Below are 67714 nucleotides of genomic sequence, written 5' to 3'. Positions count from 1 at the left end.
GTATCCATCATTTAGAGAAGTGTCATGATGCTCACTGTCTTGCCTGGGGCAGACTCGCCCAGAGCCTCATACTTTGTTCTGGCTCTTCAGGTCCCAGGCGAGGCCACAGCGGCGGTTCTCCCCATCGATGGCCCCAACTCCCTGCCCCATCTAGGAGGTGGCCACAGGGCAGCCCCAGCAGCCGGCCTCGAGAGTTCACCTGCAGGTGCGTTACCACCTCTGGCCAGAAGGTGGGGCCAAGGGGCCCTGAAGCTTAAGCATTGGTGTCCGCATCTTCTGAACAGATCCTTGGAATCAGGTGCCTGACCATTCATTCATTCATTCATTCATTCATTCATTCGAAACACAGAGAGAGGCAGAGACACAGGCAAGAGGGAGAAGCAGGCTGCCTGTGGGGAGTCTGATGCAGGACTTGATCCAAGACCCCAGGATCATGCTCTGAGCCAAAGACAGACGCTCAACCACTGAGCCACCCAGGTGCCCCAAGGGACTATTCTTTCCAAGCAGTTCACCTCTTGCTACTGTCAGTGGAGGATACTACTTAATCATAATTATCGGTATTGCCATATTAGCATTGGCAAATAGGAGAATGGAAGACTGTACCTGCTGTTGCTAATGTTGGTTACATCTCAGTAATGGGATTATGGGAGGTTATTTTTACAAGTCTTTGATTAGACTCATTTTTACTTTTGCTCCTAAACAAATGTATATAATTTTATAATGGACAATGGCTCTTAAGAGTGTTTTGGATGTGGGGGCACCTAGGTGGCTCAGTCGGTTGAGCCTCTGACTCTTGATTTCCAAGGAGTCATAGTCTCAGGGTTGTGAGGTTGAGCCCGGGGTTGGGCTCCACACTCACTGAGGAGTCTGCTCGAGGTTCTCTGTCTCCTCTCCTCTTCCTCTTCCCCCTTTTCTCAAAACCCCCCCACAAAACACCCCACACCTTTAAGAGTGCTTGGAATGTCAAGGTCAGAAAGGAGTGGTTTAATGGCAGTTACATGAATCATATCTTATCTGTCCAGGTATTTAAAGCACTTTCACAGATATAATTAATCTAGGCCTGTTCATATATCAACATGTTGTGATGAAACCAAGACAGAAAAAATGTCTGCTTTTTACAGATAGGAAGACAGAGGTCTAGAAAGTGGGCCTAAGGTCACAAGGTGACAGATTCAGCCCCCCTCCCTTCCCTGACCCTGGCTGGCTCTGCTGGGTCTGGGGCACATCTTTTTGGAATCCATTTCTTCCTTTTCATGACCCTATACTGCCCCTTCTCAGGGTCTCGTCCTCTGGACCTGGGCTGACAGCAGCCATCCTGAGCTCCCTGTTGCCATCTCCCATCTGGATCATCCCTCTACCACTGCCCGTATGTAGCCCAAGTAAATCATGAGACTCCTGCACATGCAATCCTTCAATGGCCTCTAGGACAATCTCCTGCCTGTTCTTTTAGGCCTGCCTTGCACATTGGGCCACTGCCTTCATTTTCGGGCTCACCCCCAGCCACTCCTTCCTTTGCAGTTTCTGCTCAGGCCAAGGCTAAGCAAGAGTGCCAGGTTCTCGTGCCCCACAGGGTGTTAGCAAACAGTACTCCCTCTCCCTAGAATGTCATTTCTATGTTCTTCAAATACAAATATGCACAGTGGGGTCACCTGTGTGACTCAGTGGGTGAAGTGTCTGCCTTTGGCTCAGGTCATGGTCCTGAGATCCTGGGATCGAGCCCTGAGTTGGGCTTCCTGCTCAGCAGGAAGTCCGCTTCTCCCTCTTCCTCTGCTTGTGCTCTCTTTGTCGCTCACTCTCTCATTCAAATAAATAAAATCTTTAAAAATATTTTAAAGGGCAGCCACAGTGGCTTAGTGGTTTGGTGCCGCCTTTGGCCCAGGGCGTGATCCTGGAGACCGCGGATCGAGTACCATGTCGGGCTCCCTGCAAGGAGCCTGCTTCTCCCTCTGCCAGTGTCTCTGCCTCTGTGTGTGTGTCTAATGAATAAATAAATAAGATCTTTAAAAAAATAAATTAAAAAAAAAACATGCATGGTGATCAGTAGAATGATCTCCTCCAGCCCTCCAGGCAGGATACTTTTTTCTCCTATATTAGGGAGTTACAAACACAAATGCCTACAGTGAAAAAAAAAAAAATGCCTACAGTGGCCAGGCAGGTATCACTATAAATAGATGGAGTTAGTGTAAAATGATCCTTAGCACCATGTGCCGGCCCACAATAAATAGCAAGGACAGTGTCCAGCACAATGGGCTGGGAGCATTGTTGCAAACTTGAGACCACACCTCCCTCCTCAAGGACGAAGCCTCTAGTTCATCGTCTGGCACCAATGCCAGGCCCAGATCTTGAAATGCTAACAACCAATTCAAATGTAAAGCACTGTAGGTGCCCACTCTCTTTCTTTTTTTTTTTTTAAGATTTTTAAAATTAATTAATTAGTTTTTAAAGATTTTATTTATCTATTCATGAGAAACACACACAGAGAGGTAGAGACACAGGCAGAGGAAGGAGTAGGCTCCTTGAGGGGAGCCCAATGTGGGACTTGATCTCAGGACCCAGGATCACGACCTGAGCCAAAGGACGCTGAACCACTGAGCCACCCAGGTGCCCCAAGGGTTTATTTATTTATTAGAGAGAGAGAGAGAGAGAGAGAGAGAGAGCACGTGCACTCACAAGTAGGGGGAGCAGCAGAGGAAGAGGGAGAAGCAGACTCCCTGCTGAGCCACCCAGGCGCCCCTGTAGCTGCCCCCTCTTGCAAGCCAAGGAAAAGACATTAAGTTGACAGGTTTTCTCCTGCAAGCCTCCCGCGTGCCACTGTCCTCTACGTTTTAATGGAATACTGTAGACAGCAGCGGCCCACATTTATTAAAAAGCTTACTGCATGCCAGACAGGTCCTTCTCTTAGTGCTTTACATATATTCCTACATCCAGTCTTCTCAGCAGCCTAGGAGGTAGGTGCCATGATTATCCCCAATTTACAGGGGAGGCAACAGAAGTGAAGTCACGTGCCCGAGGTCACCAATTTGGATCCCATGCCCGGCAGCCCAGCAGCCCGGCCCTAACAGAGTGCTCCTCCTTGATCCTGCCAATTGGACCACAACTCCTTGGGTTTATACACCACAGCCTCTCACCCTTTATTTTTCTCCCAGCTTGTGGTGTAGGAGTCACTCCCTAAAGGTACATTGAGCTGAATTGGTATTGTATGTAACAGATGTAATTAGACCTTAATTCATTCACTCAGTAAAACATTCTAAGTGCCTACCCCTCTTCCCATACTGTTTTAGGGGCTGAAGGAGTTCAGAGGCGTAGCCTTGACTTCCAGATGCTTGGAGTCAAGGAGCACAAAATAATCATCACCACTCTAAAGCGTTCTGCATTACTAAGGCTAACACAACATTTCTTGAGTATTGTTTATCGCCAGAGAAAGCAGGAAATTGAACTCAGTCTTTGTCTGGAGATCTAACAATACTTTACAGAGCCTATGAACACAATGTGGAGGGAACAGAGGGAAGTAGTCATCTTAGGGAAGAAATCAGAAATTCCTTTTCAGAAATGGTAATACTTACCTGGCAAGTGTTTGAATGAATGGAGCTGAAATGAAATTCACACAGCAAAGTTGGTTGGTTTGAAAGGTGCCCTCAGGATACTGGGCGGGCTCAGTGGGCAGAGCTTGTGGCTCTGGATCTTGGGGTTGGGGGTTCAAGCCCCACGATGGGTGTAGAGATTGCTTAAAAATAAAATGTTTTGGGCAGCCCGGGTGGCTCAGTGGTTTAGCGTCGCCTTCAGCCCAGGGCGTGATCCTGGAGACCCAGGATCGAGTCCCACGTCGGGCTCCCGGCATGGAGCCTGCTTCTCCCTCTGCCTGTGTCTCTGTCTCTCATGAATAAATAAAATCTTTAAAAAACTAAAATCTTTTTTTTAATCATTTAAAAAAGGAGAAAAGTACCCTCGTTTGTATAGGAACAGACTTGGGGAAGATATTTCAAAGGTTTTGGAAGATATAAACTTTGCTAACTCTGTGTGCCTCCACATGTAAAAGAAATATGGAAGTACAGGTGGTTTCTCTGAACTGTTTTATGGAAGTCAGATTCTATTGTGACAAGGATATTAGAACAAATGTCTATTGAAAAGTCTAGAAAGAGTAACAGATATGCTATCTTGATCATGATTAATGGTTTTACAGGTAGATGTGTATGTTGAAACTCATCACACTGTAAGCTTTGAGTATTTGCAGTTTATCGCACATCAATTATATTGTAATAAGACTGTGCAGGGCAGCCTGGGTGGCTCAATGGTTTAGCGCTGCCTTCAGCCCCGGGCCTGATCCTGGAGACCCAGGATCGAGTCACATGTCGGGTTCCCTGCATGGAGCCTGCTTCTCCCTCTGCCTGTGTCTCTGCCTCTCTCTCTGTGTGTCTCTCATGAATAAATAAAAAAAATCTTAAAAAAAAAAAAAGACTGTGCGAAAAATGTCCTAGACTCTGGGTATGCCAAAATGTCAACAGATAGCAGCAGCCCAGGAGGCTTATTAAAAATACCTCCCTTCTGACTCCTGAGTCCGAATCTGAAGTTTATTTTTTTTTCAAAGATTTTATTTACTTGGGAGGGAGAGCACACAAGTGGGGGGAGCAGCAGACAGAGGCAGAGGGAGAAGCAGGCTCCCTGCTGACCAGACAGCCTGATGTGGGGCTTAATCCCAGAACCTCGGATCATGACCCAAACCAAAGGCAGATGCTCAACCAACTGAACAACCAGGCACCCCCCGAATCTTCAGTTTAATAAGCCACTTGGGTGATTTGCATGCACAGTAAAGTTTGACCTTTTGTCATAGTGAGTATCTGGAATTCACTTCCATACTGAGTAGTTAAAGGGAAGTTATATTTTCTAATCTTTTTTAGCCCACTAAAAGCAACTACCCACAAGAAATTCTTGATAGCTCTCATAGGAAGAGGTTTAAATGTTTGATTTAAAGAATGTGCCTATTTTCCAAGAATACCCAATATGTTAAATACCAAAACAGTGAAAAAAGTCAATGACTAATTTATTAGATTTTACCTGCCCATCTTCCTAGGTATATTCTATAGGTATAATATTTATACTGTTTTTCAAAAATATATGTTTTCAGATTACAAAAGAAATGCTTATTGTAGAAAACTTAGAATCTATAATTCCATGAAGGAGAGTTATATTTGCTAATCACATTATTGCCCTCAAAACTTATCAAATTCTAAGGTGGAATGCGGGGGTAAACATATCAAGGAAATAACGTTATAACTTCTTGGAGGTTAAGCCATGTAATATGCATATTTTTTTTTTTAAGATTTATTTATTCTTTACTCATGAGAGAGAGAGAGAGGCAGAGACACAGGCAGAGGGAGAAGCAGGCTCCATGCAGGGAGCCAGATGTGGGACTCGATGCTGTGTCTCCAGGATCACGCCCCCGGGCTGAAGGCAGCGCTAAACCGCTGCGGGCCCATCACCCCCCCCCCCCCCCCCGCCTCCAGCTGCCCAATATGCATATTTTTATTTATTTTTTTTTTAAAGATATTTTCTTTTTTTTTTCTTTTTTTTAAAATATTTTATTTATTTATGACAGATACAGAGAGAGAGAGAGGCAGAGACACAGGCAGAGGGAGAAGCAGGCTCCATGCACCGGGAGCCCGATGTGGGATTCGATCCCGGGTCTCCAGGATCACGCCCTGGGGCAAAAGCAGGCGCCAAACCGCTGCGCCACCCAGGGATCCCACCAATATGCATATTTTTAAAGCAATTAAAACTAAGTCTAAAGACCCAGGCTAAGCGAAACAAATCAGTGGGCATAGCATAGCAGAATTACAGTCTCCTACAACTAATAGTGGGCTTAAGAAAGTTTGTGGGGTTTTTTAAAAGATTTATTTTTTATTCACGAGAGACACAGAGACACAGGCTGAGGGAGAAGCAGGCTCCATGCGGGGAGCCCGATGTGGGACTTGATCCAGGATCCTGCGATCACACCCTGGGCCAAAGGCAGACACTCAACTGCTGAGCCACCCAGGCGTCCCTGTTTTAGAGCTCTTACATGCACGCCCTTCTAAGGCCTTTGGAGGATCTCCAACAGTATATTCACTTGGTCCAGTTTCTTTTTTTTTTTTTTTTTAAATATTTTTTCTTTATTTATTTATGATAGTCACACAGGGAGAGAGAGAGAGAGAGGCAGAGACATAGGCAGAGGGAGAAGCAGGCTCCATGCACCGGGAGCCCGACGTGGGATTCGATCCCGGGTCTCCAGGATCGCGCCCTGGGCCAAAGGCAGGCGCCAAACCGCTGCGCCACCCAGGGATCCCTAAATTTTTTTATTTATTCATGATAGGCACACAGTGAGAGAGAGAGAGGCAGAGACACAGGCAGAGGGAGAAGCAGGCTCCATGCACCGGGAGCCCGACGTGGGACTCGATCCCGGATCTCCAGGATCGCGCCCTGGGCCAAAGGCAGGCGCCAAACCGCTGCGGCACCCAGGGATCCCTTGCTTTCTGACTTCCTTCTGTCACTCCTTTGTGTTTGATGCTTCGGGAATGGCCAGGGGCTTTATTTTTTTTTTTTAGGGTTTCTTTTTTTTTTAATTTTTAAAAATAATTTATTCATTTATTCATAGAGACACAGGCAGAGGGAGAAGCAGGCTCCATGCAGGGAGCCCGTTGTGGGACTCGATTGGTCTCCAGGATCACGCCCTGGGCTGCAGGCGGCGCTAAACCGCTGCACCACCGGGGATGCCCTCAGTTTTTTTTTTTTTTTTTAAAGATTTTATTTATTTATTCATAGAGACACACACAGAGAGAGGGAGACAGAGGCAGAGACACAGGCAGAGGGAGAAGCGGGCTCCATGCAGGGAGCCGGATGATTGGTCTCCAGGATCACGCCCCGGGCTGCAGGCGGCGCTAAACCGCTGTGCCACTGGGGCTGCCCATGGCCAGGGGCTTTTTTGGGATCTGGGACAATGATACAATGATGGAGTAAAAGATACCTTTTTTTTTTTTTTTTTTTTTAAGATTTTTAAATTTATTTTGGAGAGAAAGAGAAGGAAAGAGCACAGAGTGGGGAAGGAGCAGAGGGAGAGAGAGAGAGAAAAAGAGTCTTAAGCAGACTTTTTACTGAGTGCAGAGCCTGACACAGGCATCCCACAACTCTGAGATCATGATCTAAGCCCAAACCAATAATGGGATGCTTAACCAACTATGATACCCAGGTATCCCGAGTAAGGGATACATTTAATTGGGGTTTAGTGGTGTGTATTTATGTGACTTGCGGTCATTTCCGAGTATTGTTAAATCATTGCTCTCTGTGGGGGTAGGAATGGCTTTCTGAAATACACCTACTGCCCATTATACCAGCCCAGCCAGCACTATATCACAAAGGTACAGGGCCAGAGGGCAAAGCAGCTCTGTGATGCCCAGCAGAGCAAACATGGGGGTAATGGAGGGGAAACAAGATGTGAAAGAAGATAAACTAGTCCATAGAAAATCCTTCCGAGATTAAATCGGCTCCAGAGTAAAAACTTTTAAGTGGAAGAATCAAGTCTCTCAATGACTACTCTAAAATGCTTAACCTAAAATGGAGGTTCTCATTCATCAGGAATCCACTAAGTAATGTTATATATGCAATTGTAAATGCACTATGCTTATGACTGTATGCAAATCACGCAAAATGGAACACATTAGAATTCTTGCGTTTATGGGACACAAACTTGTACTTCAGTGAGTCGGTCTGTAGGTGAAGTCACATATTTTATTATTGATCTTAATGGATCAGAACCTGTCTTACCGGAGCAAATTGTTCTGAAAACCCCTGGGATCCACTAAAAACTACATGAAATTGCCACTGAAGCAGCAAAGCAGCCCTAAAATACTATAGCTCAGATGTGAAAGCAACCTGATAAAGATTTTCCCAAATTTGACAATAATCTTTAAAAGATATACACTAAGAACATTCAAGAGTTATGAAGCTGAAGCATAAACAATAAAAAATCTTTGAGCACCATGCCGAAAAGATTGACCTATTTTCTTTATAGTAAATATTACAAAATGTCGTAGGCAAAGGTGGTTAGAAGTATGCAACCAGGGGCAGCCCCCTGGTAGCTCAGGGGTTTAGCGCCGCCTTCAGCCCAGGGTGTGATCCTGGAGACCTGGGATCGAGTCCCACGTCGGGCTCCGTGCATGGAGCCTGCTTCTCCCTCTGCCTGTCTCTCTGCCTCTCTCTCTGTGTCTATGAATAAATAAATAAAATCTTTAAAAAAATAAAGTATGCAGCCAGAACGCCTGGGTGGCTCAGAGGTTGGTCTGCCTTTGGCTCAGGAGTCAAGTCTAAGCCACTCAGGTGCCCTTGGGGGGGTTTATCTTAATGGGGGTCCCACAAATTGTATGGTTCCCCCAAACCAGGGTCTGCCGATTTAAAACAGCCTCAGCTTCCTCTTGAAAAAAGTCATTGGCCCAGCACTTCCTCAGCCTTGCAGCGAAGACCAAGGCAAGTCCGCGACCCCACGCACGGGAAGAGTCTCGGCCTGCAGCGTCACCTCGGCCGCCCCTCGCGACCCTACCCCAGCCCCGCGGGCCCCGCCCTCCGAGACCCTCCCCCCGCCCCGCGCGCCCCGCCCCTCCCCGAGCCCCGCGCGCCCGCACCCCCGCGACCCTCCCCCGAGCCCCGCGCGCCCCGCCCTCCGCGACCCTCCCCCAGCCCCGCGCGCCCCGCCCCTCCGCGACCCTACCCAGCCCGGCGGGCCCCGCGCTCCGCGACCCTCCCCGAGCCCCGCGCGCCCCGCCCTCCGCGACCCTCCCCCAGTCCCGCGGATCCCGCCCTCCGCGACCCTCCCCGAGCCCCGCGCGCCCCGCCCCTCCGCGACCCTCCCAACGCCCCACGGGCCCCGCCCTCCGCGACCCTCCCCAGCCCCGCGCGCCCCTCCCCTCCGCGCCCCTCCTCGAGCCCCGCCCCTCTGCGCCCCTCCCCCCCGCCCCGCGGGCCCCGCCCTCCGCGACCCTCCCCGAGCCCCGCGGGCTCCGCCCTCCGCGACTCTCCCCCCGCCCCGCGCGCCCCACCCCTCCGCGACGCAACCCCCGCCCCACGGGTCCCGCCCTCCGCGACCCTCCCCCAGCCCCGCGAGCTCCGCGCGCCCCACCCCTCCGCGACCCTACCCCGCCCCGTGGGTCCCGCCCTCCGCGACCCTCCCCGAGCCACGCGCGCCCCACCCCTCCGCGACCCTACCCCGCCCCGCGGGTCCCGCCCTCCGCGACCCTCCCCAGCCCCGCGCGCCCCGCTCCTCCGCGACCCTCCCCGAGCCCGGCGCGGCCCACCCCTCCGCGACCCTCCCCCCGCTCCGCGGGTCCCGCCCTCCGCGACCCTCCCCCAGTCCTGCGGGCCACGCCCTCCGCCACCCTCCCCGAGCCCCGCGCGCCCCGCCCCTCCGCGACCCTCTCCTAGTCCCGTGGGCCCCGCCCTCCGCGACCCTACCCCCCGCCCCGCGGGCCCCGCCCCCCGCGACCCTCCCCGAGCCCCGCGCGCCCCACCCCTCCGCGACCCTCCCCCCCGCTCTGCTCGCCCCACCCCTCCGCGACCCTCCCCCAGTCCCGCGGGCCACGCCCTCCGCGACCCTCCCCGAGCCCCGCGCGCCCCGCCCCTCCGCGCCCCTCCCCCCGCCCCCCGCGCCCCTCCCCGAGCCCCGCGCGCCCCACCCCTCCGCGCCCCTCCCCCGCAGCCCCGCGGGTCCCGCCCTCCGCGACCCTCCCCCAGTTCCGCGGGCCCCGCCCTCCGCGCCCGTCTCCTGGAGCCCCGCGGGCTCCGCCCCTCCTCGACCCTCCTCCAGCCCCGCGGGCCACGCCCTCCGCGACCCACCCACCCCCCCCCCCCGCGGGCCCCGCCCCTCCACGACCCCAGCCCCGCGCGCCCCGCCCCGACCGCCGCTGGCGGGTCACGGGGGAAGGGTAGAGAGGGGGACGACGCTCGCGGGCGGACGCGGGCCGGGGGGGCGGGGCCAGGGCCGGGCGGGGCGGGGCCCGCGGGGCTAGGGGTCGCGGAGGGGCGGGGCGCGGGCCTCAGCCCCTCTCTCGAAGCCGGAGATCCTCTTCAGCGGCGGAAGTTCCGGCGTCGGTAAGTGGGGGTCAGAGGTCAGCAGGAAGTCGATACGTGGCCGCCGCCTGTCCCCGCCGAGGAGGCGCAGAAGCCGGAGATGGCGGCGGTGCTGAACGCCGAGCGACTTGAGGTCTCCGTCGACGGCCTCACGCTGAGCCCCGACCCAGAGGAGCGGCCCGGCGCGGAGGGCGCCCCGCTGCTGCCGCCGCCGCTGCCGCCGCCCTCGCCGCCCGGGGCGGGCCGGGGGCCAGGCGCCGCGGGGGAGCAGCCGGCGCCCGGGGAGGCGGCGGCCGGGGGCGCGGCGGAGGAGGCGCGGCGGCTGGAGCAGCGCTGGGGCTTCGGCCTGGAGGAGCTGTACGGCCTGGCGCTGCGCTTCTTCAAAGGTGAGCCGGCCCGGCCCCGCCCCCGCCGTAGCCGCCTGGGCGAGTCCGCCCGGGCCGTGGCCGGAGCGTGAGCGGCCCGCGCTGCCTCGCCCGTCCGGGCCGCGGTCACCGGAGCAGGCTCCGTCCTTGGAGCGGGGGAGGCGGGTGTCCCCGAAGTTTGTCAGCACCCGCTGGGCCGCTGGGTCACACCCCTGCAGGGCCGGGAACCTCCGCGTAGCAGTCCGAGTCTTGCCTCCCCGAGGTTACCGGGGACGTTTTCCCCAAATTCGCTTCTCGGGTTTCCGGCGCCGGGGAGGAAGAATGAGCCCTTTCTCTCCCAGAGGATCCCGTTCTGGGATGGCTTTTTGTATGGGGTTGCTTTTTTTTTTCCCCCCCCTTTCTGTTCTAAACTGTCGCATTCCTTATCTTGTTTCCTTGGTACAGCCGACTCTTCCGGGCAGGAGGAAATCTTTCCATAGGTTCCGTACGCTTCCTTTGCAGTCGTTCTGGGGGGCCGTCACCTGGCAGTTTTGATGTGGCAGAGGTCCCCTCTAGCTAGTCAGCCTCTAAAGGGAAGGGATGCCCGCGATGTTCTAGTAACTTCTCGATGGTTAAAATTGTACCTTGGAAACAACGTGCAAGAGTAAATTCTCAGTTAAGGCCTAAAAGTACCCTGTTTCTTACAGCATTAATTGTAAGATGTCTCTTCGAGCACGATTGTGATGTGTGGGCTTTTTTTTTTTTTAATTGGGTGATTCACTGGTGGTGATACTAGTCACATGATCTTTAAGTGGTAAAGACTGATGGAGAAGAAGCCCGTTAGTTTGATTCTTAGAGATATTTAGATCTTGTAGGGCGGATCTTTGGCGGAATGAAACTTTAAAAGTGGTTGCTAGGTTTCGTATACATTCCAGAACAGCATATTTATGACACTTTTCCCAGAGGGAGTTCCTTTTGGAATACAGTACATACTTGGGTAACTGAAGTTGTGTGGTTCATGGTAGTGATACGTGCAAGAGTTATTTGTTGTTTCCCCAAAATAACTGTGCAAACTAATGAAAATCTCTTACAAATTTTCCAAACATTTGGTTATTCCACATTCATTGCATTTTTTAATTAAAAAGTTTACCCTTGGGCAGCCTGGGTGGCTCAGCGGTTTAGCGCCGCCTTCAGCCCAGGGCGTGATCCTGGAGACCCGGGATCATGTCGCACATCGGGCTCCCTGCATGGAGCCTGCTTCTCCTTCTGCCTGTGTCTCTGCCTCTCTCTCTCTCTCTCTCTCTCTCACTGTGTGCCTATCATAAAAAAAAATAAAAAAAAAATAAAAAAAAAGTTTACTTACCCTTGAAATATCGTCATTGGACAGGGAATTCAACTCTCTGTGCACTGGCCAGCTTGGGGAATTGGTAATGGCTAATGGGTTTTGGATCACTTGACCCTTAGGTCACTGACTTCAATTTAGTGTTTCCTGTGGTGGTGATACATTACCACTTACTTAAAAAAATGATGTTTTCTATATAATTTGTGTGACTATATTTTATTTCAAACTTTTATTTTTGGAACTTTTCCACTGTTCAGTAAGATTATATAGAAGGAAAAAGGTCTCTAAGAATAAAAAAGGACCAACTTTTAATCCTAGCTTTTGCCACATGACTGACAAAAATATAAAGGTCATTATATCTTCTGATGTTGTCTATTTGAAAATGGTAATATTTTCTTTGAAAGATTAAAAACACTGTATAATGTGTGGTAAATTTAGCACTGCTTTGGGAGTCGGGAAGCCCTGGATTTTCTATACTGTGTAAACTCCTAGACAGTTAACTTTTCTCTTCCAAACTTCATTTCCAGGGGTGTGTGTGTGTGTGTAGCAGCTGGATTAGATGAAATTTGGTGCCTCAGATTTAAGATTTTTTAAAAGATTTTATTTATTCATGAGAGAGACAGAGAGGGAGGCAGAGACACAGGCAGAGGGAGAAGCAGGCTCCATGTAGGAAGCTCAATGTGGGACTCGATCCTGGGAACCCGGGATCACACCCCCAGCCAAAGACATATGCTCAACCTCAACCGCTGAGCCACTCAGGCATCCCTCAGTTTTAAGATTTGATCTAAAGCCAACATTTTAACATGTTTGCTGAGTAGTAAGAGTCCTTGGAGAACCAATATAGTTTGGGGGGAGGGGGTGCTAGTTAATCAGTTACTTTAGAGAAAAAAAGCTGCATTGATAGGTATGGTTCATTCACTTTCTAAGCTTTCAGAGCCATATTCAAATACTTAAAAGGACAAATAGTGTAACAATTAAAGCTATATTTCTGCATGGATCATTACATAGTTGGCAATGATTAGGCAGGCTATTAGGGTAAGAGACGCCTAAGGGAGGGGGAGAGGAATCTAAAAGCAGTCGGAAGAGTAATTATGGAAAGTGGGGTGAGTCAAGTGTTGCTGCCTTTGTTTTAATGTGTAAGTTTTCCCAGTTCAGTAGTTGGTATTTTTAGTAGTTTTGTAAGGATTTCTAATAGGTCACTATCTTGTGGTATTTGTACCAGAATTTCAGCAAGAACCAAAATTGACATTACATTTTATCTTCCAGTGTGGAATAAATATGAATCTTGAAAGCATGGCTATCCATTGAAAAGAACTTGGATAGGGAATCACGAAGCCTGTTTCTCATTCCATCCCTGTCACAGTGGTCACAGGCCAGTGACCGAATCCATTATGTCAACTATCTATTCTTAACTTTATGCCAGTAAAAATAAAGATAAGATGGAAGTATGAGTAAATGTAAGTTAGGATCTTACCATCCAAACTTCAGACATTGTTGGGGCGCTTGGTTGACTCAGTTGGTAGAGCATGTGGCTGTTGATCTCAGGGTTGTGAGTGGAGCCCCACATTGGGTGTAAAAATTACTTAAATGAGCTATAAATAAGTAAACTTCAGACTTTGTTGAATCCTTACTATGGATAAAGTTTTCTGTTAGATTACTGCTGTAAGTGAATAGTATGTTCCTTTTTGGTGGTAAGGAAAGGTCCAAAGAGTTAAAGACCCAAAGATACTGTGTGAAGGATGGAAGGAGCAGATATCATTCCAGGGTTGGGGAGGAGAGGCCAAGAGCCATGAAAGGACAAGGTGGGTGTCAGGAAGTGGCTTAAAGGAGGCCATGTGGAGGGAGGGCTGGAGAGGTGCGTTGGTGTCAGATCTGAGGAAGGACTTGAATGTCATTGTAAATAGCCTTTTTGTTAGTAGACAGTGAAGAACCATTCAACGTTTTTTACAGGGCAGAGCCAAGTTGCCCGATTCTAGCTCAGCAAGATTCAGCTGGTATTTTCAGCTCTTTGGGTAAGGACTGCGTTGGTTGACTTTATTGTACCCTTTATACTTCTTGGAGGGAGCTAACCTGAGGAGTTGTATTTTGGTTTTTAGAGTTTTGGGGGGTGAGTGTTTCCTTCTCTAACACTTTATTGCCTCTTTACATGAAGCTGTTAGATGGTTGCATTAATTTAAAATTCCAAAGTAATAATTACCCCCGCTTTGGCTGTTTAGCTGATGTTCACTATATGTCAGGTACTGCTTTGAGAGCTGTATATACACATAATTTTGTGTAATCCCCCACAGACCTTCCAGTGGGGGTGTTCTGGTTTCTTAGTCAAAGAACTTGATCTGGGTCTCTCAGTTACTTGTAAGAGGCAGGGTTGGATCTCACTCTGATTCCAAAGAGGTCTTCCCAGTATAGGAGAGGCAAAGTGAATGGAAACCCTGCTTTTTCTGATGGCATTTGAGGGAAATACTTAGAATTACCTACCCTGTTGCCTTATCACATTTTGGAACTTTTTGAGTATATGTGTTTGGAAATATTAAGAGCTATATTAAGAGCTAATAGAAGGCAGCTCCGGTGGCCTAGTGGTTTAGCGCCGCCCTCAGCCCGGGGCCTGATCCTGAAGACGTGAAGTCCCACGTCCGGCTCTCTGCATGGAGCCTGCTTCTCCCTCTGCCTGTGTCTCTGCCTCTCTCTCCTTCTGGGTCTCTCATGAATAAATAAATAAATAAATAAAATATTTTAAAGAAAGAAAAGAGCTAATAGATTCATACTGTTTTTCTACACATGATCACTTTATTGAATCTCTTTAGATATCTGGAGGAGTGAAGTGTGAGAAAACCATCTACTCTGAATTCCAAAATAATATTGCTATCAGGTTTGAAATTTTAAACATAATGGGGCAGAAATTGCCTCCAAAGGACTGAAATAAATGTGTTCATCAAAATATTGACATGCAAAATCCCACTGCTGCTAATACAGTACTAGATCTTTTGGGAAGCCTGAATTTAGCTAGTGTAATGATTTTTTTTTAACTCTTATAAATTGAAAATGGATGTGTTAATTCATTAGGGACTGAAAAATGGTGGTACTCTAGTTTTTTTTCTTTTATTGGAATACTTCATATACTATTTGGTGTGGAGTATAAATTAAAATAGGAAAGGAAAAATGTATCTTACCCTTTATTAGTTTTCAAAATAATGAGTTGTTTCTTTAGCAACCTTAACAGGTGACAGGTTTTTTTTTTATCATCATTATGTACTCATGCTTTTAAAAGTATCTGATTTTTTTAAGCTCTTAGCAATACTCAGTACTGTCTTTAGTAAGTCAAATTGGCTCTTCAGTTCCTTTCTTTGACATGACTAGTAATTTTTCGTAGCTTCCTTAGTATCTGGTATGATGAGATATTCCAGGTTATTCTTATACATTTCCTGCTTCAGCAGGAATCATTAGCCGTTTGTCCAAGGGAACATGGTTCCTGTTAGTGGGAAACAACATTTGAAGAGACATAATCTGGGTGATAAGAGGGGGTGCTCATTGCTACTGGATTGGTCATTATTCCTAGGCCTTTTCAGCAGACAATTGGAGGGAGTGGGGTGTGTGTGTAGTATTTTTGAGTGTGGTATGTAAAAGCTGTAGTTGAATTTGGAGGAACTTAAGTAATGAACTCAGAATCTTTCTAGTCTTTCTTTCTTTTTTTTTTATTGATTAGAAAGAGAGAGAGAGAACGAGCAAGAGGGAGAGAAAAACACAGACTCCTTGTTGAGCAGGGAGCCTGACATGGGGCTCAATCCCAGGACCCCGGGATTACGACCTGAGCCAAAGGCAGACACTTAACTGATTGAGCCACTCAGGTGCCCCAGAATCTTTCTAGTCTTGTTAATGTGTTTACATTAGCAGTCCTGGTACCTAGTCAAGTAGTACACTCAGCTGTGTTACTGATTGCAGAGAGGCCATCATGTGGATGGGCTGAAATGGTTCCGTTTCCTTTTGTCACCTTTAGACATATCCATTTACAGCAACATGTATGAATGGTCCCATTAATGTTTAAAAACATGTACAGGGCAGCCTGGGTGGCTCAGCAGTTTAGCCCCGCCTTCAGCCCAGGGTGTGATCCTGGGCTCCCTGCATGGAGCCTGCTTCTCCCTCTGCCTGTGTCTCTGCCTCTCTCTCTCTCTCTCTCTGTGTGTATTCTCATGAGTAAATAAATAAAATCTTAAAAAAAAAATAAAAACATGTACAGCTGTAATTTATTCTTTGGTAACTTAAGTATAATTAGTGTGTGCCTCCTGAACTTCAGGGGTCTAGCTTCAGATAATTTCGTGATTAAAATTATTACTATTGAACATCTTTTAAATTTTGAGCTTATTTTTCCTTTTAATTGTCTGTACTGGGGGATCCCTGGGTGGCGCAGCGGTTTAGCGCCTGCCTTTGGCCCGGGGCGCGATCCTGGAGACCCGGGATCGAGTCCCACGTCGGGCTCCCGGTGCATGGAGCCTGCTTCTCCCTCTGCCTGTGTCTCTGCCTCTCTCTCTCTCTCTATCATAAATAAATAAATAATTAAAAAAATAATTAATTAAAAAAATTGTACTGTTAGGCCTAAGTGTCTAATACTATAGGAGGATGTAAAGACCCAAGAGACAACTATAGGAAAGAAATTGTAACACAAGGGACACCTAGGTGGCTCAACTGGTTAAGCATCATACTCTTGATTTCAGCTCAGGTCATGATCTCAGCATCATGAGATTGAGCCCCATGTTGGTCTCTGCATCCAGCATGGAGTCTTATTTGTCCTTCTCTCTCCTTATGCTTGCATGCTTGCTCTCTCACTCTCCCTAAAATAAATAAAGAAATAAAATCTTAAAAAACCAAACACCAAAAAGAGAAATTATAGCCACTAAGAATAGTAATACCTCAGGGAGGCAGGGGGATTAAAAAAATAAAAGTATAATAATACCTCTCAAGCATCTGATTTTTTATTTTGCTAGTTGATATTAAATTTGAGCTGAAGTTTTCTTTTTTCCTTTTTTTTAAAGATTTTATTTACTTATTCATGAGAGACAGAGAGGCAGAGACATAGGCAGAGGGAGAAGTGGTTTCCCCACGGGGAGCCCGATGTGGGGCTCAATCCCAGGACCCTGGGATCACGACCTAAGCCTAAGGCAGACACTCAACCACTGATCCACCCAGGCGTCCCTGAACTGAAGTTTTCATATGAAGATTGGATTCAAGCATATGTTTACATGTATGTGTGTATATATGTGCGTGTGTTTAATGTAAGTGATTTAACATTTGCCTGAGGCCTCCCACTTATTTAATACACATTCAGAAAAGTACACATCATGAGTGAATAGCACGGTGAACTTTGACAAAGTGTACATATTCTGTTAACCAACACCCAGAAGGAAATAATGTTTATAGCAGTTTCCCCCTTATCGTGGTTTCACTCTGCCTGGTGGTCAACTGCAGTCAGGAAGCAGGTGATCCTTCTCCTGACACAGCGTCAGAAGGTCACTGGTAGCCTAGTGCTGCGTCACACCTCTGGCATCCTTCATCTCGCATCATCTCTTTTTTCTTTTTTTTCTTTTCTAAAGATTTTACTTATTTATTCATGAGAGGCACAGGCAGAGGGAGAAGCAGGCTCCACACAGGGAGCCTGATGCAGGCCCCGATCCCGGGTCTCCAGGGTCACACCCTGGGCTGAAGGCGGCACTAAACCACTGAGCCACCCGGCCGGGCTGCCTGTCATCTCATTTTTCATGTGGACATTTTATCATCTCATATCATAAGAGTGAGGACAGTAAGATATCTTGAGATGACATTCACATAACTTTTGTTATAGTGTATTGTTATAATTTATTGTTTTACGGTGCCTAATTTCATAAAGTAAGCTTTGTCATAGATACATACTTATAAGAAGAAGCTCTATACCGTAGGGCTTGGTACTATCCACAGTTTCAGGAATTCACAGAGGGTTTTGGAATGTATCTCCCACAGATAAGGGAAGATTACTGTTGCTGTACTTGCATCTGTTCACTAAATGAGAGCTACTGTGGCTCAGTATTTAGGAAGCTGAGCTCTGGAGTCAAGGCTCTCTAGGATACTTTGTCTAATTCTGCCACTGAGTTTCTTAAATTCCATGCCTTTGCTCAAGGGTTGTTGTGAGAGTTATAGGAAAGTATATATAAATTCTTGCCGGAGTGCCTGACAGTTGGTATTCTGTGACTGCTTATGTTGTTAAAGAGGAAAGATTACCAAGAATGTATTGTGGGGTGTGTTGAATTAATTGGAAGGAGGAGTCAGCTTTAATAAGCCCTTAGTACATGCAAGGCAGTTGCCAGGGTGTTTTATATTATTCATTGACTCAGAAATACTGCATTTTTACACTTCCCTACAAGTAATATAAACATTTATCTATCAGGTTTTTCTCAACCCAACATGAAGGATATGTGGTTTTAATTTTAATATATTTTTTTTAATTTTAATATTTCTAAAATATGGGCTTTACTCAGTATATTCTTTGGGAGGCAGCAGTGTGCTAGGGCCATGAAAGCAAACAGATTTGATTTTAGGCCTGTTTGGTGGAAATCCAGTATCTAGGAGGAGAGAGAGGGTCCTGCTCTCCTCTGTACAGATTAGACAGTCCTTGGATCACACTTTTAGTTTGAGACATCATCCCTCAGGGTTAAAGACAAATGGAGCTTGTCCGGAACAGAGCAACTTGTATGGGTGTGGGCACTTGGAGCCCTGGTGTTACCAGGACGGCTGCTCCTCAGCCAGTGACTGCTTCCTGCTCTGTGCGGGCGCTCACCAAGATTTTGGAACACATTTTTTCTAACCCTCACAAGAACCCTAAGGAGAAGTACCTCCATTTCATCAGTAGCAAAACAGAGGCTTGGAAAGGTTAAATAAGTTGTCCCTTCTATGTTCTTAGCAAAGCGGGGATATAAACGTACATCTTCAGAAGGTGTGAGGGAATGAGCTCCAGATGTTTAGCCCAGAGAGTAGAGAACTCAGGGCAAATGTAATGGGTATTTTGTGGTTTTTGAAGTCTTATCTGTTAAATGTATTTTACTTAATGCTGAGGACCAGAAGTAGACCCTGTGGATGGAAATTCAAGAGGTGAAGTCAGAATAAAGAACTAAAAATTACATCCATGCAGAGATGGAATAGAATGCTCTGGGATGGTGAATTCCCATCACCTGGACCTGCTCAAGCATAAATTAGCAGCTGCTAGGTTGGTAGGCTTCCATTCTTTAATCTTTTTTTTGTATATGCTGCAGGTTTTTTCTTTGTGGTTACTATGAGGCTTATGTAGAATAGTTCATAGTTCTGTTAGTTTAAGCTGGTAATTTCCAGGGCATCCAGAAACTCTGTACTTTTCCCTCTCTCCACTTTAGGTTAGTGATGTTGTCATTTACATCTTTTTTATACCGTATATCCAGTAACAGATTGTTGTAGACCAGTGGATATGCAGAGGGGATTTGACCTTTGGTTGTGCAGGTTAGTCAATAATGGTGAATATCCTTTCCAGCTCATAGATTGTATGGTTTCATTTCATTAGACACAGGCTAGAAGAGACATTGAAATAATTTGTTACATCATCTACCTTTATCTCCAGAGAGGAGAGAAAAACAGGATTTCTGTGTAAACTTATTCTAGCAATTGAGATGTAAGACTAATAACCTTTTGTATAATTAATTTCAGGTGGAAGGGACTTACTCTTTCAGAGCTTTGGGCTTGGTAACTGTGATATAATACTATTATCAAATTATGCTGCCTTATTAGAACTGTAAAGCTAAGTACTTATGATTTTAATAAGAACATAATTTAGAAGCCATTTCTATTTTTAGTTGCTTGGGAAAATGTGTTTTATGTATTGCATTAGTTTCCTACTACAGCTGTAACAAATCACAAACCAGCACATACTGTCTCACAGTTCCTGAGGTCAAAAGTTCTGAATGAGTCCCTTTCCTCCAGAATCCCCCCACCCCCGCCCCGAATTTAAAGGTATTAAAGGTCCATTTTTTTTCTGGCATTCAGTATTCATACTCTTTTTTTTTTTTTTTTTTTTATGATAGTCACAGAGAGAGAGAGAGAGAGAGAGAGGCAGAGACACAGGCAGAGGGAGAAGCAGGCTCCATGCACCGGGAGCCCGACGTGGGATTCGATCCCGGGTCTCCAGGATCGCGCCCTGGGCCAAAGGCAGGCGCCAAACCATTGCGCCACCCAGGGATCCCCAGTATTCATACTCTTAAGATGTTCTGGTCCTGTGTATGTCACCTGCTGTTCTTCCTAGAAGTTTTTAGAATATCCTCTATCTCCAGTGTTTGAGAATATCTGTTATTGCCTTTCTGTTTTTTTTGTTTGTTTGTTTTTTGTTTTTAAAGATTTTATTTTATTTATTCATGAGAGACACACAGGCAGAGGGAGAAGCAGGCTCCACTCAGGGAGCCTGATGTGGAACTCGATCCCAGGTCTCTAGGATCAGGCCCTGGACTGAAGACGGCGCTAAACCGCTGAGCCACCCAGGCTGCCCCTGTTTATTTCATTTTTTGAATGATTATGTTCAACGTTTGAGAGTCCTTCTAGGCTCTAAACCTGCATCCCTCATTTCTGGGAAATTTTCTTGTATTTCATGATAATTTCCCCTCTTTTTTTTTCCCTCTGTTCACTCTCTCTGATACTGTTAATATTAGGTATTGGATCTTCTGGGTTGAACTTCTAATTCTGTTACTTTTCATCGTTGTCTCTTTGCTCTGTCTTTTAGGAGATAGTCTCAATTCTATTTTCCAACCTATGAAAGATTTTTTAAAAATTGGTTTTCACGTTTTTCATTTCTAAGAGTTTTTATTCTCTAAATTACCTTTCTTCCTGCTACTTGTTTTACTTGGTGGATTCATCAACTTCTGTCTCTGAGGATATTAAAACAAACGTAGGGGCATTTGGGTGGCTCAGTGGTTGAGCTTCTGCCTTTGGCTCAGGGTGTGTTCCCAGGGTCCTGGGATTGAGTCCCACATCAGGCTCCTTGCAGGGAGCCTGCTTCTCCCTCTGCCTATGTCTCTGTCTCAAGAATAAATGAATAAAATCTCAAAAAAAAAAAAGTAGATTTTTGTTTCATTTAGAAAAAAATTTTTAAAGATTTTATTTATTCATTAGAGACATAGAGAGAGAGAGAGAGAGAGAGAGAGGCAGAGACAGGCAGAGGAAGAAACAGGCTCCATGCAGGAAGCCTGATGTGGGACTCGATCCCGGGTTTCCAGGATCACACCCTGGGCTGAAGGCAGCGCTAAACCGCTGAGCCACCCGGGCTGCCCTTAAATTTTTCTTTAAAAAAATAAAATAAAATAAATTTTTATTTTAGGGGCACCTGGGTGGCTCAGTTGGTTGGCTTCTGACTCTTAGTTTTGGCTCAGGTCATGATGGTAGGGTCCTAGGATCCAGCCCCACATCAGCCTCTGTACTCAACATGGAATCTGCTTGAGATTCTCCTTCTCCCTCTGCATCTCCCACTCTTGCATGTGTGCACTCTCATTCTCTCAAATAAGTAAATACAGTCTTTAAATTTTTCTCATAAACATTTTTTCCATATTGGAAGCTTTCTCGTATGTCAGGTGACACTTGGATATTCATTCCCATAGAAGGATAAGGCACTGAGCAGCTAATTGTAATCTTGAGCAGAAACCTTTACTGTAGGGTGAAGAGGTAGATGTTTCATAAGGGAACCCTCAAATCAATATCTTTCAAATCAGTAACTGTATATTTTTTCTATGGGGCCAGTTTCTCCTGCAAATACTCCTGTCTCCTTCGGGGGATATATGAATTTAGTTGTCAGCATTCAGGAACTAGGCGGGAGAAGGCAGGGTGGCAGGGAGTTGTTTACCATTTACTAGGAAAACTTGTTTCTCTGTGTTTAGTCCTACAGTTCACTCCCAGCCTGCTGTCCTCCCATCTGGAGCATATGTGATTCAGGATCTCTAGTAAACATCAGCCCTTTGCTGAAGTCGGGACGAGGTAGCCATCCGTGTACTTGGGGTTGCCAAACAACAGGAGGGAGGAGTACCAGCTTAGAGTTTCAGCATTCTTGTTTCTATCTAGACTCCAGCTTTTTTTTTTTTTTTTAATTTTATTTATTCATGAGAGACAGAGAGAGGCAGAGACATAGGCAGAGGGAGAAGCAGGTCCCATACAGGAAGCCTGATGTGGGACTTGATCCCGGCACTCCGGGATCGTGCCTTGAGCTGAAGACAAACGCCCAACCACTGAGCCACCCAGGCATCCCTAGACTCCAGCTTTTAAAGAACCTGGAACCTTCACTTCCTGAACCTTCCCAGAGTTCTCTAAATTTTCTTCCCTGTTTCTTTTCATTGAGGTCTCGTTCAGAATCAGAGCTAACCATGTGTATGTAATCCACCATGTCTAGCTGAAAGTTTGTTTTCTGACCTTTTATTTTTTATTTTATTTTTTTTAAAGATTCTATTTATTTATTCATGAGAGACACACACAGAGAGAGAGAGAGAGGCAGAGACACAGGCAGAGGGAGAAGCAGGCTCCATGCAGGGAGCCCGATGTGGGACTCGATCCCGGGACCCCGGGGTCACGCCCTGGGCCGAAGGCAGGTGCTAAACCACTGAGCCACCCAGAGATCCCGTTTTCTGACCTTTTAATGATGACTTGATTTTTTAAAATATCTGGAAATCATTTGGCTTTTGATTTATTACTTTCTCTAGTTAAGAGTCAGAAACTTTTCCTAAAAGGACCTGATCGTGTTTGGGGCTTCAATAGCCACATATAGTCAGTCTGTGTTCATATTCCTTATTTTTTGTTTGTTTTGCCTTTTGTTGTTGTTTTACGACCCTTAGAAAACAAAGTCAAGAATGCCTGGCTAGTTCAGTCAGTGGAACATACAGCTCTTGATCTTGGGGTTGTCAGTTCAAGCCCCACATTGGATGTAGAGATTACTTTAAAAAATCCTTAGAGATACCTGGGTGGTTCAGGTGTCTGAGCGACTCTTGATTTTTGGCTCAGGTCATGATCTCAGTCTTGTGAGATAGAGCTCCATGTTAGGATCCACACTAGTGTGGAGCCTGCTTAAAATTCTCTCTTCTTCTCCCTCTGCCCTCCCCCCAAGATAAAAATAAAATATTTGAAAAATAGGGGCAGCCTGGGTGGCTCAGTGGTGTAGCACCGCCTTCAGCCCAGGATGTGATCCTGGAGTCCCATGATCAAGTCCCTAATCGGACTCCCTGCATGGAGCCTTGCTTCTCCTCTGTGTCTCTGCGTGTGTGTGTGTGTGTGTGTGTGTGTGTGTGTGTGTCATGAATAAATAATTAAAATCTTTTTTTTTAAATTTTTTTTTTTAATTTTTATTTATTTATGATAGTCACAGAGAGAGAGAGACAGGCGCAGAGACACAGGCAGAGGGAGAAGCAGGCTCCACGCACCGGGAGCCTGACGTGGGATTCGATCCCGGGTCTCCAGGGTCGCGCCCTGGGCCAAAGGCAGGCGCCAAACCGCTGCGCCACCCAAGGATCCCAAATAATTAAAATCTTAAAAAAAAATTGTTGCTGGACCAATGCCAACAAGTGATCCTATTCAGTCCATTAAACAAGAACTCAGTTTGCCATCAATGTTTCCCTTAGGTTGTAGAAGTGCTCACTGCTTCTCGTTGCTGTGTCTGTACACCTATATGCCTGAGAAATAGCTTTGCAGCTTCTTTCTAATTATAATTTGTCTGTTTTTTTGGTTGCTGTGGAAAGTAGAATTCCAAAATTGAATATAACTTTAAAATAATTAAATTGTCGGAGATCCTTGGGTGGCTCAGAGGTTTAGTGCCTGCCTTCAGTCCAGGGCGTGGTCCTGGAGGCCCGGAATCGAGTCCCACATCAGGCTCCCTCCATGGAGCCTGCTTCTCCCTCTGCCTGTGTCTCTGTCTCTGTCTCTCTCTCTCTGTGTGTGTGTGTCTCTCATGTATAAATAAATAAAATCTTAAAAATAAAATAAAATAAACTGTGAGTCCAGGAATCTGGAATGATACCTGTCTGTATCCTTTTCTGGCAGGACTGAAATAGAACTTTCCTGTAGGAATGGGGTCCAGGTTAAAGATTTTTGAGTTTCAGCATGGGTTTTTCTGTATAATTAATCTAGTTTTAACTTTATTGTTAAGCAGGATGCCTGGGTGGCTCAGCGATTGGACATCTGCCTTCGAGGCGTGATCCTGGGGTCCCGGGATCCAGTCCCGCATCAGGAGCTCCTGCATGGAGCCTGCTTCTCCCTCTGCCTGTGTCTCTGCCTCTCCCCCTACACCCCCTACCCCCACTGTGTCTCTCATGAATAAATAAAATCTTTAAAAAAAGAACTTTCTTATTAAACATATTTAATGTCCATAGATCCAAAAACAATTTAGAAGAAAATGATTTTCATCTAACTCAGAAAGCTGAACCAAACATGGGGCACCTGGGCGACTCTGTCGGTTAAGTATACCTTCGGCTCAGGTCATGATCTCAGGGTCCTGGGATGGAGTCCCTCGTTGAGCTTCCTGCTCAGTGGAGAGTCTGCTTCTCCCTCACCTTACTGGTGCTATCTCTCTCTCAAATTAAAGTCTTAAAAAACAAAACAAAACATCTGGGATGTGTGGACTAGAACCATCTGAAGAGTAAGAGAAGTAACCTTTTTTTTTTTTTTTTTTAATAATGCTAATAGTCTGCCTAGAGGTATAGATTGTGTAGGGTTTTCATTTTCTGTATTTTAAATTGAGAAAAGCACAGTGTGGGCTCTCCTGTGTAGGATGGTTGGGGTTATTTACACATCTTCCTGTGTCTTGTATATTCTTCAGGGGAGAATAATTGATTTATTGACCCTTGTCCCAAAGGCTGAAAGATAAGTTGTGACTTTTTTTAAAAGTTTGTTAAAAAAGAAAGAAATGAAAAAGAAAAAAGAAAAAAAAGAAATGTGTATGTATTTAATATGAAAGTGCATTGAAGAAAATTTGGGAAAATAAAAAATGAATAAAAATCTGCAATCTAATTCTGTAGAAATTATTAACATATTGGTATATTTCCTTTTCTTTGTTTTATTTTTTTTTATTTTGTTTTAGACAGATTTTGTCCCCCACCTGAATAATGATGATTAATTTGAAGATCTAGTAATAGAATTTAAGGGAAAGATTATAGAACAGTTCTTCAAACTAACAAGTGTGTCAACAATTCTATGGAAATGCCAGTACAATTTATAAGAATGGATCTACTGTTTTGCTAATTCTCACAGAAATTGACCTATAAAGTTAAGTTTTTCTTCAGTGAGATTTGTTGGGCATGGTTTTGGTGGAACCTGTGAACTTAGCACTGGGTGCTTAGCACTGGGGTTCATGGTGCTTAGCACTGGGGTTTAGCACTGGGCATGGTGCTTAGCACTGGGGTTCATGGTGGTGAACAGATTTGACTGCTTGACCAGAACTAACCCTTAAAACATAAAAAACAAAACAAAACCAAACCTATTTCTCTCTTTTTTTTTTTTTTGTCTTTTTAAGATTTTTAAAAAAGATTTTATTTATTTATTTATTCATGAGAGACACAGAAAGAGAGAGAGGCAGAGACACGGAGGAGAAGCAGGCTCCACGCAAGGAGCCCAGTGTGAGACTTGAACCCAGGAATCTGGGATCACGCCCTGAGCCAAAGGCTGGCACTTAACCGCTGAGCCACCTAGGCGTCCCTAAGATTTTATTTTTAAGTCATCTCTACACCCAATGTGGTGCTCCATCTCACAACCCTGAGATCAAGAGTCATGTGCTTTACTGACTGAGCCAGCCAGGCACCCTGAAACATATTCCCCTTTTGAAAAATCCTTTATGGATTGGCAGTATATTCTTAATTCTCTCAGGTGTAAAAAGGGCAGATGTTGGGACGCCTGGGTGGCTCAGCAGTTAAGTGTCTGCCTTTGGCTAAGGGTGTGATCCTGGAATCTGGGATCTAGGATCAAGTCCCACATCCACATCGGGCTCCCTGCATGGAGCCTGCTTCAGCCTCTGCCTATGTCTCTGCCTCTCTTTCTCTCTATCTCTCATGAATAAATAAATAAAATCTTTTTTTTTTTTAAAGGGCAGATGTTAAAATAACGTCCAGAAATCCTGAAACTCACCCTGCCTGTTGATGAGTCACTTTTTAGGGGTGAAGGTCAGACTCACACCTTGCTGATCAGTGAGAACGGTTTGTTTCCTTTCCTCTCCCTTCTTCCCCTGCTCTGCGTTTGTACTACTGAGTACTGAAATGAAGTAAATTCATTATCCCACAAGAAATAGGCCCTCCCTCTTTTAAAACTACTGCTACACTTTTGGTAGCAGTCGTAGGCTAGATTATTTTTCATATCCACTGGCCTGTGAGTTCCAAACCTCTTCCTGCAGCAGGTAGGAATTTGTGTGTGGGTTTGAAAATTCCTATATGACATGACTTACCAGAAAAGTGTTTGGTCTTCCAGTGAATGAAATTTCCATCAGATTTTATCTTTATTTACGTTTACTTAGGAGAAAGGAACTGCTTTCCTAGAGTTCAAGCTTTCTTTTAGTTTAGTTTTGTTTTTTTTTTCCTGAAGGAGAAATAAAAATCCCAGGAATACTGACTGAACAAAGCAAGAAATTTGTGCCACGTACTCTACCCCTGCTATTTCTCAGGCTCACTACGTTTTTTTTTTCTTGAATCACCCACACATAATTTATTTTGATAAGGCTCAAGATAAAATGATGTAGGTAGAGTAGTTTCTTTTGGGTTTTTTGTTTGTTTGTTTTTAAAGATTTAGTTATTCATGAGAAACAAAGAGAGAGAGGCAGAGACATAGGCAGAGGGAGAAGCAGGTTCCATGCAGGGACCCTGATGTACGACTCGATCCCAGATCTCCAGGATCACACCCTGGGCTGAAGTTGGTGCCAAACCATTGAGCCACCTGGGCTGCCCATCTTTTTGGTTTTAAAAAACAAAAACTTTCTGGGGCGCTTGGATGGCTCGACTGAGTGTCCAACCCTTGGGTTCGGCTCAGATCATGATCTCAGGGTCCTGGGATCAAGCCCCTGTACCAGCTCTGCTCAGTGGGGAGTCTGCTTGAGATTCTCTCCCTCTCTCTCAAATAAAAATCTTTTTTTTTTTTATTTTTTATTTATTTATGATAGTCACAGAGAGAGAGAGAGAGGCAGAGACACAGGCAGAGGGAGAAGCAGGCTCCATGCACCAGGAGCCCGACGTGGGATTCGATCCCGGATCTCCAGGATCGCGCCCTGGGCCAAAGGCAGGCACTAAACCGCTATGCCACCGGGGGTTCCCTCAAATAAAAATCTTAAAAAAAAAAACAAAAAAAAACCTTCTTAATCTTTCAACTAATAGGGATGCTTCAGTGGCTCAGTGATTAGATGTCTGCCTTTGGCTCAGGGCATGATCCCAGAGTCCTGGAACTGAGTCCTGTAATATCGGTCTCTCTGCATGGAGCCTGCTTCTTCTCCCTCAGCCTGTTTCTCTGCCTCCCTCTGTGTCTCTTGTGAATAAGTAAATAAAATCTTTTTTTAAAATTTTAGCCAATAGATAAGTTAGAATTGTTCTTCAAATCATAGGTTGGTGAAAGTGAGAACGTTCTTCTGGGTTGTTTTTTCTTTTTTTTTTTTTTTTTAGCTTTTGATTTTTACTTTTTTTAAAGAATTTTTTAAAAAATTTATTTATGATAGACATAGAGAGAGAGAGGCAGAGACACAGGCAGAGGGAGAAGCAGGCTCCATGCCAGGAGCCCGACGAGGGACTTGATCCTGGGACTCCAGGATCGCACTCTGGGCCAAAGGCAGGCACCAAACCGCTGAGCCACCGAGGGATCCCCTTGATTTTTACTTTCTAAAGTAATCTCCACACCCAACGTGGGACTCAAACTCCCTGTCTGAGGTAGAGTCTCGTGCTCCACCCACTGAACCAGCCAGGTGTTGCTGGCCTATGTTTCTAAATAATTACCTGTGACATAGTAGAAGAAAAGTTTTGGTGGTTAATTTGTACAAAACAAATTGGTCAAGGATGGTTATGGGCATTTTCAAAATTAAAGAAAGGCTTTTTGGTAAATGGTTGCCCAAAGTAGCCACTAATTGTTTTACCATTTTAACCACCTAACTTCTGAGAATAGACTTTTTTTGTTTTTGTTTTGTTTTGTTTTGTTTTTAAGATTTTATTTATTTATCCATGAGAGACAGAGAGGCAGAGACACAGGCAGAGGGAGAAGCAGGCTCCCTGCAGGGAGCCTGATGTGGGACTTGATCCCTGGACCCCAGGATCATGCCCTGGGCTGAAGGGAGGCGCTCAACCACTGAGCCACCCAGGTGTCCCTAGAATAGAGTTCTAAGTAGCTCATTTTGTAAGAAAAATCTTAACTCTAATTTAAAGATTGTTTATTCATTTAGAGAAAGGAGGGGGACCAGAGAAGAAAAGAAAGTGGGGTTTCCAGGGGAGAGGGAGAAAGAGAATCTAAAGCAGGCTCCACACCCCCCAGCACAAGCCAATGCAGGGTCTATCTCACGGCCCTGAGATCATGACCTGAGACGAAATCAAGAGTCAGACACTCAACCCGCCGAGCCACCCAGGTGCTGCATTAACTGTAATTATATATATATATATATATATATATATATATATATTTTTTTTTTTTTTTTTAGATTTTATTTATTTGTTCCTGAGAGACACAGAAAGAGGCAGAGACACAACACAGGTAGAGGGAGGGATCCCTGGGTGGCTCAGCGGTTTAGCGCCTGCCTTTGGCCCAGGGCACGATCCTGGAGACCCGGGATCGAATCCCACATCGGGCTCCCGGTGCATGGAGCCTGCTTCTCCTCTCCCTCTGCCTATGTCTCTGCCTCTCTCTCTCTCTCTCTCTCTCTCTCTCCTCTCTCTCTCTCTCTGTGTGACTATCATAAATAAATAAAAATTAAAAAAAAAAAAAAAACACAGGTAGAGGGAGAAGATGTGGGACTTAATCCCAGGACCCGGGGTCACAACCTGAACCAAAGGTAGGCGCTCAACCGCTGAGCCACCCAAGCGCTCCACTGTAATTTTTTAAAAGGAAGACCTATACTATGTATAATCTCACCCAAATTCTTTAAATTTTATCTTTCTACATTCTCTTTGGCCACATTGTAGGCATTTTTGTATAATTCTAAACATTGTATATGATTTTTCATTTTACTTTAATTAATACATCATAAACCTATTCTCTGAAATACAATGTCGTTCTTATAATTGTCTCTATTTTTAAAGATTTTATTTATTCATGAGAGACACAGAGAGAGAGAGAGGCAGAGACACAAGCAGAGGGAGAAGCAGGCTCCATGCAGGGACCCGATCCTGCGTCTCCAGGATCAGGCCTCGGGCTAAAGGTGGCACTAAACCACTGAAACACCGGGCTGCCCAATTTTTAAAAAATTTAAATAACATAACAGTAGATAGGTATAACACCATTTTTCTTGCCAAGATAATTTTTCAAGGTTGCATTTCAGAGAGATTTCATTGGGAAATAACTATTTTGAGCTTGTTAGTTTTTCCATGAAAGACAATGCAAAGGTATGTTTTGGTTTTGTAAACTCCAGTCTGTTTTGCTTTAGCTTGATTATATACTGTGATGGAATTTAACTCAACTACTGACCCAGCCTCAGGAGTTGAAATGAGTTTACTTTTACCTTTTGATCTGTTTTCTTGTAAGTCAGAAGTAAACTCTGAAATAATCTTTTCTTGAGGCACCTGGGTGGTTCATTCAGTCTGTTTAGCATCTGCCTTGGGCTCAGGTCATGATCCCAGGGTCCTGGGATCGAGTCCAGCGGTTGAGCACATGTGTTCTCTCAAATAAATAAATAAAATCTTAAAAAAATAAAATATTTTCTTTATCCCAATGTAACTGTGATACTTAGTTTGTAGTAAGTATACACCTGAACTACACATCTGGATATGCTCTTTACTGTATTGCCGTGTTATAAATTTTTAATTGTACCTCAATAATTTGCAAGCACATGATGACAATGAATTTATACTCAGGCTCAATAAACGTATATTAAGTTGAAGGTATGAACATAAAAATATTTTCTGTAATGTTCATCATTCGTCAAAATAGCATTCTAAGAGTTGAATTTTGGGGGGGGGGGGTTAGATTTTATTTACTCATTAGAGACCCAGAGAGAGAGGCAGAGACAGCCAGAGGGAGAAGCAGGCTCCCCACTGGGAACCCGATGCAGGACTCAATCCCAGGACCCCAGGATCATGACCTGAGACAAAGGCAGATGCTCAACCACTGAGTCACCCAGGCGTCCCAAGAGTTGGGTTTTAAAGTGGGAGCTGCGGGGGATCCCTGGGTGGCTCAATGGTTTAGCGCCTGCCTTCAGCCCAGGGTGTGATCCTGGAATCCTGGGATCGAGTCCCACATCAGGCTCCCTGCATGGAGCCTGCTTCTCCCTCTGCCTGTGTCTCTGTCTCTCTCTTTCTCTCTCTCTCTCTGGGTCTCTCATGAATGAATAAATAAAATCTTTAAAAAAAAATAAAGTGGGAGCTGCCTTTTCGTTAGTAAATACAGAGCTATGATAATCCTTTTTTTTTTTTTTTTTGAGCTATGATAATCATGTTCGAAAAGCTTTAGAGGAGTCCCTGCTCTTGGTGCTAATTGTCTAGTGATACTGTTTGCTCAGTAGCAGAGGCATATGGCAGGTTCACAGGTTGCTGAATTGTTTCAATTTTTGTTAAATAAGGTCAGTGCCACAGTTTTGTCTTAACACTTATTTTTTCTGGGATGCCTGGGTGGCTCAGCGGTTTAGCGCCTGCCTTCAACCCAGGGCATGATCTTGGAGTCCTGGGATTGAGTCCCACATCAGGCTCCCTGCAGGGAGCCTGCTTCTCTCCCTGTGTGTCTCTTATGAGTAAATAAATAAAATCTTAAAAAAAAAAAAACAAAAAACTGTTTTTTTTTTTTTTCCAAGTATTGCAGGAGTTTGTTCTTGCAGGAAAAAAAAAAAAAACTATATAACTGGGAAATTCCTTCAGTCCCCATCCACTGGTTTTGCCAGTTGTTTCCCTAGAGGCAATGCCTCTTAACTGTTCAGTTTGTTCCTCCACACCTTTTCCTTGGAAAGGTTCAAATGTCGAAAGTAAGGCTTAAATTTTGAGAAGAGACTCCTGGTCCCCTTTAGTGTGACTCCTAGATTTTTCTATTTGTGTCTACCTTCACATAATGGTCCTGGAGAATATGCTTCGGGAGTGTGTTTAGGTGCTGTGTTTTGTCAATTCTAAGACTCACTATTATCTTACATGCTATTAAGAAAGAAAAACTGCTCTTGTAACTGTAAAATACTGGATTGTAAAACAGAATATGATTTTAGAGAAGTTGAAGCATGTGGTTGAGGGAATGCCTGAATGGATGAAATAAGTGATGTGCTGTGATTCTGTATTGTTTTCTGCAACTTGCTTTGTCACTTAGTATTTCCTGTAGTTGCTTCATTTATACCATAGTCTGAATAGATCATACTGTTTAGCAGTTCCTTTTTTTTATATTTTTTTAAATTTTTATTTATTTATGATAGTCACACAGAGAGAGAGAGAGAGAGGCAGAGACACGGGCAGAGGGAGAAGCAGGCTCCATGCACCGGGAGCCCGACGTGGGACTCGATCCCGGGTCTCCAGGATCGCGCCCTGGGCCAAAGGCAGGCGCCAAACTGCTGCGCCACCCAGGGATCCCCTGTTTAGCAGTTTCTTTATTGAGGAACTTGTAAATTGTTTTACCATAACAAGAAAATAGCTGTGTCCCCCCACGTCTGTATATTTAGGAGAGTATCACAAGTGGATCACAAGAATTGGAATTACTGAGTCATGGGGCATGCACATTTTTAGTTTTGAAACAAATTGCTGAATTGTCTTCCAAAATATCTAACTGTATACTTCAACATTAGTATAGGAGAATCAGTACCTCTTTGTTCCATTCTTACCAAGTCTTGATGTTACCTGACTTTGTTTGACCTATGTGGTGGCAGAGGCTTTGTATCTAATGGAAACCATATGCATTTCCTTGATTAGTGAGGTCGGGGATCTTGGGTTGCTCATTGGCAACCTGTTTCATTCTCCTCTGAGTTTACTGTTCATAACCTTTAATCCACATTCTTGTCTCATCGGTAATTTTATTCTGGTGACTACTGTGTGCATGGATAAAATATGTAGGCAGTATATCCTATTTTCTATTTTTTTTTAGGTGGTAGTCTCTTTTGTTAGAACCAGCCAATAATTAAATGTATCAAAGAAGCAGAACTATTCTCTAAGGATTTCCCATTTTACCAGCACCCACTTTCATATTGCTTTGAATGTTGATGGTAGTGAAGTCTTTACAGGCCGAAACTGGCTTCACTCTGCATTGCCCATTGGAAACCTGCCAGAGCCAACCATGGTATGAAGCAGGGAAAAGGATCTGATAGCCATCATCGATACTATCCCATTTCTTCTGAAGTAGCAGTGGACTCCCTACTTGATGAATAGACTGAGAGGTTCAGTGGTCTCACATCTAGGCAAGGTCTCAGAGGAGATTCACACCTCTCCTATCAGAGCCCCTTCACCACATTGCACATCTCAGTGGGATGGATGCATTTATAGCATTTCAAGGTACGCATAATCTCTTATACATGATTATATTAAAAGTGACTGATAAAAAATTATTTTTTAAAAAGATTTTATTTATTCAGGAGAGAGAGAGAGGCAGAGACACAGGCAGAGGGAGAAGCAGGCTCCATGCAGGAAGCCTGATGCAGGACCCGATCCTGGAACTCTGGGATCACACCCTGAGCCAGGAGCAGACATTCAACTGCTGAGCCACCCGGGCGTCCCCAAAATTATTTTTTATAAACTGTTTTAAAAAAACGATCCTCCTGCAGTTTTTGTTAAGTGTAGAAGATATGAAGTGGAACAGTTTGTGTCTGTTAACTTGACAGATGGGTTTCTCTGTAGAAGTTTGAACATAAGTATCGATACTTGGCTTCATGAAAAAAAATCTCTGCATAAAAAGTTTCTATCTTAGGCTCTGACTATTAAAATCTAGTTTTTGAAATAAAAATGTCACCATAAGATTTGTATCTATCACAGGGAGTGTGTGACATACCTCACAATGGAAGCATAGGACACTGAAAATACTTTTTTTTTTTTTTGCAAATTCTAATTGTTTTCATGTTTCTTTATCTTACAGAAAAAGATGGCAAAGCCTTTCATCCAACTTATGAAGAAAAATTGAAGCTTGTGGCACTGCATAAGCAGGTTCTTATGGGTCCATATAATCCAGACACTTGTCCTGAGGTTGGATTCTTTGATGTGTTGGGGAATGACAGGAGGTAACCGTGTTTTGTTGTATAATGAATTTTAGCAAGAGTGATGTTGAGAAGAGTGCAAAGCGAATTGGTTAAGATGGAATCAGCTGGTTCCTTAGCTTTAGAGTGAGACTGAAACAGACATTTTTGCTTACAGCTTCTGGAGTCTTCAGATGTGTATCTGTTTTTGGCTTGGAGATGTTTATGGATAAATAATGTGGAAGAAGTTTTCTCATCTGATTATGAACATAAGACAAGTACAACTTCATTTGATTCTTCCTAAATAACATTAATAGCAGCCATTTACAACATACAGTCATTGATTTCCTTACTGGGACAGAATTATGACAGGAAAGAATGCACTGGGAGCTGTATTTGGTTAAGACTAAAATATGGTAACAGAAAGTCAGACTTCGGTGCTCTTGCTTGTATGGAAATTATCAGCAGTGCAGCTAATCTAGTTCACAGCAGCACGTTTGGATTGTATGTGGCACATCTAATTTAGGAAATTAGTGATACATACTTGTTGAAACTTGAGTTTTGAGCCTTTTGCTTATGGTAGAATCATCCTTTGTTTTAGTTGTAATTGAGAATTGTTCATGTTTAGGTTTAAATTAAATCACATTCATAGTCACTTAGGAAGAGGCGGAAATAACTTTTCTTGTTATTTCTTCCAGGAGAGAATGGGCGGCCCTGGGAAACATGTCTAAAGAGGATGCCATGGTAGAATTTGTCAAGCTTCTAAATAGGTGTTGCCATCTCTTTTCAACATATGTTGCATCCCACAAAATAGAGAAGGAAGAGCAAGAAAAGAAAAGGTGAAGTTTGATGGCATGGCACACTTTATTCCTGTGGAGCCCCAGTCCTGATGCCTTTGCCTTATGGAGTATCTATTCTAGATCACGTAACCCCACTGCCCTTGGATCCCCACTTCTTTTTTTTAATGCTTTTTTTTTTTTAAGATTTTATTTAATTTTAGAGAAAGATCTCAGGGTTGAACAGGGGGAGGGGCAGAAGGAGAGAGAGAATTTCTTTTTTTTTTTTTTTTTTAGAGAGAGAATTTCAAGCAGACTGAGCACAGAGCCTAATGTATGACTCAGTCTCATGACCCTGAGATCACAATCTGAGCCAAAATCAAGAATCAGATCCTTAACCGACTGTGCTACCGAGGCACCCCTGGATCCCCCTTTCTTACGGCAGTTGTTCAACCTGCTGGTGTGAGCAGGTATTTGTACTTGGAGTTTGAGGGGCAGGGGCCTACTGCTATCGTGTGGCTATCCCTTTGAAAGGAACCGCCTTTCCACCATGGCAACATTCCTCTTGTCCTGGTTACACTGAGGTTTTGAGCAAGCTCCACCATTAACTCAGGCCCCCTCCCCAACCTTCAGGGCTGCAGACACATCCTTTGCCTTTGTTTCCCTCAAGCTTCTAGAATGTTATGCTCCATATCATGGCTATCACCTGTACTATGTGGTTATTCATATTGGCTCTGGCTCCCACATGGCTTATTAATTATTTCCAGGGGGTAGGCATGTATGCTGCTGAATAGACTGTTTATGTTGATGGGATTTTTCATCATGACTATGAAATCCACAGCATTACAGTTAACACCTTTGTTTTCTTTTTAAGATTTATTTTATTTGAGAGAGTAAGTATGTATGGGCAGGAGGGGGGCAGAGAGAGAGGGAGAGAGAATAATCCAGCAGACTCCTTGCTGAGTGTGCAGAGCCTGAGGGGCTTGATCCCACAACCCTGAGATCATGACCTGAGCCAAAACCAGCAGGTGGACGCTTAACTGCCGAAGCCACCCAGGCACCCCTGGTTTACACCTTATTTATCTAGAGGTTATATTTTCAATAACTTTGATTATCTGAAGTTTTTGAGTAATGAAAATGGCAGTATAAAACCAGTTTTCTCAGATTATATTACATTTACTTAGGAACCATTGGTTCTCTGATTTCCTTTCTTGACCTGAATTGGAAATAGCAAAAACAGCCTGATAGGAAGAAGACCGAAACTATAAAAAATCGACACAAGAATTCTAAAACTATAGCAGGCCTCTGACATGGAGCCTGCTTCTCTCTCTGCCTGTGTCTCTGCCTCTCTCTCTCTCTCTCTCTCTCTCTCTCTCATGAATAAATAAATAAAATCTTAAAAAAAAAATTATGTTTATCCAAAGGAAGATTGTTTTTATCCAGAAGAGAAGTTTTGATTTATTTTAAATATTTTATTTATTTATTCATGAGAATACACAGAGAGTAGAGAGAAAGAGGCAGAGACACAGGCGGAGGGAGAAGCAGGCTCCACACAGGGAGCCTGACGTGGGACTCGATCCCGGGTCTCCAGGATCACGCCCTGGGCCGAAGGTGGCGCTAAACCACTGAGCCACTCGGGCTGCCCAGAAGTTTTGATTCTTCATGGCAAATTGAGTAATTTATTAGTCTTCTTAACATGTAAAATTACATTTTTCCTTTTAAAAATCTTTTGTCATGAGATGAAATCCACCTAGTACTCTGAAAGCATTTAAGATTAAACTTCTGTCGTACAGGCCTAGCTCTGGTTGTGGAACATCCACCAACTGTGACAGGTTAAAAGTAGGTCATATTACTGCTATGTGTTGAGCCCTGGTTGTGGCTCAGATGTGCTGTTAATCACTTCTAGGAGTTTGGGGAGAAAGCGGGGTAAGCCGAGCAGTGCTTGTGATAGGACTAAGAAGTGGTATCCCCTTAGATCCTCAGAGACCTCTTGCATCTGCTCCTCAGCCATCCTGCCCTCCATACCATGCTCAGCGAGGCACTCACTCCTCATGCAGTGGGGTCTGTGTTCCCCCAGGAGAGAGGCAGAGGGCAGGCAAGAGCTGGGTAGGGACTGTACCTGCATTACCAACTCTTCTTTTTCTATTTTAAATGCAGCCCTTTGACATTTTTTTAAATGTCGGAAGCAACATACAGATATGTGTAATATAAGTATGTTTCATCTATGGCAGTATGTGAAGCACAAACCAAAATCCATCCCTCCCACATTGCTTTTAATTGCTCCCTTCTCTTGATAGATGATAAAGGACACATTTAAGGTGTATTTTTTTTTTTTTTAAGATTTATTTATTTGGGGACCCCTTGGTGGCGCAGCGGTTTGGCGCCTGCCTTTGGCCTAGGGCGCGATCCTGGAGACCCGGGATCGAATCCCACGTGAGGCTACCGGTGCATGGAGCCTGCTTCTCCCTCTGCCTGTGTCTCTGCCTCTCTCTCTCTCTCTCTGTGACTATCATAAATAAATAAAAATTAAAAAAAAAAAAAAGATTTATTTATTTGAGGGAGAGTGCGAGTGCATGTGGGGGAGGGGCAGAGAGAGAAAAAGTTTATTTCTGCTGAGTGTGGAGCCTGATGGAGGGGCTTGATCCCAGGACCCTGACATCATGACCTGAGCCGAAACCAAGAGTTGGGATGCTTAACCGACTGAGCCCCCCAGGTACCCCCAGGTCAGATGTTTCTTGGCAGACCTTTTCCTATGCATTTCCCTACTCTTTTCATTAAACAAACATATTAAATGCCTTTGCATACTAGGCCACATAGTCGTTTTTTTGGCTACATGGCATTTCAGAGTACTTTATGCATTTCTAGACACATGCTTGTTCTTTCTAGCACTGTGCTCAGCTCTGAGAATGAAGCGCTGGGAGATAGGCAGCCTTTGCCCTCACAAAGCACCGAGTTTAATGGTAGGGCAAATATATTACCGAATTTCTCACTCAAATTTAGTTACAACCACAATAAACAGTGGGAAGAGAAAGCCTGTGACACTCTGAGTGTAGGTTAGGGAGACCTTCAGGGTGTGGGCACATCATTTCAGTAGTCTCTTACTGATGGACACCGTTCTCTCTTGCTGCGCAGCTGTAATTATTTCTGCCTTGTTCTTGTGGATTGTGAGATCTACCCCACAGGATAAATTTCTACTAGCAGAGTGGGTGCATTTCAAATTTCGATAATATGACCATGTTGTTCTCTCAGAGTTGTGTTTTCACTGGGAAATAAAGCCTTAAGTTATTTTAAAGCAGGATTCTTTATACAGGGCTCACTGTGTCTGTCCTTGGCTTGTAGGAAGGAGGAGGAGGAGCGAAGGCGGCGCGAAGAGGAAGAAAGAGAGCGTCTGCAGAAGGAGGAGGAGAAGCGCAGGAGAGAGGAGGAGGAGAGGCTGAGGCGGGAGGAAGAGGAGAGGAGGCGAATAGAAGAGGAGAGGCTTCGGCTGGAGCAGCAGAAGTAAGTGGGTCAGTGGCTGGTCTTGAAGCTTGAGAGCTGGCCCGCCATGGCCTCCGTGTGCCATGCTTGTGGGAGAGTGCTATGATGTGTGCTGGGAGGCACACCCGTGCCAACTCCTGTCATTTGTGCCAGTGATTGTCGTGTTCCCAAGACGCCCTTATCTTCAGCTTCAGTGGGTTGCAAAAAGGAAAGGGATGGGGTCAGCCACCAGATCCAGGGACTAGAGCAGGAGCTGAGGTTGCTTGCTGGCTCTGTCCCCAGGTCCACAGAATCTCGTCTTGCTTCCCCAGCTTGTGTGTCTGTCTCACCCCTTCTGTTCTCTGCCTTGGTGTACACAAGGCTGGCCCAGTGTGGATTTGTGTGGTCTGAGTTTTCATGCATCTGACAGATTGGCCGGAATCAGAGAGAGATCCAGTTAGTCTTGGGACAGAGGGTCTGCTTGGTGTGGCCTCTGTCAGGCATCTGTTCCTCATACAGAATTTGGAACGTGAAACAATTTCTCCTTAGGACCGTGAGAGCAGCTCTGTCAGGGGGCTGGTCCTTCAGGAGGGAGTTGTGGGTACAGGGACAAATCGATGGACAACCATGTGTGTGGGAAGAAGATCTGAGGTGTGGGGGTGACCTGGCATCTAGAGGAAACCAGAGAACATGATGGTCCCTTGGTGTCTCGTCATCTCTCAGCAGCTCCACAGAGGAGCCTCATTCCACTTTGGGGAGAGACTAGGAATGCTACACCTTTAGGAGAGGGTGGCACCCTGGGTGGCCAAGCCCAGTGTCATGTTCTGTTCAGGAGTTTGTGAGATTTTGCTTAGTCTCATCTATCTACTTATTTATTGAGAGCTGGCTTTCAGGTCTTTTTTCAGTTGGTCACCTGACTGAGGTAAGAATTGTGTGATGTGTGTAGGAAAGAAAATGAGATTTATAACAATAGAGAGTACTGTCTCCCAACCGAACATGCCCAGTTACTATTTTCAGTGTTGATCTTGAAGGCAGGCTTTAAATTAAATGCGAGAGACCCTCAGAGTTTCCTGGCTTTTTTGACACTTATCAGGGCCACTTGCAAGACGTTCTCTTACTGCTCTCTGAGTGTCCAGGTGGAGAAGCTGTGGCCAACAGTTGAGTGTCTCAGCTTTGCCATAGATAGCAGCACAGCCTCTTACAGCATCCTGGTGAAAGTCCAGGCTGACTCCCGATTGCCTAGACTTGCATTCAAGCTCTGGCTGCTGCTGGCAGTGTGATCTTGGACAAGTTCCCGAACGCCTGTGCCTTCTCCTCTCTGAAACCTCACCTCTGTCGTGGTCGTGAGAGCAGTAGTGGCTTAGTAACCTGGGACATGCTGACCGGTAGCCATTACTGGGTTAGTCATTTCACAGAGTGACAAATTATAAAAGTAAATAATAGGGACATTTTCTTTTGCCATGAGCCATCTCCCACGGTCAGACTAGTGTGTATTTTTTGATATTTTAGGCAGCAGATCATGGCAGCTTTGAACTCACAGACCGCTGTGCAGTTCCAGCAGTATGCAGCGCAGCAGTACCCTGGCAACTTCGAGCAGCAGCAGCTCCTCATCCGCCAGCTGCAGGAGCAGCACTACCAGCAGTACATGCAACAGCTCTACCAGGTCCAGCTTGCCCAGCAGCAGGTGCGCGCACCCCCTTCCAGCGCCCAACCTGTCCTTCCGCTGGGACCCGTGCTCTTTTGTAATGGGTGCTAATAAATTCTGCCTCCTTTAGCCTTAAAGGGATAATTTCAGGGGACTTTTATGAAGGGAGACTTTCAGGGTGCATAGCAGTTTTGAAAACAAATAGATGATATTAAACCAAAAAATGATGTGACCACTGCTCTGTTGTGATTGAGCATCTGGAGGTTGTGTGGACCAGGTGTCATTCCAGTGAGTCTGGTTGAAACTCTGATGGTGGTCCTGGCACCGTGAGGACTGGGGTAACTGGTTTTAGTTCGACAATGTCCTTCAGGTGGTGGGCTGTCAGGTGGTGGCTGCCAGCTGCCAGTGGGAGGACCAGTCCCCTGAGGCTGTCGGCTGATTTTGCAGGCTGGTCACCTTGACGTTTGCGATAGGTACTGTGGCAAGACTGTGCTCCCATACACCACAGTGGTAGTCTTCCTTCAGCTCCCCTACCCCCAGGTACTTTGCTTCCACACAGGAGTAGGTGGTTAAAGGAAAGCGTGTGGGATGAGGGGTGGGGAGGAGGGCAGTTAACACTTGCATTTGGTCCTGGCTTTGCCATTATCTTGGGGTTTTTTTGTTGTTGTTTTATTTTCTAAAGATTTTATTTCCTTTATTAGAGGAAAGCATGGTGAGAGAGCATGGTGGTGGGTGGGGGCAGAGGGAGAGGGAGAAGCTGACTCCTTGCTAAGCAGGGAGCCTGATGTGGGACTCCATCCCAGGACCCTGAGATCATGACCTGAGCCAAAGGCAGGCACTTAACCCACTGAGCCACCCAGGCGCCCCTGCCCCCCATCTTGTTTGATATCAAGTTACCTACTGCTCTGATTTCTCTGCCTTTCTCTCAATGGGAATGGGATAAAATCCTGGTACCTGTTGTGTTCACCTCACTGAACTCTCAGAGGACTAAAATGAGAAAAATAGTTGCTCTGTGAAAATGTTGTATAGAGGGACGGCTGGGTGGCTAGGCAGTAAATTAAATGGCTGCCTTTGGCTCAGGGCATGATCCCGGGAATCCCGGGATCAAGTCCCACGTCAGGCTTCCTGAATGGAGCCTGCTTTTCCCTCTGCCTGTATCTCTGCTTCTTTCTCTCTTTCTCTCTGTTTCTCTGTCTCTCATGAATAAATAAAGTCTTAAAAAAAAAATGTTGTGTACATATAGCAGGTAACCGATCCTGTGTTCATGTTTCACACTGGGCAGAGGTATTAATGCCTTTGTAGTGTGGCTCTAACAAATTTTTACTCCTTTTCGCTCAGAAAGCAGTTTTGAAAAAAAAAAAAAAAAAGAAAGCAGTTTTGATCTGTCAAATGGAGGGAAGAAAACGTCTGACATTGTAGTTGCTCAACATTTCTTGTCAGATGAAGTGATCTTGCTATTTTGCCAACTTTTAAAAATTCTTTGAAAATTAATATTCTTCAAATCCCTTTTCCCTTGAGTCTTTAGCATTAGTGAGAAGTTAAAAAGCACTGTATATTTTGTCTTGTTCATGAGAAGATGAAAAAGATGTCAAACCAGAGTATATTCAAGACAATAAGTGGCATTTGAGGGATTCATTTTCTGTCCTTGAAAGCCTGTTTCTACTTCAAGGTTACCAGCCTCTTCCTGCTTCGGTGATGGCTCCAAGATAATTGTCCAATAGGATAGCTCCCATGTCCTGCCCTGTTGATAAGTCACTGTCATTTTGTGAAAGCAAAGTTGGTTAGATAGGGCAAACCGAGAATCTGTGGAAGAGAATTAGAAAGATCTTGAATCCATAATTTAGATTATAGTGATGGAACTCAGTTTTACACATTGATTACTGGTCTCTGGGAATGGAGAAGGAAAGGTGCTGGGAAAGGAACAAAGGAAACTTCAGCCCCATAAGTATTGATTTTTTTATAAATACTGTGCAAAATGACAAAATGTTAATACTTGTTCACTTAGAGATGTGGTTATGTGGGTGTTTGCTGCTGTGCTTTTAAAAACTTCCCACAGTACAGATGAGAGACAACGTAAGTAAACCATTATGATCTACTGCGTATAATAGAAGTTGATTTGAGGGCAGTGGGATCCCCAAAGGAGTTGTTCACTGCCAGAGGATTTCAAGCATGGCCTCCCAGAGAGCAGCCATCTGAGCTGGACCTGCTGATCATCAACAGAAATATTTTTCTTGCAGTCCTGTTGTGCAGTGAATTTTCTCAGTCTGCCGAATTATTTTGGTTGTACGCACTTTTTCTGGAGGCTGGTACTCTTTCTAGAAAATCGATATGGGAATAACTGAGAATCTGGGCCTTGGAAAGAGGTACTTGAAAATCTTACCTGTGTTACCAATCTGCATTAGCTGCACAAAAAGCGTCGTTGTTCATTGAAATAACTGGAATGTAGATATATGTTAAGTGTGTGTACAGATATGCAGAAATATGTCCTTATCCTAAACCATGAGATTACAAAGGCTTTTTTCATATGTTTTCTTTGTTTCATTATTTTATTTATTTTTACTTTTAAAAACATTAGCTAACTTTTGACTTGATTTTTTTTTAAAGATTTTATTCTAAAGTTACTTAAATTCCCAAATGTTCAACAGTAAAATGGATAAGTTTTATACCTTCACAATGGAATATCATAGCAGTGCAAACAAAATACAATTTCTTAAAACCTTATGGATGAATGTTGTAAAAATAATGTCAAATAAAAGAAGCCAGACACAAAAAAGAACATTTATTATACAATTCCATTTATATTGAAAATCAGGGAAAGCAAATCTATAGGAGTATAAGTCAGAATAGTTGTTAGCCCTGCAGCACAGATGGGGGTGGGTATCTGGAAAGGAGGATTCTGGGATGCAGATCATGCCTTGACTGGTATTGGTTATGTGGGTATGTATGTTTTATGAAAAACGATCAGGCTGTACATTTGTGTATGGTTTGTGTACTTTATAATTCAAAGTTTTACCGAAAGTTCCTTAAGTAATAACACTTAGGTACATCTAGTAATATTACTATCCATCTTGATATAAGAGGGGAATGTCCCCATAGTTGCCCTTTGTGTTTAAGATGTTTTTACTCTTCCGTTTTGACTCAGGACATTTTGATTCCGTTTTTATGAATGCACGTTTTAATCATAATTATGTAAATAGTGATGAATTTTCATTGAGAAAATAGTTTGACATCAAGCTCCATTTTACAAGCCTATTTTAAATTAGGTTGGTATTTTTTTTTATAACATGAGTAACAAAAAAAAAAAAACATGAGTAACAGTTTTCAGTTTAGTTGTAATGAGTTTTTCTGTATATAGCTTATGGTGAAGATTTAATTTTTGGTTAATATTGTCCATATTTGATTTGTTGATTACTTTGGGGGCCTATATCAGGTCTTACTAATTTACAGTTTCTGCCTTCATGAATTTTCCTCTGTGATCATTTCTTTCTACCAAGTTTTATTTTCCTGAGTCAGATTTTGTGTATCTGAATTTTATCAAGATTTTATGTCAGTTTTATTTATTTATTTACTCATTCATTCATTCATTCATTCATTTGGGAGACAGGGGTGGGGGGCAGAGACATAGGCAGAGGGAAAAGCAGATTCCCTGCAAGGAGCTGGATGTGGGACTCAATCCCAGGACCCCCAGATCAGGACCTGAGCTTAAGGTAGACACTCAACTGCTGAGCCACCCAGGCGTCCCTTATGTCAGTTTTAAAAACAAATGTTACTGTGTTCAATTTTTGCCTTTAATTGTTTTGGGGGTTGATTATTTCTACCTACTATCATATTTAGCCATTGACTTGATATTGTCCTACTGATAATCATCCTAAATAAGATAAAACTGGTAAAGTTTACTAGTAATTTCTTGAAGCACAGTGCTTTGGTAGGATAAAAACGGGGGTCAGCATGCATTCCAGGGCAAATGTGCCACCTGTTAATCATCCTGGTCAGTGTGTCTTCACTGTTTTTCCACTTGTAGGCAGCCTTACAGAAACAGCAAGAAGTAGCAGTCGCAGGGGCTTCTTTACCTACATCATCAAAAATGAATGCAGTGGCACCAGGCGATAGGATGTCAGTTAATGGACAGGCCAAAACTCACACTGACAGCTCAGAGAAAGAACTTGAGCCAGAAGCTGCAGAAGAAGCTGTGGAGAATGGACCAAAAGGTATGGTTTGGCATATGTGTTTGTCCAGTTGTCGTAATTGAAATTTATGGAAAACAAGTCAGGAGTCTGGCTAACTAGCTTTGGAGAGCAGTTACATATTTGTGAGAGCTGAATGCTTCTGTACCCTTTTAAGTCTGAATCTGATGCTTCTGGTGACCCTTAGAATAGCATAGAAGAACAAGCCAGATGTCTTCTGAACACTTTGTGAATTGTGTTATTGGTTACCTATTGCTGCGTACCAAATCGTACCCAGATTAGCAGCTTACAGTAACAACTGTTTATTGTCTCATACAGTGGTTGAGATTCCTGGGGTTTTTGGAATTGAGGAGCAGCTTAGCTGAACAGTGGTGGTTCTGGTCCCATTTGGTTTTAGTTGGTGATGCCGGCCAGGACTTCACTAGAGGCTCTACTTCCAGAGGGTTCCCTCCCATGAGTTGCAAGATGGTACTGGCTGTTGGCAGGAGGCCGTGTTTCCTGCCTTGCAAAAAGCCTCTTCTTCAGGCTGTCTGTCCTCAGTGTAGTGGCTGGCTTCCTCAGAGCACATGAACCAAGGGAACAAGGCCGAAGTGGCAGTGTCTTTTACGCTGTAACTTTGGAAGTAATACGTTGGCACTTCCACTGTGTTCTGTTGGCCATATGTACCAACCCTGTGCATTGTGGGTAGTGACCCTTCAAGTGCGTGAATACCCAGAGATGAGGATCACAGGGTTAGCAGGGGCATCTTGGAGGCTACCTACCATATACTATGATGTATTTTTTGTTTAAAGATGTATTTATTTATTTTAGAGTGAGAGAAAGTTGTAGGCACAAGTGGGAGGGGCAGAGGAAAGGGAGAGAGAAACTCAAGCAGACTTCCTACTGAGTTTGGAGCCCAGGGCTCAATCTCATGACTCTAAGATCATGATCTAAGCCAAAACCAAGAGTTGGTTGCTTAACTGTTTCACCCAGGTCCCCACGATGTTTTTTATTTGTTTGTTTAAGATTTTAAAAAATTTATTTATTCATAAGAGACAGAGAGAGAGAGAGGCAGAGACACAGGCAAGGGAGAAGCAGGCTCCATGCAAGGAGCCTGATGTGGAACTCGATCCTTGGTCTCCAGGATCACACCCTGGGCTGAAGGCAGCGCTAAGCTGGTGAGCCACCGGGGCTGCCCCTCAATGTATTTTTTGAGACTAAAGTACCAGAAGATAATTTAGCATTTTTAGAGGTCTAGCTTTTTATGGACCGCTCATTCATTCAACAATTGGAAGATTTTCTGAGTGCTTAGGGGGAAAATGTGAGGCAGAATGACACATGAGGTGTAAACTGTAGCTGCAGTAAGGACTGTGGTGGGGAGAAAGACACGTGTAGGTTCAGAGCACGTGGTGTGGGGACTGTGAATGAGTCGCAGAGGTCAACAGAGGTTTCCTGGGGAAGAGACGACTGAGCTGAGAGAGCCAAAGCAAGGCTAGGCTTTAACTTAAGAAGGAAGAGAAGAGCACGGCAGTGATGGTGGTTGGGTAGTGGTATGGTTTGTAATAAAGACAATTTGAGACATCTGCCTTGTCTCTTTTTTTTTTTTTTTTTTTTTTTTTTTGCCTTGTCATTTTAGAGTAAGTAACAGAAAACAGCTTTGGATAAATCCTTGAAATCCCATGGTTTAACTCCTCTCCCCTTTTATCACTATAAGAGTTTATCACTATTTTTTTTTATTTTTTATTTATTTTTTTTTTTTAATTTATTTATTTATGATAGTCACAGAGAGAGAGAGGCAGAGACACAGGCAGAAGCAGGCTCCATGCACCGGGAGCCCGATGTGGGATTCGATCCCGGGTCTCCAGGATCGCGCCCTGGGCCAAAGGCAGGCGCTAAACCGCTGCGCCACCCAGGGATCCCACTATTTTTTTTTTTTTAATTTTTATTTATTTGTGATAGTCACACAGAGAGAGAGAGAGGCAGAGACACAAGCAGTGGGAGAAGCAGGCTCCATGCACCGGGAGCCCGAGGTGGGATTCGATCCCCGGTCTCCAGGATTGCGCCCTGGGCCAAAGGCAGGCGCCAAACCGCTGCGCCACCCAGGGATCCCTTTTTTTTTTTTTTTTTTTTTTTTTTTTTTATTAAGTAAATCTCTACAACTGTCATGGGGCTTGAACTCATCACCCCAAGAATGAAGAGTTATATATGTTCCACTGGCTGAGTCAGCCAGGAACCCTAAGTCTACCAATATTTTCAAATGAATTTTTTGTCAAAGGTTTCTGTGACCACATCTGAAAAACCTGCTGAGTGGACTGGTGTATATAGATGCTGCTCAGCAACAAGACTACCCCTTTCTATTTGGTCCTTAGTGGTTCCAGTCCTATTCAAGTTTTGCTGTTTCTTTGAGCTCCTTTAGAATAGGCCCTAGAACTTTGGGATCCTTAAAGGTCAAGGTTCGCCTTTTTTTTTTTTTTGACAGAGACTAAAGTCAAAGCCCAGCTTTCTTTGTCCAGATCCAAAAGTGAATTTATTCCTAAGTCCAGATCTCCCTTCTTTATTAGGTTTCCCTGGCTCCAGCTAGGAGGTTTCCAAGGTCCAGTTTTAAATCCACATGTGTAATCAGAGTGTTGAAAAAATCACTTCTAAGATTGTGGATTGCATTTGTTACTTGAAGTGGTGTGACCTTTGAATACCTAGTGACATTGGTTAAATGTTGCAGTTCAGGGGGAGACTTTGCTGGGAAACATGTAAATTCCTCTAAGTCCTCGATTTTAAGATAGACCAGATAATACTTGGTGCCTCACTGCAGCCAGGCAGGTGTCCTGTGCGAGTCAGCCACCTGCGGGTGAAGGCTCATCCTCTTCAGCGTGTGTAATTCCTGTTGCTTTTAGAATCTCTTCCAGTAATAGCAGCTCCGTCCATGTGGACACGACCCCAGATCAAAGACTTTAAAGAGAAGATTCGGCAGGATGCAGACTCGGTGATTACAGTGGGCCGAGGAGAAGTGGTCACTGTTCGCGTCCCCACTCATGAAGAAGGATCATACCTCTTTTGGGAATTTGCTACAGACAATTATGACATTGGATTTGGGGTGTACTTTGAATGGACAGACTCTCCGAACACTGCTGTCAGTGTGCATGTCAGCGAGTCCAGTGATGACGACGAGGAGGAGGAAGGTAGAGCTCTTGGTCCGTACTGACAAGTTCTGGGTTGTGTATTGGCAAAAATGGCTTGGTTTGCATGTCAGCCACCCTTGTGCTTCCTGATTTACACTTTTGGACAGGGATTCATCTCTTCATAAGTGGGATCTCAGCTGAAAAGGCTGAGAGACAGGCCAGCCTCCTGGAAGGGACTGGGGCCCAAATGTGACCTTGCTTTAATGCTAGGCAGGTCTGTCTGACAGTGTGTTATGCTACGGCTTCTCACTATTGTGCTACTTCCAGCATTTTGTGTTGGAAAGCCAAATGTGAAAAAAAAAAAAAAAGGGAAAGCCAAATGTGCAAGATCGTTTGAAAAATTTTAAAAGAGCAAGCAAGAAATTCTGCCAACTCTGGAATTTATTTAAATTTACATTTCTGATATTAGCTTTTTAAGTCATTGCTCTAAAGTTTTTTTATGTAAATACAGAAACTCATACCAGAACATCATACCTTAAAAAAATAAAAAATGTCAGCTGTTCTTCCCCATTTTACACAAGTATAATTTTTTATTTTCTCTGTAAGTAGACAAAATGGAGTGTTTCCATCTTGGTCTAGGAAGTAGGTTATAAAGTACATACGTATTAATGGAGAAGATGGTCTCCTTAATTTTGTTTTGCAGAAAAGGTAGAGCTCAGGGCTTTGGTACATACCTAGTGAGCACTTGAGTTCCTGTGTCGGCATAGCAGAGGCTGGTATAAAAAGAGTGCCCTGGCTGCGAGAGTGGAGAAGCAGCCTCTTGGTTCTTTGGAGCTCTAACCTTTCAGATGACTTGTACACAGACTGCTTGTGCTTGAAGAGGATTGGTAGTATTTCACAGACATCACATTGGGATACCCTGAAAGCGGTAGTTGTTGGAGGTTTGTGGAGGAAGGCTAGAAGTTCAGCTGTCAAGGTGCACAGTTGGATTCAGGCACCACATGTGCTGCATCCTGGGCCCTCTGGGGCCACATATGGCAACACATGTATGGGCCAGTGTCGTTGAGGAGCTGCTTTGTGTCATGGCACTTTGATTTCAGCGGCCTTTATCTCAGAGTACCGGACCAAGGTAAAACATTGCCCACAGATACTGCTGACTGAACCAGAAAGGAGAAAACAGGAGTGAGGAAAGAGCAAGCAGAGGCGAGAGAGAGACCTGAGCAGGTGTCACTACCCCCATGTCAGGTGCCACCAAGTAACATCAGGACCAGAGACTGGCCTTTCTTTCTTCCTTTTCCTTTTCCTTTTCCTTTTCCCTTTCCTTTCCTTTCCTTCTTTTTTTTTTTTTTAAGATTTTATTTATTTATTCATGAGAGATTAGAGAGGCAGACAGAGAGAAAGACATAGGCAGAGGGAGAAACAGGCTCCATGCAAGGAGCCTGATGCAGGACTCGATCCCAGGAATCTGGGATAATGCCCTGAGCCAAAGGCAGATGCTCAACCACTGAGTTACCGAGGTGTCCTGAGACTGGCCTTTCTGTTGTATCACAGGAACTCATGAAAATTATACTGTTTGCAAGTGTCTGGGAAGGGAAGTTTGTGTGTGTAGATTGTTACACTTCTAAAGAGCTTTGTGAATAGTGTAGAAGAATTCTCGGTTCAGAAGCAGGTCAAGGAGGTGATCTATGTCTGCTGGCTTGCCTATTGGAGACTCTCTGAAGGGAGGTTGCATCCTAGCGTGAGCCCTCACCTGAGTGTCATTTTGGGGCTCTTCATGTTGGGCAGGGCACCGGTAAACATGGCCACGGACCAGTGCCTCTCTGGAGGTGAGAACCATTGGCACACCCTTGATCTCTGCTCTAATATGTGATATCCTTCAGGTGGAAATGTCCTTGTGCTGTTCCTAATCATAAAATGATTTCCATCTAAAACTGTCAATACCCCTGTATGAACCAAAACAATAGTGAGGACTTATGGCAATAAGAGTTGTTTGCAAAGAGTGAGCATAACTTTGTCCTTTTTGAAAACGTAGCTCACAGGCTGCATGTGTCTCATGGCTTCTTATGAAGGCCACTGTGTGCCACCATGTCTTGTCCCCATAGTGCATTTTATGGGAGTCCTTTTAGCTTGGCTTAAGATAGAAGAGCAGTCAGTCTTTTTTGTTTGTTGGTTTGGTTTTTCTCTATTTGGTCTTGAAAGCTACGGGAAATTGTTCTCTTTGAAGAAATGTGGCTCATAACCTATCTTCCTGCTCTAATTCTACCTGTCTTTATTGTTACAGGTCCCAAGTCTTTGCTTAACTTGATGAAAGGTACATTGCTCATCTGTCCCAGTAACCTTTGGTTTTACAGATTTTGAATTACTGGGCTAATGTGTTTCATGGATACGCTTATAGGCAATATAGGCATTTTGAATGGCTCTGTATTTCTCATTTGCAAATGAAGGACATTTATTGCTGTGATGAAGCAAATCTTATTTGGGCCTATTTATCAGAGTGTCATTTGCCTTTTTTTTTTTAAGTAAACTTTTTTTTTTTTTAAGATTTTACTTATTTGATACAGAGAGAGCAAACACAAGTAGGGGGAATAGCAGGCAGATGGAGAGAAGGAGAAGCAGACTCCACGCAGAGTAGGGAGCCCAGTGTGGAGCTTGATCCCAGGATTCCAGGATCATGACCTGAGCTGAAGGCAGACGCTTAACCACCTGAGCCACCCAGGCATCCCCTAAATAAAGCCATAAATTAATAATAAAATAATAAGATATAAAAATAATAAAATTATAATAATTTTATTATAATAATAATAAAATTTTATTTTAGAATAGTTTTAGATTTATAGAAAAGTTGCAAAAATAGTACAAAGAGTTCTAGTATACTCCACCACACACAGTTTCGCCTGGTGTTAGCATCTGTCTTGTACTGTGGTAGGTTCATCATTACTAATGAACCAGTATGGATACATTATGATCACCTAAAGTCCATATGTATTCAGATTTCCTTAGTTTTTATCTAATGTTCCAGGATCCCATCCAGGTTGCTATGTTATAGTTAGTTATTTTGTCTCTTTAAGCTCCTCTAGACTGTGAGAGTTTCTCTGACTTTCCTTGTCTAAATTCCTGACAATGGCTATTGACAATCACCATGCAGTTAACCAATGTTGCCCCAATTCACTCTGCCATGTTATGAATGTGTTATGGTCTTTTATCTTCTGTATGGTATATTCCTCTGACCTGTTGGCTTGAGATTCTTTATATTTTATACATGAAACTGAGATTTTAAGCTGATTTGCAATTTTCTCACTCCTATAGGTTTCCAGAGGTATTTTTTTCCTAATTTCATATCATTACAGCAAAAACTATTAACTGGAACAAACCTGGAATCAGAGCTTTTTGCCACTGGGATCATCCTTGAGTTAACACAGACCTGTAGTGAAAGTAATGGATTTTCAGAGTGTCTCTGAATGCCTACCTCTATACTTTGGTTTCCTCATTTTACTTTTTATATATCAGATATATAGAAAATGATACTCCTCAAAGCTTGATTGCCCTTTCCTAAAACAGAGAGAATTTTCCTATTGTTGAAGAGGAAGAGGAGAGTGTCATTTTCCTTGGTGTTGCTCAGGCGAGCAAGGTTCCACGTACTGCAAGGAATGAGGAATTGAGGGGCTGTGCACGGGGAAGAGTGGGGCTCAGAAGTAGTAGTGGTGGTTACAGTCCAGTGAGAGAGAGATGCTGGCTGCTTCCACCACCAGATAGCAGCTAGTCAGACACAAGAATAAACAAATAAACGACCCAGGGACTAAGTGCTCACGGGTGTGTAAGTTGTAGAATGGCTCCAGAGAACTTCTGATGAGAATTTTCTCAGAGAGAGAACTGGGTTGCAGTGTTTGATGCAAATGCGTTTTTCCTGGATCTGTTCACTGATGTGTTTCCTGTCTGTCTCACAGAAAACGTCAGTAATGAAGAGAAAGCCAAAAAGAATGCCACCAAGCCTCTGCTGGATGAGATTGTGCCTGTGTACCGGCGGGACTGTCACGAAGAAGTGTATGCCGGTAGCCACCAATACCCAGGGAGAGGAGTCTACCTCCTCAAGTTTGACAACTCCTACTCTTTGTGGCGGTCAAAGTCGGTCTACTACAGAGTCTATTACACTAGATAAAGATGTTACAGAGTCTGGAGTCTAGGGTGGGGCAGAAGACAGCGTTTAGTTTGGAATTTCTTTTGACTTTGTGGAGCATTGCAGTCAGTGTTTACCCTATTGATTTTGGTCTGATGGCTGGTGAACTCTTGTGGGGACTCAGGGTTCCCTTGAAACCCTTTAGCATTAATACTCTGGGGTTAGGGGATTCCTCAGACCCCTCGAGCCCTTGGGTGCTGACCACCAGAGTCACTAGTGGATGCTGAAGTTACAGGAGCTACATGTTAAATCTTTAAGGTCTCTAAAATAAAACCTCCCCACATTGACCCCACCTGACTGATGGTGAGTCCATGCTGCCTGCTCCATGTGTTTTACGAGAGCCCGTAGTTACAGTGACCTCTGATGGGAAATCCTCATGTCAGTAGTCTACCTGAGGTGCAGCTGACTTTGAGGAAGGTCATCATTTGTAAAAACTGAAAAACTCAAGACCTCACAGATTATAATAGAAAAGTTGCCTCAATTTGAATTTGTTTTGAACAACCCAGATTGTTTCTGCTTTGAGTGCAGCTTGTTCAGTTCAGAGTTGTATTACAGAGAATTATTTTCCAAGATCTTAAGAATGTTCAAAGCTGATTGTTAATTGAACTATGAAGACACCTAGAACACCTGAGACATCTGTCTTAGCAAGCCTCTGCTTGGTCCTTTGCTCTTCCTCTGGTACTAGTACACTACCAGTAACAAAGCAAAATTCCTTTTTGTCTCAGTTGGGCTTTATCGAGCATCTCAAATTGAAACTGTTTTCTGCACAAGCATATAGTTACGGGTTTTGTAAACTCAAATTGGCACCTACTGATTTAAAATATACAATATCACTTAAATATAATTCGGTGTGTGGGGAATAACATTGCACTAAATGGAAATCACTGCCAGAGACAGTCCATTTTCTTTTCATGTGTTAATACTTAGGTACAAACCCCTACACAATTCCAGTTTGGAATTGCTTACTAGAGAGAATTGGAAATGCATATGCCCATGCTTAAATTGTTTTAGAGCTTTAATCTGTATTGTCTTTAGAGATGGGAAGAGGTACATCTTTGTTTTCCTTACTGAAAACAAATATGGATTAATTGCCTCACATTTGTATAAGTGATCGACTAGTGTAGAGATTCTTGTTTTCAGAAGGGAGGGTGGTATAGCTAGAAAGCGACAAAGACGGCAATACACATGTAATGTTACTGTATGTTGTTACTGAAATACTTAGATTTTTATAATTTCAAATCATAAATCACTTCTCGTAGGAGGGTCTCTGTTGATTAGCTGCGTTATATACAGTTCACTACGTAAGGGGCTGTTGGTTTTTGTGTGCTGCATTTCTGTCTGTTTTTTAATACCTGGTTTTGTACATACCTAACTCTGTTCTCTTTTGGTTATTCAGAAACTGGATTATTTTCTCCTAAGCAGTGCTTAATTTGTGTTTTTTAATTTTGATTCACTAGTTCCAGCTCAAAGATGTCCACACTGTTCTTCTGTCCAGAACACTTTCAGGCTCTCCATCAGCTCTCATGTATATATGGTATAGAAACCATGGGGTTAGGCACTTCTTTGGCTTTTTTTTTTTTTTTTTTTAATGAGAAAATACTGTATTTAAAATGTAAAATAAACTTTTAAAAAGCAGGCACTAATATATATTTCTTCCAGCCTTTGATTACAGATTTGTCCTTGCACATGTTAAGATGAATTATCTTCTAAAAATATCATTGTTCTTGGGAGCAGTGTATGTCACTTTACATAGCAGTGGTTCCTGTCATGTGCTCATGTCAGAACATTTTTTTGGTTTTAAACTTTTTTATTGCCTTTGGCTGTTGATTAGTACAGTACAAGTGCGATTTCAAAAAGATCTTGAAAATAATATATTTAATCAATTAAAATGTTTATCTGTAACCCGTTGATGTTTCATTAATACAGTTACTCTCTGAAGTGTTAGTTTTGTATTTCTTCATTTTGGAAGGATGAGAAGAAATATTCCAAATGACCTTTTCTGTTTTAAAAAGTTGAAAACCAACAGCAGACTATTTCTGACTGATTATTTAATTTTTGCTGTGAATTACCCCAGTGAGTTAAGATTTTAAAGTTTTCAGACTTCTTCGTGGAAAGGAAAGCACTACTTTTTCTTAAAAGGGACTTATAAAATCATTTTCCCTATACAACCAGATGCATAGCATATTCCTTGACATACACGGGGACCACCTGCTTTAAAATAGTTTCTGAGGTCTGGCACTTGGAAAGCAATAATTAGAGGAGTGCCCCAGTCAGTATAATGTGGAATGCCAGAAACTATTCTAAAAATGACCCCACTGAAATGTGTATCAACCTGGACATCAAATTTCATTTGCTTGTTTGAGATTCGGAGAGAGAGAATGAGTTGGTCATCCTGGGATTTTATCACTGTGTTGGGGTACTGTGAAGCCAGACCAGAAAGTACTTAAGGAGAACTATTGATATGTGTGTGCATCTTCGAAGCCATGTGACTGAGTCTTGACCATCTGTCTTGTGGAAGAGGAGCAGCAACCTATTCAAAATAATAAGTGATTGCTAATAATTCATTATTAGCTTGGAGTGCACAATCTACAACCAAAACCATCTTTGCACTCTTTCCCCAGCCTCAATTCATCACCTCCGTCAGAAACTTAACAATGTGTGCATGTGATCTTGGGGTAGAGCAAATCTTAACTTTATTTATATGCACTAATTTTTCAAAATGTGTATAAATCAAACTTGGACTTTTATCTCACATATATTCTCCTACAAGTCTTCCACTTTTTCTTGAGAGCTTCTTAAGATCAAGTTGATTTCTGTCCTTTCAATATCCTTCTTTTGAATTTATTACATGGTTATTATTTCAGGTGCTTATTATTTTGTTTGACTTTGTAATGAAAGAGGTATTAGCTCCATTTTTATTAGTTGACATGCCACTTTTAATAAGTTGTGATTTGATTAGGATACTTAATGTAGTACCAGGAAATGAAGTGGTCGACTTTTCCAGAATTGACCTTGGCGTTTGGACTTGGGCCATCAAACATGGGGGGAACAGTATAAATTGGAGCAGTCAACTCCTTTCTTGTAGTTTTAACAGTCTTGAGCGTGATTGCTCTGTTCAGCCTGGTGAACTCATGACTTGTGAGTCTATGGAAAGAGCAAGTACAAATGTGATTACGAGTGCTGATTTTTTTTCACCTTTAATGTCCTATCTATATAGTTCAAAACAGTTTTTACCCTTTGCCAAAATCCTGAACTTAAATGTCTCCAATTGAAAGTGACATAACTTTTTTTTTCTGTGACAAAATAGATGTAAACATGTTTCTCATAAGTTCTGCGTTTTGCAACTTAAAAAATTCTGGTCTGTGTTAATGGAAAGTTTTCCCTTTTTACTAAGTATAGGCCTCCTGTGTTCTTTTAATCTGCTGGATTCCTTCCATAGAGTGGTTCTTTGGCCATTTTTCTGTTAATTGAACATTTTAGGTTACTTGTGATTTTTTTATTATAAGTGATGTGTCAGTAAACACTCTTTTATATGTCTTTCTTGCACATCTGCATGAGTTTTTCAAGAGTGGAATTACTGGATCACACATTCTGTGCATTTTTGATTTTCATACACCCTGCCACATTGTCCTCCAGAATGGCTGAACTGATTCTCCTCCAGCTCCATAGTGTGGGAGAATACACTTTTTGCCCTGTCAACACTTTATATTACCATACTTATGTCTTGGTTGATCTGATGGTGAAAGATGAAATTTTCTTTTACTGTGTGTTTCCCTGGTAACTGGTAAGATTAAGCATCTATTTCTATTGGTCAGTTGTATTTTCTCTCATAAGTTGCCTGTTTGTGTCCTATACCCATGTTTCAATTAGATAATTTTATATTGATTTATTGGTATTAAAAATATAGCTTGTATACTAATGCATTATATATAATTTGTGCCAGTTTATTGCTACTCTGTTAATTTCATTTGTGGTCTTAGGTCTGTTTATATATGCCTATATTTGGTCATAGATGTTATAACCTAGCTTGTCAGTTTCATTTGATTTTTTTTCCTTTATGACTTTTATTTCTGTGTGTGTGTGTGTGTGTGTGTGTGTGTGTGTATATACAGCCTGAGTGGCTTAGTGGTGTATACACACACACACACACATATGTGTCTGTGTATATCTGGTTCTAAACTCTGTTCTATTTATCTGACCATTTATGTGCTAATACTGCAAATTACTATAGTTTTTAACAAGGCAAATCTCCCGGTGTTTTTATACTTTTTCTTTTTTTTTTTTTTTTTTTTTTAAGGCTTTTATTTATTCATGACAGCAGAGAGAGAGAAGCAGAGACACAGGCAGAGAGAGAAGCAGGCTCCATGCAGGGCGCCTAATGTGGGACTCGATCCTGGGTCTCCAGGATCACACCCCGGGCCGAAGGCGGCACCAAACCACTGGGCTACCCGGGCTGCCCTTTCTTATCTATTTTTGAACCTTTGTTTTTTTTTTGTTTTTTTTTTTTTAAGATTTTGTTTATTCATGAGACACAGAGAGAGAGGCAGAGATACAAGCAGAAGGAGAAGCAGGCAGAGGTAGCAGCAGGCTCCATGCAGGGAGCCCGACGTGGGACCTGATCCTGGGTCTCCAGAATCATGCCCTTGGGTGCTAAACCGCTAAGCCACTCGGGCTGTCCTGAACCTTTGTTCTATATGAACATTTAATCATTAGCCTGTCATATTTCATGAAAAATCTTGACGGGATTTGCATTGGAGTATTGCATTATTTTCTAGGTTGATTGAGAGAGCTTACATAGTCTTTTTATTTTTTTATTTTTTTTTAAGATTTTATTTATTTATTCATGAGAGACAGAGAGAGGCACAGACACAGGCAGAGGGAGAAACAGGCTCCATGCAGAGAGCCTAACGTGGAACTCGATCCCCAGTCTCTAGGATCACATCCTAGGCTGAAGGCAGCGCTAAACCACTGAGCCACCCTGGCTGCCCACTTACATAGCTTTTATTAAAAGATTGGTAGTTCCATGTTCTTAAATGGTATCCAGTAGCAGAGACGGAAGGCACAACCCTTAAGTGATCTTCCTGCCAGCTAATCTGGGACAACAGAGACTCTAATAAAATAGTTTGAGCTTATGAATGGGCCAGAGGAGGCAGGTGGTACAGGGTGGGGTGGGTTAGTTCCAGGACTTCATGAAGTGATCGAGAGCCCCCAAGTTACATTAATTTTGTTTCTCCACCATTGTAGGGGATGAGATTGTTTTGTATGTGTGGTTAGGAGCAGGCTTGCCAGGATCACAGTCCCAGTTGGGGGGGGAGGTGTAGATCTGCCCACTTCTAAGGAGAGAACCTTTATTTCTGTTCCACCAGCAAGTACATAGTCCCATGGGCCCCTCTGACTGCTGGGCAGTCATGTGCCCAGCCACAACTCAGGATCGTGTCTACTATGAAAAAGACATGGATTCCAGTGGACAATTAGACTGCATTTGTCACATGAGTTTTGAAATCCTTAGCTTTCATTAATTTTTTCCCAATTACAAAGTCATATTTATTGTGGAAAGTTTAGACGATATACAGAGATGAAAACATGAAACTAAAATGATAAACTTCCCATTAAAAATAATCACTTGGGAACTTCCTTCTGGTTTTTTTTTTTTTTCTTATTTTCAATTCTAGAATAATTCTGGCATATAAAAAGGTAGAGTATAGTATGAATACTCGTACCCACTACCCACACTGGTCATGTTTGTCTTTTTTTTTTTTTTTTTCCTCCCGTGCTTCAGATCTTGTCAAAATAATAAAATGAATGAGAGCTTGAGCCCTATGTACCTTTTCCCAATTATCATTTCTCTTTCATCCTCCCAAAGGTAATCGTTACCCTGATTTTGAGGTTTATCATTCCGTAACAATGTATGTTGCCTGAAAAAAGATAATATGATTTTGCAGAATGCTTTTGAATATTATTGAAATCTAAGGAAATAAGTATTAATTTATACATTCTCCCCTACCTAATATACTCTGCAGCTTTCTTTACTTGAAAACTGGGTGCACCTGGGTGGCTCAGTCATTTTAAGTGTCTGCATTCAGCTCAGGTCATGATCTCAAGGTCCTGAGATCGAGCCCCACGTTGGGCTCCCTGTTCAGCGGGGAGTCTGCTTCTCCCACTCCCTCTCCCTCCCTCTCTGTACCGTCTTTCAAATAAATAAAAATAAAATCTTAAAGTATACAGTTCAGTGGAATGTAGTGTGTACAATGTTGTGCACCCACCACCTCTCAAAGCTTTTCATCGCCCTAGAACACCCATACTTATTTTAAAAAGCACTCCCATCTTCCCTCTCCTCTTTCTTGGTAACTGCTAATCTGTTGTTTGTCTCTATGGATTTGCATATTCTGGATATTCCACATATAAAGAATCATGCAATATTTGACATTCTGTGTCTTCTTTGACTTTAAGCATAATGTTTTCAAGGTTCATCCAAATTATAGCCTGTATCAGTACTTCATTGCTTTTTATGACTGAATGATAATCCATTCTATGGATATGCCTCAATTTGTTTATTCATCAGTTGATGGACTTTTGGGTTGTTTCTACTTTTTTTTTTCCCCTCAAAGATTTTATTTATTTACTTGACAGAGCACAAGCAGGGGGAATTGCAGAGAGAGGGAGAAGTAGATTGCCTGCTGAGCAGGGAGCCTGATTTAGGGCCTGATCCCAGGACCCTGAGATCGTGACCTGAGCCAAAGGCAGACACAACTAACTGAGCTACCCAGGCACCCTGGGTTGTTTCTACCTTTTGACTGTTGTGAATAGTGCTGTTACGAACGTTCGTAAACAGTATGTGTTTGCTTACTTGTTTTCAGTTGTTTCAGGTATATACCTAGGAGAATTGATGGGTCATATGATAATTCTATTTGGAACTATGTTTTCCATAATGGCTGTACCATTTTACTTTCCTGCCAGTAGAACATTAGAGGGGGGTTCCTATTTCTCCATAACTCCTCCACTACTTGTTTACTGTTTTGTTTTGTTTTATGGCATTTGTAGGTGTGAGGTTGGGTCTTGTGACTTTGATTTGTATTTCTTTTTTTTTTTTTTAAGATTTTATTTATTTATTCATGAGAAACACAGAGAGGAGAGAGAGAGAGGAGGCAGAGGGAGAAGCAGGCTCCATGCAGGGAGCCCGACATGGGACTTGATCCTGGGTCTCCAGGATCATACCCTGGGCTGAAGGCAGCACTAAACCACTGAGCCACCCGGGTTGCCCTGTATTTGTTTTATAAGCAACAATATATACCTCTTGGTGTGCTTGTTGGCCATTTCTGTATCTTTGGAGAAATGTGTGTTCAGATCCATTTTTAAATTGAGTTGTCTTTTGTTATTTACTTTTAAGTGTTCTTTATATATTCTGAATATTGAACATTAGATACGTGATTTGCAAATATTTTCCCCCATTCTATAAGCTGTCTTTTTACATTTTTGATAATATCCCTTGATGTACCAAAACTTTTCATTCATATGAAGCCCAACTTATCTTAATTTTCTTTTATTGCTTGTGCTGTGGGTGCCAAGTGTAAGAATCCACTGCCAAATCCAAAGTCATGAAGATTTACCTTTGTGTTTGCTTTTAATAAAAAGCTTTCTAGTTTTAGGTCTTATAGTTAAGTCATCAATCCATTTGGGGTTAATATTTGTGTCTGGAATGGGGTTGGGGTCCAGCCTCATTCTCTGGCATGTGGCTTTGTGGTTGTGGCAGCACTGTTGATGAAGATGGTTCTTCCCATTGCATGGTTTTGGAATCCTTGCTGAGGACGTAAATTTGAGTTTATTTTTGTTCTCTCAATGGGTTTTACCATTTCACTAATGAAGGATGTTTAGGTTGTTTCCATTTTTTTGCCATTAAAATTTTGACCTAAATGAACATGTACCTAAATCATTTTGCATATGTACCTTGGTGTACTTGCATCTTTAAATCTCTGAGGGAGGGAGGGAGAGAAGGAGATAGATTTATTTTATTTTATTTTATTTTATTTATTTATTTATTTATTTATTTATTTATTTATTTTTTGAGAGAGAGAAAGGGAGGAGAAGCAGATGGATAGGGAGAGAGAGAATCTCAAGCAGGCTCCACACTGACTGAGGCTAGATCTGATGTCCCTGAGATCATGACCTGAGCCAAAACCAAGAGTCAGACATTTAACCAGCTGAACCAACAGGCACCCCTGATACTTGTATTGCTATTACAGATTATCTTTTTTTTTTTTTTTTTTTAATTCATGAGAGACAGGCAGAGATACAGGCAGAGGGAGAAGTAGGCTCTGTGCAGGGAGCCTGATGTGGGACTCGATTCCAGGACCCCAGGGTCACGAAGGCAGATGCTCAACCACTGAGCCACACAGGTGCCCCAGATTGTCTTTTAAAATACCAGATTGGAGGGATCCCTGGGTGGTGCAGCGGTTTAGCGCCTGCCTTTGGCCCAGGGCGTGATCCTGGAGACCCGGGATCGAATCCCACGTCAGGCTCCCGGTGCATGGAGCCTGCTTCTCCCTCTGCCTGTGTCTCTGCCTCCCTCTCTCTCTCTCTCTCTCTCTCTCTCTCTCTCTGACTATCATAAATAAAAATAAATTTAAAAAATAAATAAAATAAAATACCACATTGGTTTATTGAGATTTAAATTACATACAGTAAAAATGTATCTTTTTATTATGCTGTTAGAAGTCACAACACGAGAGTTTTTTGCCTTGTCCCATAAGAGTCTGTTCCCTGTCCCTTCCTCCTGGCAACTACTGATCTGATTTCTGACCCTATAGATTTGCCTTTGCCCAAACCTCACATAAATGTTATCATATAGCATGGAGCTTTTTGTGTCTGGCTCGTTTTCACTTAGCATGGTGTTTTTTTTAGAGCCACTCATGTTGTGATGTATCAGTAGTCCCATTTCATTGCTGGGAAGTAGCCCATTGCCTGGATGTGCGATACTTTGTTTATCCATTCACCTGTTGATAATGTGGGTTTTTCAGGTTTGGGGTAATTAGGAATAAAGCTGCTGTAAACATTCATGCATCTGTGTGGACATAGGTTCTTATTTCTCGTGGCTTAATATCTAGGAGTTGGTGAAGTTGTAAGTATATGTTTAGCTTTTCTGTTTTTAAATAAATGGCCAAACTGATTTTCAAAGTAGCTGTGCCATTTTTAAGTTCCCACTAACACCATTTTCGAGTTCTAGTTGCTTCATATCCTCACTAGCATTTTATATATCAGTTTTTCAAATTTTAGCCATTTAATAGGTGGTATCTCATCATTGTAATTTGCGGCTCCCTGATGACTGAGGTGCATGGTAAGCACCTGTTCACCTGCTTGTTTGCCACTCATCTATTATTTGATGGAGTACATATCAAGATGTGAATCTTTTGCCCTTTTTTTGACTGGATTGTTTTCTTACTATTAACTGGTATGAGTTCCTTACATTTCAGGATTCAAGCCCTTAACCAGCAGTGTGTTTTGCAAGTATCTTCTCCCTTCTTTTGGCCTGTCTTTTCATTTTCCTAACTGCCTTTTGATGAGAAGACAGTTTAACTTAATGAAGTTCAGTTACCAACATTTTTCTTTTTCTTTTTCTTTAACATTTTTTCTTTTATGACTTACGGTTTCTATGTCCTGAGAAGTCTTGCCCGAACCGAGGTTTTCTGTTGTTTGTTTTATAGAAATTTTATACTTTAGGTTTTACATTTGAGCTTTATGATAAGTTTTAAGTAGATTTCTATATATAATATGAAGTGACAGTAAAAGTCTGTTGTTTTCTATGTAGAGATGGATGTCTACTTATTCTACTATCATTATTTAAAAGGCAATTTTTTTCTTTCGAATTACCTTGGCACCTTTGTCAAAAATTAGGTTAATCTTAGGAATGCCTGGCTGTCTTCAGTCAGTGGAGCATGCAACTCTTGACGTGAGATGATGAGTTAAGTCCATGTTGGGAGTGGAGTTTACTTTTAAAATGAATGAATGGATGAATGAATCACATGTGGAGAATTTGGGGAGAATTGACATCTTAACAATATTGGGTCTTCCAGTTCATGAGCATGGTGTATATCCATTTATTTAAGTCTAACTTTGTCAGCTGTGTGTAGTTTATACTGTACAAATTTTGAGCCTGGGTGACTCAGCGGTTTAGCACCTGCCTTCGACCCAGGGCATGATCCTGGAGTCCTGAGATCAAGTCCCGTGTCAGGCTCCCTGCATGGAGCCTGTTTCTCCCTCTGCCTGTGTCTCTGCCTCTCTCTCTCTCTCTCTCTCTCTCTCTGTCTCTCATGAATAAAAAAACACTGTATAAATCTTATATACAATTTGTTAGATTTATTTCTAGGTATTCAGTGTTTTTTGATGTCATAAATGGTACTGTTTTCCATAATTTCAATTTCCATTTGTTCAGTTGACTTAATTCATATGGAATGTGTATTTGCCAAATTTTTTATTTCTAGTCACTTTTTTATAGATTATTTAAGACTGTAGAAGATGTCCTTCACAAAGATAGTTCTTTCTTTCCAGTCTATATGCCTTTTATTTCTTTTTCTTGCCTATTATACTGGGTAGGACCTCCAGTACAATCTTTAAAAAGAGTGGGGGAGGCAGCCCTGGTGGCCCTGTGGTTTAGTGCAGCCTTCAGCCCAGGGCCTGATCCTGGAGACCTGGGATCGAGCCCACGTCAGGCTCCCGGCATGGAGCCTGCTTCTCTCTCTGCCTGTGTCTCTGCCTCTCTCTGTGTGTCTCTCTCATGAATGAATAATAAAATCTTAAAAAAAAAAAAAAAAGTGGGAAGAGCAGACATCCTTTCTTCATTCCATCTTAAAGGGAAGACGTTTGCTCTTTAACCATTAAGGATGATGATAGCTGTAGGTTTTCCTTTATCAGGTTGAGGAAAGTCCCATCTACTTTTAGTTGCTGAGAGTTTTTGCTGTATGTTGAATATTGCCAAATGCTTTTTCTGCATCTGTGGAAATGAGATCATGTGACATTTTTCTCTTGGCCTCTTGATACGGTGATGGCTTTTCAGATGTTGAACCAATTTTGCATTTCTGGGATAAGCCCCACTTGTTAATATCTCTGGATTCAATTTGCTAATAACTTGTAGAGGATTTTTATGCTTGTGTTCATGAAGGATACTGATACATAGTTTTGTTTTCTGATAATGTCTTGGTTTGGTTTGGGGTCAGTAGTGAAGGCCTCATAAAATGAAGTATAACCTCTTCTATTTGCTGAAACAGTTCTTATTTAAATATTGGTAGAAATCTACAGAGAAGCTATCTAGGTCTGTAATTTTTTTAACTGAATTCCCTTTCTCTCTGAATCTGTTTCTTCCTTTTTTTTTTTTTTTTTTTAAGTTAGGCTCCTGTCCAACATGAGGCTTCAGCTGACAACCTCGAGATCAACCTGAGCCAGCTAGGCACCTCTGTCTGTTTCTTCTTGAGTGACCTTTGTGGTTTGTTCCTTTCAAGGAACTTTTCCATTTTATCGTACTGTCATTTATTTGCATAAATTCCATCATAATATTCCATGTTATTAATGTCTGTGGATCTGTAGTGTTGTCTCCTTTCATTCCCACAGGTAATTTTTGTCTTCCCTCTCTTTCTTGATCTGATTGACTAGAGAAGTATCAATTTATTGATATTTTCAGCCAGTTGTTTGGAGCGCCTGGGTAGCTCAGTGAGTGAAGCCTCTGCCTTCAGCTCAGGTCATGATATCAGGGTCCTGGGATCAAGCCCTACATCAGGCTCCCTGCTCATCAAGGAATTTGCTTCTCCCTCTTCCTCTGCTCCTCCTTCCCCTTCCTCTTATGTTCTTTCTCTCGAATAAGCAAATAAAATCTTTTTTTAAAAAATCAGCTGTTGGTTTGGTTTCATTGATTTTTTTTCCCCTGTTGATTTCATTGATTTATTTCCCCTGTTGATTTCATTGATTTTTTTTTCCTATTTCTATATTTTTTAAGTTGAATTGATTCTACTTATTACTTCATTCTTTTTGTTTGTTTTGGGTTTAATTATTCCCTTCCCCTCAATTTCTTAAGGTAGAAACTTAGGTTATTAATTAGAGAGCATTCTTTTTCTAATCTAATAACTAAAAGCTATAAATTCCCCTTGAAACTCTGTTTTAGCTTCACCTCTTAAGTTTGGGGGTATTTTTTGCCTTTCATTTATAATATTTTCTAATTTCTTGTGTGGTTTCTTCTTTGTATGAATTATTTAGAAGTTCATTATTTCATTTCATGTATTTGAGGATTTCCCAAATGTTTTTTTTCTCTTTTTTTTAAGATTTTATTTATTTATTCATGAAAGACACACAGAGAGAGGCAGAGACACGGGCAGAGGGAGAAGCAGACTCCATGCAGGGAGCACGACAAGGGACTTGATCCTGGGTCTCCAGGATCAGGCCCTGGGCTGAAGGCGGCGCTAAACCGCTGAGCCACCCAGGCTGCCCACTCAAGTGTTTTGCTGTTGTTGATTTCTAATTTAATTCTTGATGGTCCAAGAACATATTTACATGGTTTTATTTTGAATTTGAGGCTTGTTTTTTTTTTCTTTTTTTAGATTTTATTTATTTTTTAGATTTATTTATTCATGAGAGACGGAGAGAGAGAGAGGCAGAGATATAGGCAGAGAGAGAAGCAGGCTTCATGTAGGGAGCCTGATGTGGGACTCGATCCTGGGACTCCAGGATTATGCCCTGGTCCAAAGGCAGACACTCAACCACTGAGCCACCCAGGCATCCCTGAGGCTTGTTTTATGTCCCAGAACGGCCTCTGTTGGTGGATGTACCCTGTTCACAGTCTGCTGCTGTTAGATGGGCTGTTCTGTAAATGTCAAGCAGATCAAGTTAGATGATTTTAAGGTGGTTTTAAGGTCTTCTCTATCCTAACTGATTTTATGTCTACTTGTTCTATCAATTACCAGTAGAGTTGTATTGAAGTCTGTACTTTAAATTGTGGCGCCGGCCTGGGTGGCTCGGCGGTTTAGCACCGCCTTCAGTCAGGGAAGCAGGGGGGGTCTCCCTGCCTTTCCGCAGAGCAGCCCCCTGTACCACTGACAGCAGCCCTCCAGCCTCCTGCCCTGTGCACTCAGGGCCCACCCTGGGAGAAGGCTTGCTGGTGAGTGTGAGCTCCTCTTCCCTGGGCCCCTCTGCTGTCTGAATTGATGCACTGATTCACACTCGACCTGTTTTAAGAACTCGCTAAAATTTTACCTCATTTCACCTTCCCTATCTCCAGCAGCACCTGCCTTTTCCCCCCACACTCAGCACCCTAAGGTGTGCTCAGGGCATCTCTTCAAGATCCATCCATGTTGTAGCAGGTGTCAGTCTCCTTCCTGTTTAAGGCTGAATGCTACTCTGTTGTATGTGTACATACCACATCTTGTGTGTCCATTCTTCCATTGGATATTTGGGTTATTACCACTTCTTGGCTACTGTGAATAATGATGCTGTGAACACAGGTGTGCAGATCTTTTGAGACCCTGCTTTCAAATCTTTTGGGCATATACCTGTAAGTGGGATTGCTAGATCATGTAATTTTTTGTAAATTGCCATACGACTTCTCCAGTGGTTGCACCAGTTTATGTTCCTACTAGTAATGCACAGGGTTCCATTTTGGGGACACCTTGGTTGTGAGATTGGGCCCCATGTCTGTGTGGAGACTGCTTAAGATTCTCCCCCCCCCCCCGCCTGTCCCTTCTCGCTCTTTCTCTTAAAAAGAAAAATAGTTTCAGTTTCTCTGTAACACCTGTTAATATATATACGTCTGTGTGAATATATATGTAAAACAGCCGTTCTAGTGGGTGTGAAGTGGTATCTTATGATAGTTTTGATTTGCATGTCCCTAATGACAAGTGCTATTGAACATCTTTTAGATTTTATTCTTTATGGAAACGTCTATTCAAATCCTTTGCCCATTTTTTAAAATTTATTTATTTACTTTAAAATTTTATTTATTTACTTGACAGTGCCCAAGCGGGGGATGCAGCAGACAGGGAGAGGGAGAAGCAAGACCCTCCACTGACCAGGGAGCTTGACATGGGCCTCAATCCCAGGGCCCTGAGATCATGACCTGAGCTGAAGGCAGATGCTTCACTAATTGAGCCACCCAGGGATCCCTGGGTGGCGCAGTGGTTTAGCGCCTGCCTTTGGCCCAGGGCGCGATCCTGGAGACCCGGGATCGAATCCCACGTCAGGCTCCCGGTGCATGGAGCCTGCTTCTCCCTCTGCCTGTGTCTCTGCCTCTCTCTCTCTCTGTGACTATCATAAATAAATAAAAAAAATTAAAAAAAAATTAAAAAAAAAAAAATTGAGCCACCCAGGCGCCCTACCTTTTTAAATTGGGTTGTCTTGTAGAGTTGTAGAAATTCTTTATATATTCTGGATATCAGTCCTTTCACAGATAAATGATTAGCAAATGTCTTCTCCCATTCTCTGGGTTGGACAGATTAATTTTTGGAAGGCTGTTGCTTTTTTTTTTTTACTAAGCACAAGTTGGATTGCTAAACGTTTTTAAACGATAAGTGCAGAGGATGGAGAGCAGATGATGCTCTGCTTGGACTTGGACTTGGACTTGGACTTCGGGGTTCTATCGAGAATTAGCTCGAGTCACGGTCTGGTGGGAACAGCTGTGCCACAGTTAGTGGTTGATCATACTTGGAGGTGAGCGCTCAGTAAGCATTTCCTTTGTTGTCTCAAAGACCTTTATTTGACTACTCTTCAAGGGGCTTCTGTTTGGGACGCCTGGGTGGCTCAGCGGTTAAGCATTTGCCTTCTGGCTCAGGGCGTGATGCTGGAGTCCTGAGGATCGAGTCCCACATCGGGCTCCCCACGTGGAGCCTGCTTCTCCCTCTGCCTATGTCTCTGTTTCTGTGTGTGTGTGTGTGTGTGTCTCATGAATAAATTAAAAAGGGGGGGGGCTTCTGCTTTTCTCAGTCCCAGCAGTCTGTGAGGAGACCGAGGTGTTCCTCCTGTATTGTCCCCTCAGTGAATGTGGGGCTCCTCAGAGCTCAGCAGCCTCTCTATGGGAGGCAACCAGCAGCAGCCTGAAGCCTCCTTGAGTTGTCTCCAGGGGCAGAGACCTGTCCCCGAAGCCTTTCCTGGTGAGCTGGCTGGGAGAGTGGCACAGAATCTCTCCTGGCACACATTCCTCTAGCTCTTTCATATCATTAAATCCCTTAAAGGATTAAGAGTCCTGTGGCACACACTTTAGGTCCCACTTATTAATATTCTGTGAGTCTGTTTCTGCCTGAGGGGTTGAATACCTCTGTAGAGTCTTAGGGGAAATCTTTATATTACACAACAGACAGCCAGTCCTGGGGGATTACGTAAGATAAAAGTGAGGATTTGTGTTTCTTCTGGCCTGGAGATGGTGTAGCGGAGTTTCTGGCATACTTCCTGGCTTCGTGGACTAGTTGCAGGTGTCTGAATCAGCTGCCTGCTTCTTTCCTGTCTCCCTGTCTCCCCGGGCTGGGGGTGCACACTGCCACCACTGTGAGGCTGACGACACAGGAAACTTCTCAGGGCTAGATTGGCTTTCTTACCTCTGAAATGGGAGGATGGCTGACCAGATGACTGACCTCAGAGATGTTGGTGACAGCAGTTCTTCCATTCTCCGTGCTGTTTCGCAGCACGTGGGCAGCATCTGCGGGTGATCTGAAACCAGCTCCCAGACGCAGATAGGGAGTGACAGAGGCCACTCCAGATTGGTTGAATGAGCTCGGGGAACTGACAAGGCTCCTCTTGGGGGCTGCAAGGTGGTGGATGCCATGCCTTCCCACCACATCTTGGTTCAGAGAGTGGCCTCACTGGGGTCCAGTCACATACCCCCTCCCTCCTACATGATGGTCCCTACACCACATCACTATCTCAAGGCTGTCCTGCGGGCAGCTTCTGGGCAAGGCCACCAGAACCCACGTTCCAAGGAGAGGGGCTGAGGAGCTTCTAGTTGCTGCAGTCCAGCTCCTGGGTCAGCTGGTCATCCTCATGACAGCAATACTTTGCTGCCCAGAGCAGTCCCCATTCGTTCTGATACCCCTCCTACAAAGCTCTCTGTCCTGGCTAAGAACCACCCCCAAGTTCTGGAAACAAATTTAAAGAAGGAATGAGTGGCTGGAGCACACTCCAGACTTGGTACAATCCACGGGGTGGGCTGGGGGGAAGCCATGCGCCCAGTGATGCTCATTGGGACCATCCACGGCCAGGGTCAGGGCATGCTTTAGCATCAGTCGCAGACTCGGAATTTCCTCGGGCTCAGAGCCTCAGCTGACAATCTGCTGCATCCAGTTCCACCATCTTTGAACATAACACCTCCTACAAGCATGTAATTTGCAGCAGAACCCAAACTAGATTTGGAGCTACCTAGCTGTTGTACATGGAAATCTTTTCCTAAATTCCCTGGTTTTCTCAATCATTTTGTGGGGCATCGGTACTTGTGCTTCAGTGGGACTGTACTGTTTAACCTGTAAATACAGGCCATGACCTTGTGTTTCACCGTTAAGACTGCCTCTCAGAAGCCGAGCTGACAAAGTTGGACAAGATTACTGGCTCATGGAGGGAGGGTTTGCAGGGCGAGGAGAAAAACAAAAGCTTCAAGCTTGGACCCTATTTGCGTTGCTTAGGCAAGACCCTGTTCCCTGTCGGGTGGTGCTGCTGGTCTCACAGCCTTGCACGCCCCTGACTCCCTTGCATCAGCCATTCTGGGCCCCAGTCGCCAAGGAAGCTCAGATGCGCCCTGCACTTCCTCATCTGTCCTCTCCACTGACCTTGCTTTCCACTGTCCCGACCCACCCCACCCTGGTCCACAGGTCCTGCCTCCAGGCTGCCCTTCCCCGTCAGCAGGTTATCAGGCTTGAGGTTCATCTTAAGAGGAAAAAAAGTTCTTGCCTTCTGAGCCTGGGCCCCCACACGCTCTTGCCCCATCTGCTCCGGAGGGAGTCCTAGCCCCGGACTCCACTGTGTCAGCACGAGGCTGGCTTCTGCCCCCAGCGGAGGTCCCCAGCAGCCTGCTTCACACTAGTGATACATCCATGTCCTGGCTGCTTTACAACATGGGACCCTGTTCATTTACTTCCTTCTTAAAAATCTTTGCTCTCCTGGTTTCCAGGATTGTCCTGACTCCCTGCCGCTGCGCTGGGTCACTCTTCCACCACGTCCCGGCCTCCGGTTTCTCTATCTGGGATCTGGCCGCAGCTTTCCTCCTCTTGCGCCAGGGGAGGCTGGTTTATGGGCTTCCTCTTTTGTAATCCAGGAAGCCCGAGCTCCTGTGAGGCTTAGATGGAGTTTGTGTGTAAAA

The 67714-nt window shown here is 43.6% G+C and overlaps 1 protein-coding gene and 1 long non-coding RNA gene across 4 annotated transcripts; one reads left to right on the top strand and one right to left on the bottom strand.

Annotated features, from left to right (window-relative positions):
- Nucleotides 1-6979: 6979 nt before the first annotated feature.
- Nucleotides 6980-14497, bottom strand: LOC140635482 (uncharacterized). The gene is made up of 2 exons (XR_012032798.1): nt 11139-14497; nt 6980-8235 (listed from the first exon to the last, which is right to left on the bottom strand). It is a non-coding gene; the product is annotated as an uncharacterized lncRNA (long non-coding RNA).
- On the top strand, nt 10147-52305 carry ACBD3 (acyl-CoA binding domain containing 3). 3 transcript variants are annotated; one of them, XM_072830191.1, is made up of 9 exons: nt 10147-10475; nt 32977-33118; nt 33772-33912; nt 37189-37347; nt 38815-38989; nt 42972-43158; nt 46005-46301; nt 48511-48540; nt 50174-52305. In XM_072830191.1, exons 1-9 carry the CDS (start codon nt 10190-10192, stop codon nt 50383-50385), a joined length of 1629 nt encoding a protein of 542 aa, XP_072686292.1. In that variant the 5' UTR covers nt 10147-10189; the 3' UTR covers nt 50386-52305. The 3 variants fall into 3 exon arrangements, with proteins under 3 accessions (XP_072686292.1, XP_072686293.1, XP_072686294.1); XM_072830192.1 differs by lacking the exon at nt 48511-48540 and having other exon boundaries at nt 10148-10475; XM_072830193.1 differs by lacking the exon at nt 48511-48540 and having other exon boundaries at nt 10151-10475; nt 46005-46289.
- The last annotated feature ends 15409 nt before the right edge of the window (nt 52306-67714 follow it).

Source organism: Canis lupus, chromosome 6 (genome assembly GCF_048164855.1).
Source record: "Canis lupus baileyi chromosome 6, mCanLup2.hap1, whole genome shotgun sequence".
Lineage (NCBI taxonomy): Eukaryota > Metazoa > Chordata > Mammalia > Carnivora > Canidae > Canis > Canis lupus.
This window is presented reverse-complemented; position numbering and strand designations above follow the sequence as displayed.

Bases quoted from the DNA above. Each gene is read 5' to 3' on its own strand.
- ACBD3 (XM_072830191.1), top strand. From the start codon at position 10,190: ATGGCGGCGGTGCTGAACGCCGAGCGACTTGAGGTCTCCGTCGACGGC. The intron at 10,476-32,976 runs GTGAGCCGGCCC...TTTATCTTACAG, and splicing joins GGCGCTGCGCTTCTTCAAAG to AAAAAGATGGCAAAGCCTTT. The intron at 33,913-37,188 runs GTGAAGTTTGAT...CTTGGCTTGTAG, and splicing joins GAAGAGCAAGAAAAGAAAAG to GAAGGAGGAGGAGGAGCGAA.